Source organism: Lactuca sativa, chromosome 2, assembly GCF_002870075.4.
Source record: "Lactuca sativa cultivar Salinas chromosome 2, Lsat_Salinas_v11, whole genome shotgun sequence".
NCBI classification, from domain to species: Eukaryota; Viridiplantae; Streptophyta; class Magnoliopsida; order Asterales; family Asteraceae; genus Lactuca; species Lactuca sativa.
In genome coordinates, this window is record NC_056624.2 from 167,515,172 (window position 1) to 167,587,260 (window position 72,089).

Sequence of the window (72,089 nt, forward strand, 5' to 3'; positions counted from 1 at the left end):
ACAAAAGTCGTAGTATACGTTAAACCGAGAACATACATAAAAAGAACGTCCACATCTGACTTCGTTGGAAGAAGTTATGATTTTTCTAAGATTTAGCGTAGCAGTACACAACCCGAAAATTGAATTTTAGATTGGTCGATTTTTAGCCGACACAACCTAAGTGAGGATTGAAGATCTCATTAATAGGGGCTCAACGGTATAAAGACAGTCGAAAACGAACATCTGATGAAAAACTTATGAATTTTTAACGGACTTTAACTGTCTAAGCTTGTTAAAAAATAACTTTAAAAATAAAGTCAAAATTAGCTAACAAAGTCTAATCGAAAGTTGTAGATCTCGTCGATACCTACGTGTGGATATAAAGAACATAAAAAATGGAGCTCGTATGCAAAAGTTACAGATTTTAGAAGATAAATAGTTTTGGGGTAACCAGCGAGTGTCACATGCCGCGATCTGAGCCACTGCTTCCTCCCCATGCCTTGCCACCAGATGGTGACACAAGGCATGAGTACGCCCAATGTACCCATACAGTACGTCCAACGTACGACCTTCAGACAGGCTATAAATAGAGGCACAAATCACTTCATTTCTTTACACCTTCTAACCCATTCTCTCCCAAACACTCCCAAACCCTCTAAGCCTTTCCCTAGCACCTTTTAGGTGTTAGAAGAGAGTTGTAACATCCCGAAATATCAAGAGTAGAGTTGAAGGGCTAAAAGAGTAAATTGGGAAAGAGCGACTCGGCGAGTCCATGGGTGGACTCGGCGAGTAGAGTCGCGACTTGGTCGCGTGTTAAGTAGCCGACTCGGCGAGTCAGTAATATGGACTCGGCGAGTAGGCGCTGAGTGGAGAAAACCCTAATTCTCGGGGTTGAGCCCTATATAAAGAACATAACATCCATTCCCCAGCCTCTTTACTCATCCTCAAGTCCAGAAACCCTAACCTTCGTATGTGAGTGGATCAATTTGCATTTGAGAGCTTGGAGAAGCAACTGTTGAGGAAATCTTGAAGAAGAAGAGGCTTGGAGCAAGGGGCTTTGCTTGGATTCGAGTTCCATTGCAGTTGGGGCGTTCTTTTGAGGTAATATCTCGTCCTTGGGCTGTTACTCTTATGGATTCATCATTTTGGGGTTTGTGGGGAGCTTATCTTGGTATGTTTTGGAGTTTGGAAGTTAGATCTGAGGTTGCTACCTCAGATCTGGAGTGGTGATGGTCCTAATGTGCATAAAGTCCCTGTGTTGAGTGTTGGTTGAAGCTATCATGTCCCAAACCTTAGCCCTAATGTGAAAAATGCATAGATCTCTTTGGATTCACGTAAAGTTTGCCACTTTACGTGATGGATGGGTTGTAGGAGGCTAGATCTATGTTTTGGATCAACTGCATGGCCTTGAATGCTTTTGTATGGATTCAGACCGGTGGTACTGGGGAGTCACATGGGTGGACTCGACGAGTTGCTTGAAGATGAGTTGGAACTCGACGAGTTGGAAGAACAACTCGGCGAGTTGGATGAAGATGGCCTGGAACTCGGCGAGTTGTATGAACAACTTGGCGAGTAGGTTGAAGATAGCCTTAGACTCGGCGAGTCTTGTCGAAGAGTCCCAATATTTTCTGGTTGAGTTGAGAATCAGCGAAGTCAAGGGATGACTCGATGAGTTGTGGAAAAGTGGACTCAGAGTTGTTGGACTCGACGAGTCTCGGGGTGACTCAGCGAGTTAGGTCGCGGATTGAGGGAAGTTCTACGTATGGGGACTTGGCGAGTCATCGGGTTGACTCGGCGAGTAGAGTCAGTCAGGGGTTGACTTTGACCTTGTCCAAAGGTTGACCAGTTGTCTTTCAGGGGTATTTTGGTAATTAAGGGTATTTATTGAGTTGAGTGTGTTGGTGTTCAGTGGAGGAGTTCGTGTCGGAGCTTGGAGCAGCGGGATCTTATCCTTTTAGCCGGCAGTTTTGAGGTGAGTTATCCTCACTATATCAACAGGGTCTAAGGCACCAAGGCCAACTCTTATCGGATTGAGATCCGGGTAGTTGTTGTTATGTTGTTGCTGTGATATGTTTGCATCCTTAGAGCTAGGATGGTATATGTTAGAGACCTGATTGAGATCGGTATCCTGAGAGATAGGGAGATGCTATGCTAGTGACCTGTTAGGTCGGTATCCTAGTTAGGATGATGATATGTTATGTGATCTGTTTGATCTGCTTGTTGACTGTGAATTGCTATATGATTGTATGTATATGTGCACATGGTTGTTTGGACTGGAGTTGGGTTGAGGCGGGTCCTGCTTTGTGCGGTAGGCCAAGATACCCTGGGCGAACCGGTTGTTCCGAAGGCCCAGTGAGCGGTCCGGATAGGCTGTAGGCCCCAAGAGGGCGGACCAGACGTGCCGAGGCTCAGAGAGTGGACCAGGCAGACTGAAGGCCCGGTGTGGGCGGACCAGTCATACTGTAGACTCAGAGAGTGGACCAGGTGGATTGAAGGACCGGTGCGGGTGGACCAATCACACTGTAGACTCGAGGTTTATGGCTAGACTCAGAGGGTGGACCAGGTGGACTGTAGGCTGGTGCGGCGGACCAGTCACACAGTAGACCCGAAGTGCATGGCTGTTCTTTGATCTGATATGTTGTGGCATGTTATGCGTGTATGGTGTAGGTGGTTGGTATTTTGGGGATATCTCACTAAGCTTTCGGGCTTACAGTTGTGGTTTTATGTTTTTCAGGTTCTTCAAGAGACCGTGGCAAGGCGAAGGCGTGATCGTACCGCTCCTCATGATTTTGTAGTAATGTGATTCTGGGAATACGTTAAATGTTTTGTATTGAAAACCTTTTTGTAAAGATTTAATGGAATCTAGCTGTTTTTGAAAAATTTAAAATTGGTTGTATTTTTCGGTCGTTACAAGTTGGTATCAGAGCCTTGGTTTGAGTGAATTGGAGGAACATTCGTGTGACTCCAGTCTCAAATCGAGGAGAGTTTTCAAAAGAGTATTTAAAATGGTTTTCAAAATGAGTAAGGGAGGACGCGGAGGTACGATCAGCCGGAGCCAGTAAGTAACCCCAAAATACCATGCATGTTATTTGTTTTTGAGCTTTGATAGAACAGCATGCTAGTGATAGGCTAGGGATCTTCAAGATTTCATGATAATGTTGCCTGATTTGTGATGCCTGTAGCCTAGGGTCCCTTATGGGAGATTTTCAGTGTTCCTCTAGTGGTGAGGGTTGAGCGTTGTTATGCATGTTTCTCTAGGGTGTTGTGGTAGTACTTCATACAAATATGGGTAGGTGTGGAAGGTAGTATGGGCCCGTACTACTGAAAGCACAAGACCCATACGCGTATCAGGGAAACCATGATCTCTAGGGTTGGGTTGAGAGAGTTGGATCCCAGGTTAGTGGGAAGAGTCTGAGATTTTGTGTGGTGTTTTTCAGTATGGAGATTCCGAGGCATGATGAGAGTGGATCCGGATCAGGATCGGGAGCAGGAGAAAGAGTTCCGGGCGGATCGGTACCGCCCGAGGTTATCGGTCAGATGAGCACGTGTGAGTTGGATGTGAGGATTCGTGAGATCCTGCGTGATGAGATTGCTGAGTTGTTCCGGGCTGAGTTGCTGGAGCTTTTTGGGTCGATCAAGACCGCCATGGTTGAGTAATTTGATAAGCGCTATGCGGCTCTCGCAGAGACGGCTGCCGCGGCGGCTACAACGGTTGTAGCGGCGGCAGGGGGAGGAGCTGGTCGGGGCTTTCAGTATCGGGACTTCGATAATTCGAAGCTTCCCACCTTCGATGGAGTTCAGGACCCGATTGTTGCTATGAGGTGGTTATCAGACGTGGAGGGGTGTTTCTTCACGTGTTCATGCCCTGCTGATCAGAGGGTGAGGTGTGCTCTGAACCTGTTGAGGCTCGGGGCGAAGGATTGGTGGAGATTGACCACGGGGTCATATTCGGATGCGCAGAGGGATGCGGTTTCTTGGGATCAGTTCAGAGAAATGTTCAGCACTCGTTATGTTCCGCAAGTTGAGAGGGAGAGATTGGCTCAGGAGTTCCTTGAGCTGAAGCAGGGTTCGGAGTCGGTGACTGAGATCACCAGGATGTTCACTGAGAGGGCGATGTTTTGCCCAGAGTTCGCTTCGGAGCAGGCTCAGATGTCTCGATATCTGAGCATGCTCAAGAGGGACATCAGATAGTTTGTTTCTGCCCAGAGGTGCGAGACCTTGTTGGAGTTGCAGGAGGCCGCTAGGCGGCATGAGTTAGAGATTGAGTTGCAGTTGCATGAGCTGAGGCAGGCTCCGGTGCAGTCGCAGCCGGCGCCGAAACGGTCCAAGACCAGTGATGTTAGAGTGGGGGATCTGAGCAGCCACACTTGTGGGAAGTGTGGGAGGGGTCACACCGGAGTTTGTAGGTCCGGTGGTGCATGCCGCACGTGCGGAAAGGAGGGGCACTATGTGAGGGATTGTCGGCAGTCAACGTCGGTTCGGGATTTGAGGATCTGTTATCATTGTCATCAGATTGGACATTTGAGGGTCAACTGTCCACAGCTTGCTGCAGGACCGGTGCAGGCTCCAGCACCGGCCACTTTGAGGATTACAGGTGGAGGTCAGGGTGGAGCGGAGCCCCCAAGGGCTCAGGGTCGTGCTTATCAGCTTGCGGCAGAGGAGGTCAGAGCAGTGCCGGATGCAGCTGCGGGTATGTTTCTTTCTTGATATCTTGTTATCTTGTGATTATTGTGGTGTATTGTTTATGTGTCGGTATCTTTGTGTGGTTTTCGATGCGGTATTCGTCGTTTTGAGGGTTGCGGTTTGGTTATGGGTTATTGTTTTGGGAATTTCGTTGGTTATCATCCATGAGAGCTATTAGTGGGAACCTGGCATTGGGTTGAAGGCCGGGTAGCATCTGCTCTCCGAGGAGTGGTTAGATGCTGATTGAGTTTCTTTCGAGCGGGTTAATCAGTGTTGATGTGAGATCTCGTTAAGGATGTTTATGCTTGTGGGAAGCAGTCCGCGTGTAAGTGTTTTCTTTGTGCAGAGTTGTTCTGGAAGGTCGGTGATGGCGACCAATGGTTGTTAATCAGTGCTACAAGTGGGGGAGAATTGGAGAATTCTCCGGGAGATCGATGAGTATTTGAGGGTGCTTAGCTGTTGGGATTCAACAGTGTTCTGTCAGCCCAAAGTATAGGCTGATAGGAGCAAGTGTTGGGCATGCGGGGCGGGATACAGACCTAGGGCATTTGATTGTGGAGGGCCTGGGAGCAGGCCGAGATCGAGCATTTGTGATTGAGACAGAGTTCGGAACCCTTAAAGGGCTAGAACAGTACGCATAGGAGGATTTCCGGGAGTGATAGCTCGGAATGATGAGTGCTAGTTGAGCGGTCCGGATAGACTGAAGGCCGGTAGGCGTACCAGTCAGGCTGAAGGCTCGGAGAACGGTCCAGCCAAACTGAAGGCACTGAGAGCGGTCTAGATTGGCTGAAGGTTTTGAGAGTGGTCCAAATTGGCTGAAGGCCTGGTGAGGCGGTCCAGTCATGCTGAAGACTCTGCAGGTATTGTTGGATCGGTTCGAGGATATGGATTGTGTATGTTGCAGTGTGATTGCATTAGAAGGTCTGGCCCCGGGTAGTGATCTTGATTAGTTGAGATAGTGCATGGGCTTGAGAGTCCCTACGATGAGAGTCAGAGTATGTGTGTTGGATGGATAGCGGATACGCTACAAAAGGGTGGTGTAGCGTTGGGCGAGCACCGTGACACTTGTCGGAGTGACAATGTGGCCAAGTGGATTCCTTGGTAAGGAAAAGAGAGAGCTGTATAACTCCGAGAGGGAGTGCAAGTTCACGGAAGTGAAAGCGGCAGAGCAGAGTTATGATTAGAGTAATTCGAGTATGGTTATCGAGCAGCGTGTTTGCGGCAGTGGAATAGAAGCTCATCCGGTTTCGGATGTCTGCTGAGGTCGCGGAGGGAATTCCGCAGGTGTAGAGCCAAGAGGCTCGGAAGGGATGCAGGGAGAGAGTCTTGGGCTCTCAGTGTGATTCTGATCAGGGTATCGGGTGTGTATTAGTGGTTCATCCTGGGGGATGTTTGAGGATATCATCAGTGTATCGGGTTTTCTCAACCTGAGGGTGCTAGAGCTAGTTCAGCATGTGTATGTGATTGCAAGAGGAGAACTCGTGGGAGTTGCTCTGAGATTTAAGTATGGGTCTTTCCGTCGGCATGGAATGGATAGAGTGGGATTCGGATTGGGGATCCGACGGTTCATGGTTTTCTAGCCCATATGGTCGAGTGATTGTTGAGATTTGGAGCAATGATGCATCATGGGTAATTCTCGGTTGTTGAGTGTGATTATCAGAGGGTACAACCGGTGCCCGGATCGAGACGGTGGTCAGGACACCGTAAGGGAGGAGAAAACGAGTTTCTGGTTCTATGGTTGTGTTTTGAGAAACCTGGTTGGATTAATGCCAGGTGGTGCATGACAGGAGTATTTCTAAGAGTTGTGTTGTCGTAGGCTTCGAGGACGAAGCCTAATTTAAGTGGGGGAGAATTGTAACTTCCCGAAATATCAAGAGTAGAGTTGAAGGGCTAAAAGAGTAAATTGGGAAAGAGCGACTCGGCGAGTCCATGGGTGGACTCGGCGAGTAGAGTCGCGACTTGGTCGCGTGTTAAGTAGCCGACTCGGCGAGTCAGTAAGATGGACTCGGCGAGTAGGCGCTGAGTGGAGAAAACCCTAATTCTCAGGGTTGAGCCCTATATAAAGAACATAACATCCATTCCCCCAGCCTCTTTACTCATCCTCAAGTCCAGAAACCCTAACCTTCGTATGTGAGTGGATCAATTTGCATTTGAGAGCTTGGAGAAGCAATTGTTGAGGAAATCTTGAAGAAGAAGAGGCTTGGAGCAAGGGGCTTTGCTTGGATTCGAGTTCCATTGCAGTTGGGGCGTTCTTTTGAGGTAATATCTCGTCCTTGGGCTGTTACTCTTATGGATTCATCATTTTGGGGTTTGTGGGGAGCTTATCTTGGTATGTTTTGGAGTTTGGAAGTTAGATCTGAGGTTGCTACCTCAGATCTGGAGTGGTGATGGTCCTAATGTGCATAAAGTCCCTGTGTTGAGTGTTGGGTGAAGCTATCATGTCCCAAACCTTAGCCCTAATGTGCAAAATGCATAGATGTCTTTGGATTCACGTAAAGTTTGCCATTTTACGTGATGGATGGGTTGTAGGAGGCTAGATCTATGTTTTGGATCAACTGCATGGCCTTGAATGCTTCTGTATGGATTCAGACTGGTGGTACTCGGCAAGTCACATGGGTGGACTCGACGAGTTGCTTGAAGATGAGCTGGAACTCGACAAGTTGGAAGAACAACTCGGCGAGTTGGATGAAGATGGCCTGGAACTTGGCGAGTTGTATGAACAACTCGGTGAGTAGGTTGAAGATAGCCTTAGACTCGGCGAGCCTGTTCTTGGACTCGGCGAGTCTTGTCGAAGAGTCCCAATATTTTCTGGTTGAGTCGAGAATCGGCGAAGTCAAGGGATGACTCGGTGAGTTGTGGGCGAGTGGACTCAGAGTTGTTGGACTCGACGAGTCTCGGGGTGACTCGGCGAGTTAGGTCGCAGATTGAGGGAAGTTCTGAGTATGGGGACTCGGCGAGTCATCGGGTTGACTCGGCGAGTAGAGTCAGTCAGGGGTTGACTTTGACCTTGTCCAAAGGTTGACCAGTTGTCTTTCAGGGGTATTTTGGTAATTAAGGGTATTTATTGAGTTGAGTGTGTTGGTGTTCAGTGGAGGAGTTCGTGTCGGAGCTTGGAGCAGCGGGATCTTATCCTTTCAGCCGGCAGTTTCGAGGTGAGTTATCCTCACTATATCAACAGGGTCTAAGGCACCAAGGCCGGCCCTTATCGGATTGAGATCCGGGTAGTTTTTGTTATGTTGTTGTTGTGATATGTTTGCATCCTGAGAGCTAGGATGGTATATGTTAGAGACCTGATTGAGATCGGTATCCTGAGAGATAGGGAGATGCTATGCTAGTGACCTGTTAGGTCGGTATCCTAGTTAGGATGATGATATGTTATGTGATCTGTTTGATCTGCTTGTTGACTGTGAATTGCTATATGATTGTATGTATATGTGCACATGGTTGTTTGGACTGGAGTTGGGTTGAGGCGGGTCCTGCTTTGTGCGGTAGGCCAAGATACCCTGGGCGAACCGGTTGTTCCGAAGGCCCAGTGAGCGGTCCGGATAGGCTGTAGGCCCCAAGAGGGCGGACCAGACGTGCCGAGGCTCAGAGAGTGGACCAGGCAGACTGAAGGCCCGGTGTGGGCGGACCAGTCATACTGTAGACTCAGAGAGTGGACCAGGTGGATTGAAGGACCGGTGCGGGTGGACCAATCACACTGTAGACTCGAGGTTTATGGCTAGACTCAAAGGGTGGACCAGGTGGACTGTAGGCTGGTGCGGCGGACCAGTCACACAGTAGACCCGAAGTGCATGGCTGTTCTTTGATCTGATATGTTGTGGCATGTTATGCGTGTATGGTGTAGGTGGTTGGTATTTTGGGGATATCTCACTAAGCTTTCGGGCTTACAGTTGTGGTTTTATGTTTTTCAGGTTCTTCAAGAGACCGTGGCAAGGCGAAGGCGTGATCGTACCGCTCCTCATGATTTTGTAGTAATGTGATTCTGGGAATACGTTAAATGTTTTGTATTGAAAACCTTTTTGTAAAGATTTAATGGAATCGAGCTGTTTTTGAAAAATTTAAAATTGGTTGTATTTTTCGGTCGTTACACGAGTCCTGAAGCGCCATAAGGCTCTGAGAAGAAGAGCTTTCGGCTCAAAAGTCCTGCCCGCGCAGAGCCCGGTTTCTCGCTAAACTCCATTGTAAGTGAGTTATGCTTACCATACTTTAAGTATAACTTATGTTTAAGCTCATTATCGTTATTATGAACCTATAAATAAGATTTATCAGTGATTCCAAGTCGTTATACTAATTGATCTACTTATGGAGATGATGTCTAGGCTGTGATTTAGTGAGGTGTTTAAAGTGGGATTTCCAAATAGTATACTTCGTATACCAAAAGGACCCTACATTCGATATGATCTTACTTGGTTGTTCCTTACTTGATAGACCATGAAAGTAGACTTTCAGTTAATGATGAATCTAGACTAATAATTAGTCGCAATAAATATTAGACTAAAAACTTAGCGATAATAATGTTATGTTTCTTCGAAGGAATTGACTTTTGTTAGAAGCGAAGCGCTGCCCGAATTTTGAGTCATCACTTTAACAATTGAGTGCATAGTCCCTTTCATGAACATGATTTTAATACAAGTATTAATTAAAGTATTACATATATGCTTATGTGTGAAATATTTGATATTGTCTGAAATACGTGTTAAGAGCATATCTTATAATATATGATGATTTAGGATACATAATAAAACTAAATTAATTAAGAAGAATATCGGGTGGTATATTCTTATGAGTGCGGGTGAGATATACATGGAGAGTAGAACTTTAAAATTTGCCATTAATCCGAGAGCATGGATTAGACATAGTCATTCGTCCCTAGTCCGAGAGTATGGAGTGGACATAGTTATTTGTCATTGATCCGAGAGCATGGATTAGGTAATCTGTTAATTTTAGATCCGAGAGTATGAATTGTGCCGTTCTGAGGATCGACAGGGTGGGGTAAAAATTGATTACATGAGGTGAAATTGTATATATTGTGTCGTTCTGCGGAATTGTATATATATATATATATATATATATATATATATATCCTTATACTAACAAAAGAGTAGTTGTTTTGCCATGTGTCACCATATTAGACATCCTAATTAATATGATGCCACTTGTCAATCAATTAATTCTTCATTTCAAATTTATTAGACCTCCTAATTAATGTGATGTTATTTGTCAATCTATTTATTTTCCATTTTAGATTTTATATTATCGTTTACATTAATTCACAAATAAAAGTTATCCGATATAAATTAAAAATTAATTTCACATATTTATTTGAATCAACGAATATAATTTTACATAACTAATAAAAATATCTCTTAATTAATAATTTATTTAAAATAATTGATTAATAATTTTGAATTTTTACAATGAAATTTTAATTAATTTTGTAACCGTGGTTCTCACGGGTTATAAACTAGTGTATATATATATATATATATATATATATATATATATATATATATATATATATATATATATATATATATATATATATATAACATTGTGGGATTGAAATCCCTATGTATTCACCAGGTTTCCCAACCTAATCCATTCAATTTATTTGAATCACAAGTATAGATGCGAAGATACATTACACTGAGAGATTAAAGGAGATGTAAACCATTAGTGTAAGTGAATGTAAGGTCTGTTTATGCTTATGTTTCTTTATTGACGATGACATCCCGATGTTTTAAATAAAAATATATTTTTTCGGAAATGGTTTCATAACATCATTATCATGTTTTCTGGAAATAAATTCCGCAATACTGCTTTTCAAAAATGTTACTCTAATTTTAAATAAACATAAATAAAATTTTTAAAATGACTGTGAATTTGAGGATGTCACAATACCCCAACATGTTATGCGTATGATCAACAGGGCAATTGGATCTTAGCCATATAGAATTGAGTTTGAAAACAAACACATGGTCACCAAATTATTAAGGATATTAATATGGGCATTACTAAAATTATGAATTTTCTCAAATCTTTTGTAGATGGCAATTACACCGTTAACAATTTGTCCCTCCGATGTCTCCTCAAGAATGACCAACTCAATGGTGCAAACTTCAACGATTGGTCTCGTAACTTGAAAATTGTTTTCAAGAACCAGTGACGGAGCTTGAACTTTTGATTTGAGGGGCTAAAAGTATTAGATGTATAAAAATTAGAGAACATGAAGAGGGGCCACAAACCAAATTTTTGCAGATATGTGTTTGAAACAAACGGTTTTGCTTTTGGAACCTTTTCTCTTGGTACTCTGAATATTTTTGGGTTTGAATGCACTATTTGAGTTTTTGTTTATCATTACGCGTCCCTATCTTAGTACTTGAATGAAATGTGTGCACTCTAACTATGTTTCAAAACATAATTGTACATGTAACAACCACTTAACAAAGAGTTGTTGTGGTTCACATGTCCATCTATGTTTGTTCACTACTATATATATAAAAATGCTAAGAATTCCATCAAGACAAGTGCATGTGACACAAAATGAACTCAATGGAGTTATGCCTACATACTTGGAGTTGTCTATCCTAGACCTCATATATCTTTTATGATTCTAACTATGAAGGAAATCGAAACATAATTGTTATGAGTTTTAGGATGATTACCCAAAAGAAATATTGTCTCAATCGAAGATAAAAGAAACTGCGAGACAATCTTTTGAAGTACTTATCCCTATAATTATTAAGTTATTTTAATACAATGAAAAAAAAACCCACATCTTGTTGAGACTTTGCTGATCAACAATTGTTCTTGTGTTCTCCTCTTGCAAGATGCTTAGATGCAAGTAGGAACATAACAAAATCCTTGCTGAATCCAAACTCAAACATTGGGTTACACCTTCTATAATCCACTTACCCCTCTCACAAGTATCTGGACTTAACTACCTATCTCACAAGTATATGTGTATACCTCAATCACTTAAACAACAAATGATACATATATCTTCAACAAAATTTATCTATCTAATTATAAGTTATATATTTTTAAATTTATTATTTTTATGAAATTGAAAGAAAGAGACACGAAAACGCAACTTCATACGAGTTGTCTTCCGTCATTTCCCTTTCCCCACCGATTTATAACAACTATCAATGCTTCTTAGATTCAACCCATAACATAACACATGGAGATGGGGTTGCTCTTTCAAAAATAAATAAACATTAATAAATGGCATAGAATACGTTAAAAAAGAAACTAACAGCTGTGTTTGGTAGAACTATATTTACAACTACAAATACGAAAATTAAAAAAAAATGTTAGCTTTCCATTTATGTTTGATTTTTTTTATTAATATAGAGATGAAAGTAGATAATAACATTACAAAATAACTGGGTATACATTTACATAACATCTTTAATCTCGTAAACAACTTTTTTTTTTATATAAAAAATTGTACCGTACAATCATATAAAACCTAAATTGTTATTTATAAAGAAAAAATGTTGTCTAAGACTCACTTCCTGATATTAATATATATTAATATTAATATATATGACTTAATCCATAAAATAAAATTGGTGTATAATGACTGAGATGCAATTTAAAAATAATAATAATAATAATCATGCTAGACTATTTTTTGAATAATAATTATAAAATCAGGTTACATGATAATAATATGTGAGTTATATGATAAAAAGTAAAATGACAAGATAAAAAAACAATGATATATTTCTCATTTTTTACTTATATTTAACAGAAAGGTTAGCTACTAAAAAAACAACATATATATATATATATATATATATATATATATATATATATAGAGAGAGAGAGAGAGAGAGAGAGAGAGAAATGTTCAAATGTTTTCAGTATCTATTGTGGGCATGTATGATTGATTCTGGACCAATCATTTTAGTTATTTTAAGAAAATAATTAATGCATATTAACAATTTAGTTATATATACAGGTCCATCCCAGAGGGTGGGCGATAGGGGCGACCGTCCAGGGCCCATCTTTTCAGGGCCGGTCCAATGATATTTGATCCCCATGACGAAAATGCTTAATGATGCCCTATGATTGTACTGATTGCCCATACAATCACAATGAAATCATTTTTGTAATTAAAAATACTAACATACATATATATACACATACACACCATGTATTAACAATTAAAACAAAAAAAATAACAAATAGTAATAACTATAATGCCACTAAAGACATTAACCACTTCAGGTTATATTAAGATTTTAATACAATTATATTTTTTCTAAACAGTAGAGGCAAATATATAAACCAAAAAACCAACATGAAGCTGGAGGTCACAATACAAACTAACTAAAGCAACAAAAATAGAGGCAAAAAAAAAACAAATAACATTTGCCAAAAGAAAAACTAAGCAACCATATTCAAAGACTCTAAAACAAGATGGGCAAAAGGGTCAGGCGATCCTTTCCAACACAGAGGGTAAAATTGACTTTTTTTTGCTTTTGGTAAAAACACCTATACTTGTTCTAATGTAGTGACATAAGAACAAAGGAACATCATCTCTTAAATCTTGATAACAAATAAAATATTATGTGTCATTTATTGATTTTCCTTGCAGGAGTAATCTTCCATTTCGATCTTCAAAGTTTCATTCCATTCGTGAGAGCCTTCTTCTCGAAATTGAAGCAAACAACGAATTTCCCTTCAGCTATCACCATGAGAACCCACTCCAGATTATGACCCTTTGTTTCCTTGTTCCCTTGAAAAAACTCGTTCCAATTGATATCAATTGCTTGAACAAAAGGTGTGTACCAATTCACGATAAAAAAAATTGGGATTAAAAATAAATCCAAAATCAGGAATTCGATTAAACTAGGAATGAGACAGAAGTTAACCTATAGATTCGAAATCTAACAAGAAATTCATGTTCACTAACGATTCCAGAAAATAAATAAGTATGTGTTTACAAAACCATAAAAAGAAAACAGGACTTACCAGTTGAAGGGATCAGAGAAGGAAACAACTACAGCTGGCGCCGGAGCCGGAGATCAGAATCTTGGAGCGGAGAAGGATCGACGATGTGAGCGATGGTTATAATTATGACTGCTGGAATAATCGGATTTGAGTTGGGGGCAGTCGACAGAGTCTGCTTACGTGCAGCAGTCAGTCTCCTCGTTTCTTGAACCTACTTGAAGCAATGCCGTCTCTTCGTCTTCCAAATTTTGAAACTGGCGCTCTGTACCAGTTTTTCTTTTGCCGACTCCCCTTGGATCAAGACTTTGGCCTATAATAACTAGACCAGATTTGATGCCCCTGTCATTGTGATGCCCTGGGCAGTGGCCCAGCTCGCCCAGCCCTTGGGCCGGCCCTGCATCTTTTATAGGGACTCAAATTTTTTATGGAAATTTTTATATTTAGAAGATAGTACAAATAATTTTCTTCCAATTATTGAGTTATTATAAAAAAAACTTGATGGAATTTGTGTATTTTAAGGGCGTATTTTTTGCTCTCGCCCGGGACCCAAAATATGTTTGGAACGCCCTATATATATATATATATATATATATATATATATATATATATATATATATATATATATATATATATATATATATATATATATATATATATATATATATATATATATATATATATCATGTTGACCATTCATATCAATTGGTCAAAATTTGAACAGTGTTTACCCAATGCCAACTATAAAGAGCAATGTTTTAAAAACCGGTTTTTTAGTTGAACCGGTATGATGACCGGTTCCCGGTTTAACCGGTTCGACTGCCGGGTGAACCGGTTTCTATATTTTTCATGTTTTTAATTTTTTTTCTATTTTCCTAAACATATATACATATATAAATCATGAATTTGATGTTTATAAGTTCAAACATTAAAAATACACATAAAAATAAATTGTAGATGAATCCAAATACACTAAAATAACATATAACCATAAGTTTTAGTGTTTACATTAATCCATATACGTTAAAAAGAAAAATAAAATATAATACCGAAACAAAATATAGTTTTAGATGAATATAAACACATAAAAAAACTTTATAATATTTGTCATATGTTTTTATTTAGAGAAAAAATAAATAGATTTGAAAAAAATCACCAAAGTTTATTATGTAAATGATTTTTTTTCATTGTTTTTATTCGGTTTAACCGGTTTATTTTGACCGGTTCAACCGGGTTTTTCTAAAACCGGCCGGTTCAATCCGGTTCAGAAATCAATGTAAAACCGGTGATAGTTGAACCGCTCCCTCCTCCGATTTCCGGTCCAAACGATTCGACCGGCCGGTTCAAACACGGTTTTTAAAACACTGATAAAGAGTAAAACTATAACTTACTCTAATTAATACTTTAAGAAACAATTAATTTACAGAGTTAGAAACCGTTTGGGTCGTTGGGTCCATTAGAAGATATACAATATCTTTCTCCTATATTCGTGGACACAATTGTCGGCTGTGTACTCGAACAAAGATCGCCGTACGAGTTCCGAATTCGTAATTAAAATGAAAATGAATGGCTCAGATCCTCTCTTCTCACCTTTAGACTTCAGTAGGGTCACACCGCCACAGTTATTGGCGCATTTTTCGCAACGCGGCAAGGCCTTACATGTTGTGGCCCACCACAATAAAAGCCCATTAAGAAACTCAATCCTATACAGTTACACTATCCAGCCTCATTTAATTTCAATAAAGCGCTTTAACTTTTCTGTAATTGCATTTAAAAGCTTTAATTGTGTTAGTATAATATGATAACGAAAGTGTTGTGTGGAACTGTGGAAGGTGTAGTCGTATCGGGCCTCTCAACTGTAAATGGTTTTTATTGATATTTAAAAAAAATAGTATATCATTAAAATTTTAAAGGGAAAATGACATAAAAGCCTTAAGTTTTCACAAAAATGTCGGTTTTACTCTTAGACGTGTTTTATGTCCGGTAAAGCCCAAAATTTTGTTTAATTTGTTCATTTTTACCCTTGTAGCCGGTTTTCAGGTAACCTACCGGTTACCTAATGTGATTAAAGCCCTTGAATTTTAAAAAATGTTTGGATTTACCCTTAAGTTTTTCAAAAATGTTCGGATTACCTTACATTGATTGTTGCTATTGTTATTAGGGAAAATTTCACATACGTCCTTACAAACATTAAGAATTACGTTTATATCCTTTCAAAATTCATAATTACATATATATCCTTGTTAACCTAGTAAACTCACGTTTATATCCATTTTTATAATTTAAAGAGATATAAATTAATTTAATATCAACAAATATATTTAGAAGTAAAAAATACATATAGATTTACCAAAATACCCTTTACACATTATATCTAAAAATAAATCGTATTCCTTTTTATTGCTAGAAATTGTTAATTAGGTTTTGAGGGGAAAATAGAATCCTCAGTCGTCGTGATCGATCAGCCAACCAAGCACCTTTCTCCATCGCCAAAAATCGAGTTCCATCTCTCCCTCCCATCTTCCGGTCTCCATCACCTTCTTCCCTCTTAGTTGTTGTTCTTTTCTTCTATTCTTCTATTATTCCCTAATTTCTACCAAATTTGTTTCACAATCGAAGCTTTTTGATTTGTCGGGTGTAATCGAATCGGGTTTTTGATCATTGGGTACAACCTGTCAAAGATTTTTCAAATAATCAAAGTATTTGATCTTTGTGGATTTTGTTTCGAGTTTGATGGAGTCGAGGTGGTTACAATGGCAGCTTCGAAATCTGCTGCACGGACGTACTACTGGAGGGAGTATTTTAAGAGCTCAAATCGAGTTCATGGGTTTGTAATTTATGCTCATTGTCTGTCGTTTTTCTTTGCTAGTCTGAATCGGTGTTGTAAGGCCATAGTTATCGAGAGACTGCCATCTGGAGTATTTGCTGACCCATTTGAGCTACAACATCTTACTCAACTTGATTGTAAATTACAGTGATACCCTTCAAGTAATTTGTGTAGCATGTTTACCTCAAAAAGTTATATTACGTGTTTTTTTTTTTTTTTTTTGCAGTGTTTACTGATGCTTTGGGGACACTGATTTAGAGTTGTCAATGTTAATTCTTGTGCTTCATTGAACAAATTAATGGAAAATTGAGAGAAATTACCACTCCTTATTGATTTATTAGCTCTACTATTTCTGTGAATGAAATCCTATGCACTACAATATTTTTACTAGCTTTTATTTTCTGTCTTCCTCATTTTCTTACCAGGTTATTCTCATATATTTTTAGAGTGTGAAATACATGACAGAGGATGAAGGTGATGATGTTGAAAGCAGTGAAGATGAAGATGAAACCTGTTTGACTGGTCAAAGCAAAAACTCATCTCAAAAGATCAAAAGTTATGATAGAGTTAGCACTTGTCCTTATCCCTATGTAAATGAGGAGAAGACACGAATTGGAATCACAATTGAGAAGGAAGAGAAACCTAATGAAGACTTGTCCTTATGTTTAATGTATTTTAAACAATTTAGAAAAAAAAAATCAAGTTTTTTCTTATTATAGGATCATACTTTCAATTTATTTGGGTTATAGTAATGTACATCCATTTTAAGTTTGAGTTTATAATAAAAGTTCTTTTGTTCTTGGTCAATGAGTGAGCAATGTACTTTCAACTATTTGCTTATAATAGCATCCTACTTGTAGAAATGGTGCATATGCAGAAAAACATTATATAACTGGTCCATAGGCAGGAAAACATTCCAAAATTGGTCCTTGCGACTGAAAAGTATTACAGAAATGGTTCCTGTGCAGGGAAACATTGCAGAATATGTCCTTATAATACAAATACATTTCGTAAATGGTCCTTGTCCAAAAATACGTTATATAATTGGTCCCATATGTAGGAAAACATTACAGAATAGGTCCTTGTGACAGAATAACATTACAGAAATGGTACCTATTTAGAAATACATTACAAAATTAGTCCCCCGTGATAGACAATTATTGCAAAAATGGTCTCTATGTAGGAGAACATTATAGAATAAGTCCCTACGACAGAAAATTATTACAGAATAGGTACCTGTGACAAAAAACATTACCAAAATGGTCCACTCCAGAAATACATTACATAATTGGTCCTCTGTGAAAGAATATTATTATAGAAATGGACTGTGTGCATGTGAACATTACAGAATAGGCCCATGTGACAGAAAATTATTACAGAAATAGTCCATTTGAAAAAAAAAACAATCATAAAAATGGTTCCAAATTAAATACATACGTCTGATCAAATTTTTAACAGTCTTTCCCATGATAAATCCTACTGAACAAGATTAAAAAAAAATAACAATCTATGCAGAAAGAATTAAATACTAAAATGCAATCAAACTCATAACAAAAACTCATGATCTTTTGTGTTCTTTCTTCTTGCTAGTGGATGTTTCATCAAAACCTTGATGCGCGGGATTTTTGCAAGTCCTTTGATGGTGTCCATACATACCACAACGCGGACATCTGTGTCGTTTCTTGGGCTCGTCACGTGGTACAATTCTATTCTTTTTAGGTCGTCCAGGCGGCCGTTTTATAATAGGTGGGTATATCTTATCGACTGTCTCTATATGCACCCATTGATCTTTTCCGGGCATCGGACCAATTTCTAAAGCATATGCTTCTTTAAATTTGTCGACTGTGAAATATGTATCAACATATTTGTCCCAACTAGGCTCCCTTGTGAAAGCAATAAAAGCAGCTGCATGTACACACGGAAGGCCTGTAACTTGCCATTTTTTACAACTACATTTTTTCTCATCCAATATAACATCCCACCGACTTCCTTTGTAGTTCACTTCTGCTTTATTATCACTGCTTCTACAAACTTGAAATTCACCCAAGTTCTACATGAGAAAATAGACAAGAAGAAACTAATATTAGGAAAAATAAATATGTTTAATGCAAAAAAAAAAGTGTATATATACAGTTCCTTAACTTACCTTAGTGATTGTTTTGAGATAGTTCTTTGCTTTTGGAACTAGTGGTCCTTTCCATTTTTTCACCTTACTCCTTTTCTTGTCAAATCGTTCCATAAGCTTTTCTCTAATTGCATCAAGGAGATCAAGCACTGGTTTATAACGTATGTCACCTACCCAAGAGTTAAAAGTTTCTGAAATATTGTTGGTGATGTAATCACACTTGACAAGTGTGCCAAACTTACTTCTACTCCATATCTTTTTATGGTTCTCATTCAAATATAAAATTGCATCTTTACTTACAGTAGCAATTTCATTTAACAATCTGTCATGCTTACTAACAGAGTAGGTATTTGCAGCCTCCCATAGCTTGCTCATGAAAAAGTCACCTCGATAATGTTTCTTGAAGTTGCTACATAAATGTCTTAAGCATTCTCGATGCTCGATATCAGGATAAACCTGTGTAATAGCTACTTCTAACCCTTTTTGCATGTCAGAGGAGATAACAAGACCATTAGGTGTACCAATCGCTTTTTCTAGTGACTTGAGAAACCAAGTCCATGATTTTGTATTCTCCGACTCAAGCACACCATAGGCTACTGGAAACATACCATTGTTACCATCTATACTTGTGGCAGCGGCTAACACACCATTAAATTTCCCTTTCAAATGACAAGCATCAAGCCCAATGTAAGGACGACAACCAGCAAGAAAACCCTTGTAACATGCTGTTAAAGATATAAAAAAGCGTAGGAAATGTTTTTTGTCACCCACTGTCTGTAAATCAATCTCCACGATACTTCCTGGGTTTCTCTTTTCAATTTCCTGTTTGAAATCATATATATTTAGATAAGAGTCATCCCACTTGCCATACATATCGGTATAAGCTTGCTCCCTTCCTCTAAAGACTCTCATATATGGTACTTCAACATTGTAGCTATGCATAAGCCACTTTTTCAGGTCGGCAGGAGAGACATCGCCTTCAGATTTCAACTTGTCGGTTACAACATCAGCAATCCACCCTTGAGTGGCATGTTTGTTACCACACTTGTTGCTTCGAGTACAAGAATGAGTATCTACAAATTTCTTAACCTACAAAATTTCATAAAAAACATATAATTATGTTAACTTAATAACAATGTCGAAAAGTGTAGTATTTCTTAAATTTCATACTTACTTCAAACGTAACCCCATCTTGTGTAAGAGAAGCATGAATTCTCCATTTGCACTTTTTATCGTCACAACATGCTGTAAGTCTTGTCAAATCACTTTTCTCAATGACATACTCAAATTCATTTGTTAGTGCATAATGGTTTAATGCTCTTCTAAAAGAAACTGCACTTGGGAATTTAGAATTCACTTTCATAAATGGATTTATCTTACTATATGCATAAGTTTCACCATAATTTAGAAGCTCATATTCATTATCAGAACTATGAAGACTATGATAACTTTCTTGACTTAGGCAAATTGAGTCTGTCTCATTTTCATCATCAGATTCATCAATAACTTGATCTTGACAACTAAACAATTTACAGTTATACCTTAATTTTTCGGTTGTCACATAAATTGTTACTTCTTTCTCCTCATTATACATGCTAAGCATCACCATGAACCTCTCATCATTATCAAGTTCAATAAAGCATTGCTCTTTTGCATGTTTGTCAACAAATACTATTGACAAAACAATATCACTTTGTGATGGATAATGTTTTTTCACCTCTTCAAGTAGATGATTTAAGCCGTACGAACATGTGTCTATATAGAGAGATTTTGTAGATCCAAAACAATATACTTGCCTACATGAGTTCCTAGCTAACCGAAAGAAGCCTCCATATTTCAGTTTAAGCTTGTATTTCGATATGACTTGCCTGACAACCATAATGAAAAAAAAATTATGCAATTGAAGGGCCACATAAAATATCATTCATCTTATTTGTAAGAACTTACTCAATTATCGGGGAGTGAACACTTATTTCCCATGTCGGTGTATCAATCTCATCACCCATCAAAATTAATTGAATAAAAAGAGATTACCTGTTGCGATTATAAGACGATGAGATGAAAAATTAATCAAATGTAGAACCACAGTTAATAGAATGTATTCTTTGACAAGTCTATTGACCAAACCGGATGTTTTTGACCTATCAATGTTCATTATGTTTGGTATTTCGCAATATGTATTCTAATTTGTCGTTATTTCTAACCATACCAAATAATTAGTAGATAACTTGGAATTTACAGTTTAATACATGATCTTAAAAAAACACTATGATCGGAGAGACTAAAAATATATATGTGATTAAAATGCGCCTTCTGATTTCTATTCATAATCAAATATGCAATCAAAATTAATCAAATGAAGGAAAAAATATACCTGTGAAGAAAAAGACGGACTTTATTAGTCCACTGTGATGAAGAAGCACAGAATGCAAGTCGAATGATAAAGAACCACAAACTGCAAGTCGACCTATTGGAGGGTTTTTCTGTTTCACGTGGTGGACTTTTCCCACATTTAATTAGGTTTAATCCTAATTAATTAGGTTTAATCATAATTAAATGCATTTAGTTGTAATCTTTAATAATGTTTAAAGGGTATTTTGGTAAATCTATATGTATTTTTTATTTCTAAATATACTTGTTGATATTAAATTAATTTATATCTCTTTAAATTATAACATTGGATATAAACGTGAGTTTACTAGGTTAATAAGGATATATATGTAATTATGAATTTTGAAAGGATATAAACGTAATTCTTAATGTTTGTAAGGACGTATGTGAAATTTTCCCTTGTTATTATTATTATTATTATTATTATTATTATTATTATTATTATTATTATTATTATTATTATTACATTTTTAATTGTATAAAATTATTTTATACATACATTTTTAAATGTATAAAAATATTTTATACACACATTTTTAAATGTATAAAAATATTTTTACTAATATAAGTATATTTTTAAAAATATATGTACTTGTATTTAGTATTAATATACATTTGAAAACCCTAAATCTTCATCTATAATTGTTGAATCGAACAGAAAAAGCTTGATAAAGTAAAAAATGTCGTCAATGACTGATTTTGCAAAAACAAATGCTTCAGATCAATATAAAAACTGATGCATTTCGTGATCTTTTTTGTGAACTTACAACAATCATAAATGAAGTTTATACTCGTATTTGACATTTCGTTATCATTTTTTGAGATAAAAACAGTTAATGAATGATTTTAAGTTGATAATACTTAATTTTTACAGTGATCAAGTGTTTTTGTCGAGGTTTTTTTATACATTAAAAATGTATTAATAATAATAATAATAATAATAATAATAATGTATTAAAAACTATGAAATATTTTTATACATTTAAAAATGTGTGTATAAAATATTTTTATACAATTAATAATAATAATAATAATAATAATAATAATAATAATAATAATAATCAAAATAACAATCAAGGTAAGGATAAATTCGAACATTATTGAAAAACTTAAGGGTAAATCCGAACATTTTTGAAAATTCAAGGGCTTTACTACCGGTTACCTGGAAACCGGCTACAAGGGTAAAAATAAACAAATTAAACAAAACTTCAGGCTTTACTGGACATAAAACACGTCCAAGGATAAAACCGATATTTTTATGAAAACTTAAGGGCTTTTATGTCATTTTCCCAATTTTAAAAGATAAAAAGAATAATATATTAACTTAAGTATAGTTTTATGTTATTAATATTATAGTACATGTTTTATTAATAATAATAATTGCGTTTGGTAAAGATATTATTAATACCAACTACGATTTCGATGTCAATACAAAGACCATTGAGCATTTACATATCAACAATCCTATTAGGTCTAAAGTCCAATTAAAATTTTACAATTGGTTTGGGCTTTAGATCAAATTAAGTAATACGTCAGGGAAAAAGATATTAGCATATTGCATATCTTTATATTTCAGTTTTTCACGTTTATGGTTTCAATTTTATGAAATCGGCAAAAATCAAAAGACAATCACCTATTTGTATATAGTTTGCTGATTTAACAAAAAGGTGGAAAATTTTACTAAAAGGCCGCATTTTTTTAATTAAGATATTGTACTCTAAAACTTTTACTAAATTGTGAAATCATACATTCAATTTTTTCTTATGAGAACATTACACTTAGAAAACAATACTGCGAGTGATTTTACCATCCTAACAAATTTTGCAATAATGAGTTACACTTACAAGTTACAAGCACAGGAAGAAGGAAATCAAAAAGACATATTTGCCCATACTATCATTTTCCTACATCTTAATGATCAAAATTTTCTATCTTCATTACAACAATAGTTTCATGTCATGTTTACAATCACAAAGCTTGAATTTTTCCCCCATATCCATAATACCTCAAAAGCCCTTCATCTTGTCTCCAATTCTCTTTCACCTTCACTTCCACCTGTTTTCATCACAACCATTCATTTCAAAATCCAAAATCTTGTTTTTTTTTCCCAACAAACTAAATAAAAACCTTGAACAAAAAAATCATTTGTTGACATGATACAATAAACAAATCAAATTTAAATTTTTTATTGAAATAATACCTCCAAAAAAACTTTTTTTTGCAAGAAATCTTCAATGTCAAGTCTAGAAGCTGTTGCTAGAAGCTTTAGAGCCTTTCCATCCTGGTTAAATCATTAAAAAAAAAGATTAATACAAATAAATGTAATATTTTGCAAAAGAAATATTCATAAAAAAGGTCACATGCCTTCCCAATGAGGATGATTTTTTGGGTGTTTTTCTCAACAACTATTTCAACTTGAATGAAGTCTTTTGCATTAGGTCTAGTTTGGTAATTTATTACATTCACCTGCCAAACAAATAGACATAGTCTCAAATTATATCTAAAAAAAAAATCTTGTAATTATATAATTCTTAGTTTAAAGTGGTGCAAATTTACTTGACAGGCATAAGGAACTTCATTTCTGAATTGCATAAAGATCTTTTCTCTAACAATTTCACCTATGAAGAATCTTTCTGGATGCTCACTTGTTATATCCTGCATAAACACAAAGATTAATTCTTCAAATACAATTAATAATTAAAAGTGTGAAAGATAAATAGATAATAATTATTATTAGTAACATGCCTTGGGATAATATGCGGGTCCCAATGGAAGTTTGGATAGTATCCAATCCTTTACATCATCAATTCCATGACCATATTTGGCACTCACTGGTATCACTTCATCTACATCAGTAGATTTTTCATACCACTGAAAATATAATTATTATTATAAGTATTAAAAAACATATGATTTGAAAAAGTAAAAATACATTTCTTACCTCAAGTTTCTTTGCCATTTCACCAGGTTTAATGAGATCTCTCTTGTTTAAAACCAGTAACACAGGCACATTTTCTTTAAGCTCTCCTACTCCTTCTTGCAACATTTCATTGATCTAAATGCAAAAGCAACAAACACAAATGTTAATCAAAGGATATAAAAGTTTGACATGTGAAATCTTTCTTTTAGGAATCTGAATTTACATTTTGGGGTGTTTTGCATGCATCAACAACTACCAATACACAGTCTGCATTAATGGCAGCACTACGGACATTTTTCATCATCATTGTGTCTAATTTGTGCATCTTCTTCTCGATAACACCAGGTGTATCATATAATATCATCTGAAATGAAATCCGTTAAAGCATGAGATGATGAGAGAAACAACTTGATGAACAATTGAAGTGGAAATAGAATACAATCAAACCTGATACTCTGGGGCAGAACATATACCAAGGATTCGATGTCTTGTTGTTTGAGGCTTATCTGTAACAATGGAGAGTTTTTGCCCAATCATCTGATTTGAAAGTGTACTTTTTCCAACATTTGGCTTGCCTACAACAGCTATATATCCTGTGAATTATACATAAATGTGTGAATCGTTTGTTTTTATACAGTATTTGGGAAATTGTGAGCTTTATTGAGGAAAAAACTAAGCTCGGTTGGTAAACAATCACCGATGATTACCTACCATCATTATCATCAAATTGAAGCAATACAATTATGAAAAACATTTTAAGGAAACTGACCACTGCGATGGTTAGGATCAGCAAGATAACCAAGCTCCTCCATCTCATAATCGTCTAGCATCGCCATGTTCCTATCTGGCTTCGAGCTCAACGACAGAATCGCAGGCGTTCCGTAACCATCCTCCTCCTCTTCGTCTGTTTCCACTTGTTCCTGTTCGAACCTGTTTCCACCGTGAGAAAACAGCAATTGCTTCGACGGAGAAGCAACGCTGGAAGAGGAGAAAGCGTGGAATTGAAATTGACGGCGGAGATTGTAGGGGAAGGCGGATAGAGGAGATAGGTGGAGAGATAGGAGGAAGTGGGTGTTGGGAAGAGCTGGGGATATGGTTTGAAGGGCAAGCTCCATTAGTGGGGATTTTGTATGGGTTTATGAATTGTGGGAAGGAATCATTATCCCCATTGTTTCCTCGTTCCAGAGCGGTCTCTCCCACTGCTTATCTTCTTCTTTCCCTTCTGTTGATTCCTTCTAATTCTTTCAAAAAACGACGACGTTCGAACCTTTTTTTTGTATTATTTTGTTTCAGAAAATTAACTAAATTAACCCATGTAAATAAGAGAATTAATAATAACATTTTTTCCGGAATATATAAAATAAGTAAATAACCAAGATATATAGAATGTCCCGTTCCAGAGTTTGGAAGTAATAACACTAACCATTTTTTCCAAAATATACAAAACAACCAATGCAATCAACCCAGAAAAGTTGATATCGTTGGTTGTTCTGCCACATGATGAATTCAAAAACAATCAAAGCCCGAATGAGCCCTTTATACAATCATCATCAGTGGAGTAGGTTGCACTTTATACAATCATTGTCAACGAAATAGGTTGCAGAGAACTATCGGGATTTAAATGGTCTTTTTGTATAACATCTCAAAAATCAGGGTAAAATTTTTAATTTTTCAAAACCAATCCAGAGACCATAATTATTTACAAAACATTGTTTTCAAGAGTAATAATCAAAATCAGAGTATCCCCAAAATCCAAAATCATAAAACCAGAAGGATGTGCATGATCATGCTTTTGTTTTTCCCCAATCATCTGAAGTACCTGAAACTATAAATTGAAATCGTAAACCAAAGCTTAGTGAATTCCCCTAAAGTACCACCACACAAAACATATAACTAAACAGATATTGGGTCTACAACCTCCTGGTTGGATTACCCCTGACCCACAACCTTCCAGTTGGAATGCCCCGACCCACAACCTTTCAGTTGGAATGCCCCGACCCACAACCTTTCAGTTGGAATGCTCCGCCCTACAACCTTTCGGTTGGATTGCCTAATACATATCGGGTCCACAACCTCTTGGTTGGATTACTCGTGGCCCACAACCTTCCGGTTGGAATGCCCTAGTCAGTTGACTGACAACACAAAGTATACATAAGAAATAACATATACCCATCAAACATATAATCATATAACGAGTCATTTGCATATCTACAGATCATTACAACATAGAAACATCCTATATACCAGAACACATATCTAATATATCACTACAACATATCAACATCCTCTAAACCAGGATAGATAACTCAGTGTGCCGACATTCGTGCCTTCAACCCATAAGTACAGTGAGGAAAACTCATCTCTCAGTCCGAAAAGGTAGCTAATCAACATGTTGCTCTGAATATGAACTTTACCGATCACATTTGCAACAAACAGTGACTAAATATCAGTTCATAGCTCAGAATACCCAAAATACCCTTAGGTTAAACTTGGTCAAATCATGGTCAAGGTCAAAAGTAAAATGTAGCACCCGGTTCCTACTTGAGAAGAAGGAAGGAGCTTGGGAGTTCAAGTTGAAGCTAGTAGATCCAGAGGTTGTGTTCCATTTCCAGCTCATTTGAGGTAAAAAGCTTCAAACTTGACTTTCCATTTGTTAGATCCTCTTTAGGGCTTGAATCTTGTCATTTTTAGGGCAATTCTAAGTCACCTTCGGGTTTAGGGAGTTATATAGATGAATAACTTCAGATCTGGAACATAGGAGGGTTCTTATGGCATAAAGGTGCCTACTTTACCTCCATAAGAGCCCTAGGCATCTTGAAGACTCCATTTTAGGGCCTTTTGAGCTAAATGGCCCATGCATGAACGTAAAGTTTGTAACTTTACGTGTAATATGGACCCTAGGAGGTCAGATCTATGGTTTAGATGCCTTGAGACCCACTGAAATCGACTGTATAGTTTTGGTCAAAGAGAGACTCGGCGAGTCATTCATGAGACTCGGGGAGTCGGCTCGTATTTCCCCATCAAATCCTTCTGTTGATGGACTAGATGCTAAGATAGAAGAACACTCAATTTACTAGGCTCATTAGGGACCTAGAAATCATGGAACTCGGCAAGTGTAGGAGCGGACTCGGCGAGTTCAAGGCAATGTCCCAACCACTTGAAGGCGGACTCGATGAATTCAAGGGGAACTCGGCGAGTCATAAACTAAACACCTTCATGCGGATGAAGATGAACTCGATGAGTTCAAGGATGAAATCGGCAAGTCCGTTGAAGAAGGTTTCCATGATCTGTTGAAGGTAAACTCATCGAGCTCTTTCTAGACTCGACGAGTAGGGACGGGGTTGTAACATTTTGTGGATGTAAGGACTCGACGAGTTGGTGAACCATCTCAACGAGTCTAGTCAACCAAAGTTGAATTTGACCAGGGTTTTGACTTTGACTTGGAATGGAGTGACCCTTGTAAGGGTTATGAGTACGAAATGGTAATGTAGAAAGGATGTTGTGTAGGGATTGAGGAGTCGAGAAGAGTCGATTTTCGTACCGATGGCAGTGCAGACACTACACGACATCGAGGTGAGTTACTCTCCAGTAGAAGTGGGTCTAATGCACTAAGGCCGGCCCACTAGTAGTTGATTATAGTTGAGATGATTTTCTTTGTGATAATCGTCTACCTAGTATGATTATGTGTTAGCATGATATGTTATATGTGATAATGGTAGTAATAAGGGGAATAGTCCTCGATTACCAGACGATAGGACCAAAAGGTTAGTTTAGTACCAACTATGCTAGACAATATGATTATGTTGTGTTAGTATGCAATCGTAGTAGGGGTGAAATAGTCCCCGCAACCGGTTAAGATAAACCGGAGGGGTAGGTCGGACACCCCGGTATGTCTGACAAGAGTAGGTTAGGCACCCCGGTATGCCTAGTAGGGTAGATCGAGCACCCAGATATGTCTGACAGTATGTTTATAGTAGGGTATGCGGTATGATGGGGGAACTCACTAAGCTTCGTGCTTACAGTTTTTAGTTTTGTTTTAGGTACCTCTTCGTCGAAGGGGAAGGAGCCAGCGTGGTAGTAGTGCATCACATACACACACTGGGTTCCGCATTTTGAGATTCATGGGATTGTATTCTGATTTTATTCTATTCGATGTTATGATTTTGGAGACATGTTTGCTATGGTTTTATGGATTGATATGATATCGACAATCTTTTCAGTAAATGGTTTTATAAGTTATTTAATTAAAAACGAAATTTTTGGACTCGAAATTTTGGATGTTACATAAAGAAATCAACCTAGTAGGTCGCCACGTCATGGCCTTCCTTGGCTTCGTCGTGGCTACAAACCGATAAAACATGCGGGTCTCGACCCAGTCGCCATGCCGTGGCAGCCTGAACCACTTCGTGGTGATGGGTCTGGGCAACTTAAACCATTAAGTCATTTCCCTTTAACCACAAAAGCTCCAAAGCTTAGATTTGGTCCTCCCTATGATCTTGATGGATAAAGTTTCCAACTTTATCCCTCAAACCCTTCAATAAGTCAGAGTCCCAACTATAACCACTAATAGTAACTTAATACATCAAGACTCTCATTAAGCACCCAATCCTTAGAGTTGCACTTCCAAAGTTTCTAGTTTCCAGAAAGATTTCATATTCCTAATAGGCCTTAAAAGTGGTAGCTTTATGGTCTTGCATGTTCAATGCACCCCCTTTCCATTTTAAGTTAAAAATTTGAGTTTAAAGACCAAACTCCATGCAAGACATCCAAACTCAATAATAATTCAGATCTAAGACACAAAATGCTCTATTTGACCTGAAGATTCATAAAGTTGCAAACTTTATGAGATCTCACTACTTTAATCCATCAAAACATGGAAAAAGGGGACAAAATCAAGAGATCTAGCAACATGGCAAGAAAAAGGTTGAATCTTTGACACCCACCAAGGTCCAGGAGATATCCTAGCTGAAGAAATGATGATTGTTAAGTAACCACCACACCAAGAGCTTCTTTCTTCTTAAAAAAATCACCAAAAAGCACCAAGAATGAGCTCACAACTTCAATGGAGGATGGGGTTAGAGTTCCTAAGGTTGAGAGGAAGATAGATGTTAAAACCCTAGCCTTAATGTTCTTTATATATGGTTCAAAGCCCGAAATTAGGGTTTTCACTCAAACACCTGCCACTTCATGGCGCCCCAAGGCCACATCATGGCGGGTCATTTAAGTCCCGCGGTTCTAAAACGTTCTGCCACGTCGTGGTGACGCTCCACCATGTCGTGGCCACCCAATTTAAAGTTAATACATAAAACGTTGATTTATACCTTGAGTGGATGTTGCACTTTATCACTCTATGTGTGCACATTTATAATGCTCTGGGCCTCGATCTTTTGTTTCTTGGTTTTCTTTTTCACCTTTAATTTGAATTTTTACTTAAGTTGCATGTGTATGTGCAAACTGGATACTCCTTTTGTGTTTTCTTTATGCTGGAAAATTTGTGTTTCGAAATGTGATATCATTCTTTCGAAAAGATTTTGAAATATGTTAAGGGAGAAAGGTTTAAGGATTTTAAGGAATAAGGATCGAATATGAGATTCTTGTATTCTGTTGGTAAGTGGAAAAGTGTCATATGTAAAGTGCTTTAACGGGGACACATTTTACATTAAACCCTAGTGAAATGGTAAGGCATGATACTTTAAGTATAATTAAATAAATACCAATCGGACAGAAATGTACAACTAGTGCACTTAAAAACTAGGGTTTAATGTAAAAGTATCATATGTAAAGTGCTTTTTATTATCCAATACCATCTTAGTTTTTAATATTTTTTTTGTGTTGTTTATGCTTTCTTTAAACGTAAGGCATAAAACTTTAAGTATAATTAAATAAATACCAAGTTCGATAATATAAACATAAAACTCGATTACATAAAAAGTAAACACTATGATAGTCTTGAGACTGTAAAATCTAAATTACAATTTGATTACAAAAACATAAAATGCAACGAATTTTCTGACATTAGTACTTGAGATTTAATGACTATCATTTGATTGAGTGTTTCGTATTCAAAGTTGGAAGAGAATGTACCATTTCCATTGTGTATACAGAGAGATGCATCATCCACATGAAAAATTAACGAAATGGTGACAATGTGTAGATCTTAGTGATCACTGTCATTATATCACAACCATAAGGTATACTAGAACATTTCAATTTCCAAAGGGTGCAAGTCATATTTTGTAGATTGACAATATCCTTCATACAATCATGGACTTCAACTATGATGTTCTTGATCGGGGTATTACCTCCAAGGTCTACACTTGAGCATCCTCATTCAAAGCACCATCTATGTGTAACATGTGATTTTATCATAAAATTTCATTGTAAAATATATTAGGATTGCATTCGTTATTACGAGGTTTAGCATACCAACGTTGTATTATGTCAAGAGAAAACCTTAATGAGCATCATTATCGGTACATTTTGTTTGTTCTACAATAACGTGCAAAAGGCATTGACAACATTAGAGGTCAATCTATTATAACGCATGTTGGGGAAGCACCCCCTTGCACATTTATTTTTGCCAAATGTCAATATTGTCAATATATTCATGTTGACAAGGAATTAGAGCATATGGTATGGGCAACTTGAAGTGGTGTTATGACAAGAAGCAACAAGAAGAGGGGGTGGTGTTCATGGTGTTATAACACCATGTTAAGAGGAGAGAGATAGAGAGAGAGAAAGAGAGAATTTGAACAACCAATAAAAAATCACGTTGCATCTAGTCATGGCCACAACAAGAAGCAAAACAACTAGATACAACAAGAAGGGGGATGGTGTTGATACTTCTTAACGGCGTTGAGGATGCTCCACCTCAGCAACAACGAGATGCAACATGACCCATACCATATGCTCTTACACAATGTAGCATGGCCAAACTTTCATCTAAATTAGATGTTTTGTATGTTTTGCGTGACAATTGCTTAACATGGTTTCTAAGCATTTCCTTTTGAGAGGGCATCTTTATTATGATTAGTGGTTTCAAGCAAGTTTCGAAACATCCAAATCTATAAATTATTGAATCAAATAGAAAATGCAAACCAATATTTGTATTGAAAGGAATCTTACCACGCAACCCATAACAACAAATAAAAACTCAAACATATCATAATTATTTTTTGTTGAGTTTTATGCAGAAAAATCTCATTATTTTGGGAAAATTTTCGTTAAAATCTTAATTTTTTTTAACAGAAAAGTCTAATTATTATGGAAAAATCATATAATTTATCATTTCTTATTAAAATACAAAAAAATGACTTTTTCATTAATTTGGGCAAAAAGTTAAATAATCCATACTTTTCTGTTAAAAAAAAGATTTAGAACTTTATCAAAAGATTTCTCAAAATAATGGAACTTTTATGTATAAAACTCTTTTATCTTTTTTAGGTTGGAGAACTTTATTTATGGAATTGGTTAGATGATCGCATTTATAACAACATAATTATAGTGCTTGAAATGAGTTTGTCAAAACCTTTGATTAACATTTAACATAAGATGGGAAAAAAAGACCCAAATAGTCTGAATTGATTGAACGCATTTCTAACTTAAAGTCAATCCGAAATGCACTCTCAGGAAAATTAGTCCGAAACGTCATACTCCAAAACACTTTAAGTCTCATCCCATTAAGAACCCGAGACTCCGATATTCTTTAGACATCAAGGTCATTTCGTCATATGCAAGAAAGGTGGGCCAATATTCCACAAACATATTTACCCATTTTTTGTGATCGTCTCTATGTTCTATCGCCAAATAACCATCATATTAAACAATTATCATATAATAAATTAATAACCATCAATTTCAAACGAAATTGCTTTATACATGGCCCCCACTACAGGTTAAGTGTTTTCAGTAGAAACCATTCATTTAGTTTAACTCAAAAAATTTACACAAAATGTTTTTTCTAGGCTTCCATCGTCACAACATGATAATTTGATTGTCAAGCTGATTAAACTAAAAAACGCCACATAACTGAATCAAGTATTGCATGTTTATATAGAGCATGATATATGTAGAAGCCCAAGGGCACAAACTCATATGTAAACCATAAACCGTAAACCCTGTACTTATTCAAAAACAAAACTATATGTATTCACATCGATGATTTCTTCACATTTCAAAGCTTCTATAGCCTATACCATTCTCATCACTTATGAGAAGAATCAGAGTCTGTAGAAATCGAACCTTTTTCAATCGAAACATTTGACCACACCAAAGCAGCACTTCCAACTGTAACCACAGCAACAATCGAACCCCAAATCCACTTTTGTCTTCTCTTCCTTCTTTGCCTAACACTCCGCATTGTTTCTACACAACATAACACAAATCTTAAAATCATTTTCAAAAAAAGATAAAACAAAATTAAAATTACTTACCCATGGTTTCTTGATTCCTTTGAGACATTTCACGATTAACAGCTTCATAGTACTTTAATCTGTCTAACAACCTAGCAATCTCAAAGTTCTTGGAATCTAAAAGTAATTCCATTTCAGCTTCAACTTCGGCTTTACCAATTCCCCTACCGATGGAATCGGAAACAAATCGGATTACATGAACCTGATTGGATAAATCATCTGCTGATTGGTCTTCTTCCAAATTGGTGAGATTCAATCCAACAAGAGATAATTGTTCGCGTATTCTCCCCCATTGGTTTTTCATGTCATTTATTTTTTCTTCTGCTTGTTTCCTTTTCTCCATTTCCACTAGCAAACTCAGTTTCATTTCACGTAACTCAGTCTCAAAGTCGCTTCGAGATGACTGTGATCCAATCTCAGATGACAATTCTGAAAGAAAAAAAAAAAAATCAGACTCATGTTTCTTATCAACAAAATTTATGGTGTAAATGTAAGGAAAGTTACCTTCCCAAGCATCATAAAACTCAGAAGCTGAAGTGTTGACTCCATCTGTGCTGCTTCTAACACTCAATGAATCTTGAGGGTCGAAGAAATCATCTGTCTCGTTGTCTTGTTCCAAGTTAGGGTTTGAAATTGAATTATCCTGTTCAACTGCTGGATCATTACTGATATCAGTATCATCTGTGCCATTGATCTTCTCATCAATGGTCTCACTCGTCTTTTCATCAAGTAGAGCAGCATCTTTCTCAGAGAATGTTTTGAGAAGACGGGGCCCACGTCCCTTGTGGTTAACTATATATGGTGATGGAGTGAAAGATGATGGGGAATCTGGAATTAAAGGGAGTGGAGTTGGGTCAGGGGTAGCATACAGAGCAGGTGAAATCTGTGTCCAGTGATGCTTTCTTTCTTTGGTTTCTGTACTGTTGTTTGAATCTGTTTGTTTATCAGTGTCATTGACTTGGTTCCCCTGTTTTGAATCACTTCCATTTTTCCCGGCTGCCATGGATTTTGAAGCTTTTGGTTCTATTAAGCTATGTAAAGCTATTGTTGTGAACGTAGGCATCGCAACATCAAAAGATCCCTATAGCTTCAAGCTTATCTATTCAATCAACCATCAAACAAACGAATTTAAAATTAGTAGCAATTCAGATGAATCAAGAACAGTTACGAACACAAAAATAGACCTAAATCTGATAATTTCCTCAGTATCTGGCCACCAAACACAATTTATAATTAAAATTTCATCGCCTGTCAACAACTTTACTCTAATTTCATTCTCAGCGCTTTGAATTTCAACATTTTATTGATAATTTTGCACTCCGTTGAGTAACACGTGCAGAACTACCTGATTATTATGTAAAACGTGCATCGAATCTATACAGATAATATGTACGCCTAATCGAGCAATGAAAATACACAATCGAGAAATTCATTCGCAGATACTATAGTTGAACCCCTAGTAAATTCCCAAACTGTATAATTCAAACACAAAGCCATACGTTTTCAGCTTCTATAACAGTATTTATCAGAAATTCAAATCTTCAACATACTTACATATTGGAATCAAGAGTCAAACATAAAATATAAACATAAACACTTGATTCGTGCCAGAAGTGAGCATAAATGATTTGCTAATTGATATATGCAAACTTACAGGCATGTATCTGTATATAAATAATATGTATAAATCAGTAAGCATGAAAGAGTTGTACCTTAAGGAGGGAATTAAAGCGGAGGGAACGGAAGGTGCAACAAGAAACGAAGAAGACGAAATCGACGATCGGCTTACAAGATTCCATTCGCCTCCCTGGCTTGTGGAGGAAGTCGAGAAGAATCGTTCAGTTTCTTTATTGGTTGCTGGCTATCGTACGCGCCACGTATCACGCTAAAGTATACCGGTTTTTACTAGATATTTACAATTCGCTCCCTTATATTTTGGCTTAGAGACATTTCATGTCCCTTAACTTGCATATTTTGCACTTGATCGTCACCTAGGTTTGGAGATTTTTATGCCCCTTGCTCTCATCATCTATCTATTCAAATTTAAGATGAAAGTGTTCGCTTATAAATTAGATAGTTTTGATTTAAGTTTTTTTGTGTTCTTGACTTTGGAAAGAAAAGAATACAGGAAAAAGAGGGAAAATAATAATTTAATACTCCAAAATAAAAACATATTATATATAGAGGTGGTAAAAATTGACACGACACGAAATAAACGGGTTTAGGTAAAATATTTCAACCCGTTTATTTCACGGGTTTGGGTAAAATATTTCAACCCGTTTAAATAAACGGGTTGACACGACACAACACGAAAATTAAATGGGTAAGGTTAGGGTTGAGAATTTCAACTCGAATATGACTCGAAAATGACCCGTATTTATATGTAAGTTTTTTGAATTATTTAAATAAACTAGAAAGATACAAAACCAAAAGCATAAGTAAAAGAAAACCTTCGAATTGAATTGTTTTGTAATGTTGAAATGACTTAACCGTCTAGATCAAGTTTTCATTTCAGTTTTTCTATTCTCTCCCAAACTATCCAATCTCTTTCACCACTCTCACATCCTCATGACCTTGTCATCCGCCTCCCCAACTCCCACTCTTTTAATTTTGTTATCTAAACTTGTTATGGCTTAATCTATTCTGCCTTAAAACAAATACTTTTTCATTTCCGCCTACCAAACTCCTACTCTTTCAACATGCTCAATCTTTTAACCTCAAATGACACGACATATTTCAAGGTATAGCCCTAACCTGAAACCCGACACGAAAATAAACGGGTTGACACGACATGACACGTTAATTAAATGGGTCGAGTTAGGGTCAAACACTTTCAACCCGTTTAGTGTTTCGACACGACACGAATCCGACACGACATGATTGCCACCTCTAATTATACATGTCTCATAAACTGAGATCCAAAATAATCACATAATATATCTAAATAGGATCTTCTCACCAATGAAAAACATATGACATACCTAATGGCATAAAGTGTAAACCCCAATGATTGTACAAGATGGTCATCAAGATGTGCAAGATGGTAAAAAAGGGGTCAACTTAAAATTTAAAATGGTAAAAAAGATATAGAATAAACTAATAACTCGTTACCTCCTATAAATCTGACATCATATATAAGGTTATTAATGTCAAAATGTTTCTTGTTGAATACAATGATGCCAAATTTGCCATTAAAAGAGTTACAAAATGGTAACAATAAAACTAAGGAATTGATGGAGCCTAAAAAGTTGGTATATTACATTTATCTAATTCAATTTAATTTAGCATATCTTTAACGATTAAATCACCAATACTTTTGTAACAAAAGAAAAAAAATATTTACCAAAATATGTTATAAAAATAACATTGAAATATTATGATTTTTATTATAATAATCATACAAGTTGTATCATAATGGGGAGTCTTATTTATTTTTTGTTTTTTTTACCTATTTTCATTTCTTCTAGAAAAATGTTCATTTCTCCAAAACAAATGACTCAAGATTCAGGGGCACTCTATATGACAGATGATGTGTTGGTAGACAATCATATGCATCCCTTATTTGCAAAATGTGTGAAAGATTTTGTTCTTTGCATTTATAAGGACTTATAGTTCATCTTAAAAGTTGGAGGACCTACAATGGATTAGACCGAAGCAAAGATGTACAAAGTGTAACTTCATCGATAAATAAAATAAGTGATGCCCGCCTCCCGAGGCATGGTGGTGATAAGATTCAGATTCCGCTCGGTATCTCATGGACGTTGATAGCAACCGAGGGGCGGACCCAACCATAGTTTGGATTTTGGTTTGTCGTGAAATTGAAATAGTTTGGTTTTGATTTTGTGCATTTCGGATTTATTGGATTAGCAACCCAATCGAATAACCCAAATTAAAATTCAAAGTTAATATAATAGTTGTTTTTAATGTAATATGTAATATTTGTTCAATAGGGAATTTTATAGTCTTTTTAGTATCAAAATATTACATTTACTGAAGACTAATTTTTACATATCACATCATCACTCATAATTTTTGAAATACAGGATTTGCTTAAATTCTTATAGTTAACATTTTTAAACATATTTTATCAAGCAAATAGCAAACTGTTTATGGTATATCTAACCTAATAAATAATTTTTTTTATCATATGTCATATTCTTCTTCATTTTGACACATATCATTTTATGAGAAGTTTATAGTTTTTATTTTTTATTTTTCATTTTTTGAGGATTTTTATTTATTTAAAATAAAATTCCATAAAATTCTAACAGGTACTATAAAGAAAAAGAAACATTATATTAATTTGATAATAAAATTTTATAAATGTTTTAACCGATTTGATTTTTTTTATAAATGTTTCAGAAGATTACATTTTGTTATGCAAAAGTATTATTTTATAAAATGTTTAATGTTTATATATTAATATTAAATTTTTTTAATTTTAATAAACCTATTTAATATACAGGTCTTAGCTTAAATTATATAAACAAATATTGCTGGTTACAAATTATATTACATGCCAAGACATGAGTTGTTCCCTCTTGCCATTTTTCAATTATCTTTGATCAAAGAAATAAATTTTATATTTAAAAAAATTAGAATTTCGTTGTGAACAAACAACTAAACCTCTTATATTAGTAAGCATCTTTTAAAATAGAATACCGGCTATAATATATAGTTGTATTTTAATATTCAAAGATATTAATTATATACAATATTTCAAGAAAATCGAAAAAAAGTGATGGTGGACAAAAGATAAATTAGTCATTTAAATGCAAATAATTAAAAATAAAGACAAACCGCCGCTATATGATTATAAAATATCGATTTTAACATTGAGGTTTTTTTTTTTTTTTTTTTTTTTTTTTTTTTTTTTTTTTTTTTTTTTAGTTATGTCATTTTATTTACAATTTTGTTGCATTTTCAACCAATTCACCGATTCAGGAGATGTTATTGTGGTTTAAAAGCTCAATTTATACATCAAATAAATGAAGGTCGATCTAACGGTTCGAACTCACTTATAAATCTGCAAAAAACATATAGTCACCCTTTCAAGAGATGTTATTGTATTTTAGAAACTTGATTTGTACAGCTAATGAAGACCCTTACAAGGTCGATCTAAAACCCTACTTTTTGACTTATCAGCTAGTTGTGGCGCGTCAAACACAATATTAATTGTTACATGACCAAAAGCAATACAAAACCTCTCATATGGCCCAAAACCGAGAAAAGCTTTATGTACATGTAAATAATTACATATCATAATCATATAGGTAATTTCTAATTTACTCTATTTCAAAAGTTCATTGGCTTTGGATTTCTTAATTTTGATAGTTATACAAATTAGGGATGAGATTTAAAACCGAAATGGAACCGAAACCATTAGAACCGATTCTGGTTCCGGGTTTAAAGAATAGCTTTATCTGGGTTCTAGGTAACTTGGGTCCATTGGGTTAGGGTAAATCGGGTTTAAGAACTGGAACTGGTGTTAGGAACCGGAACCACTTTTAGGTGTTGAAACCGGTTTCTGTGAAAAGTTTAGAACATGCATATCTCAGTCGTTTCAAGTCGGATTGACATGCGATTTTTTCCAATATGTAGTTTAGAGTTTGTAAGTCATTTTAGACTATATTTGGCATTTTTAGTTTTATATTCATTGAGCTACAGTCCTCCAAACTCGAGATATCAAAGTTGAAAGCTTTTAGTTTTTCAACTTTTTTGTATTCAGTGAAAATTTTAAAACATGCATATCTAATTTGTTTAAAGTCGGATTGACATGTGATTTTTTCTAACTTGTAGTTTAGAGTTTGTAGATGAGTTTAGACTATAATTTTGTCAGTTTTGATTTTATATTCAATGACTTACAATCCCTTGAAGTCAGGATATCAAAGCTGAAAATTTTCAACTTTTCAATTATTTGTTTTTGTACTTTGTATTCTGTGAAAATGTTAAAACATGCATATCTCATTCATTTAAAGTCGGATTGACATACGGTTTTTTCCAGAGTGAATTTCAGAGTTTGTACATGATTTTAAACTATAACTTTGTCAATTTTGGTTTCATATTCAATGAGTTACAGTCCCCCAAAATCGGGATATCAATATGAAAATTTTCAAAGTTCAACCCACTAAGTAGTAAGCAATTACCTAAAAATTCCGGTTTTTCCAGTTCTAACATCACTTTATCCGGTTCTGTAACGCCCCGATTCTCAGGTATCGATTTTATAAGTATTTTCTTTATTTCAAGGTCTACTCGACGAGTTGGTTGCCCTACTCGTCGAGTAGCAGCGGGTTGGTCCGCGTGTTTTAGTGACCTACTTGTCGAGTCCAATAAGGGACTCGATGTGTAGGAGCTGGCAGATGAAACCCTAAATTTCGGGGTATTGCACCATATTTAAAGGATCATTGGCCTGCCCCAACCTCCCTTTACAACTCATTGGCACCCTTAAACCCTAAATCGTGTGTATGTGTGTGTGTGTTTCTTTGGCGTGTTATAGCTTAGAAGAGGAATCTTGGTGAAGAAACACTTGGGAAACAAGTAAATTGAAGCAAGGAAACTCATGGGAAGCAGATATCTACTCTAGTTGACACCCTTTTGAAGGTATTAGGCTATTACGTTGGCTCATTTCATTCTAGATCTCTTGTGGGTGGATTTTAGGGCTTTCCTAGTATGTTTGGAAGCTTTGCTTGTGTATAAGCTAAGATCTGAAGTTGTAACTTCAGATCTTAACTCTCTTGGGTCTTTAAGTCCATAAAGCTTCCAACTTTTGCAAAGATGACTCTCCTTAAGTGCAAAACCTCCATTGCGAGCTTAGTTTGTTATTTTAAGACTTTAGGGCCTTGCATGCACGTAAAGTTTGCAACTTTACGTGATAAACATGCCTTGGGGGACTGGATCTACAATACATAGCCTTAACATGGCTTGAAAAGCCTCTGTATGAATGAAAGACTGAATGGACTCGGCGAGTCAGTCGAATGACTCTGCGAGTCGACTAGGGTACTCCCAACCTTTGGACACATATGAACGCGACGAGTTGTAAGGGGAAAACTCGTCGAGTTGGCCAAGGAGTTGCGGCCACTGACACTAGGAACTCAACAAGTCACTCAAGTGACTCGGCGAGTTGGCGAGTCAATGATAGGAACTCGGCGAGTAGTTAAGGGTACTCAACGAGTCGAGGTCAACATGGACTGTTGACTTTGACTTTGACCAAGGTTTGGCTACTGGACTTCTGGGGTTTTTTGGGAAAATATGAGTAGGGTGGGGACATTTAGTCAAGAAGGCCATGATGGGTGTTAACTTATTATTTATGGTATGATAGTGTGGGGTTTCGGGGAGACAGCAGTCAGAGATTTGCAGTACTTCAGCACGGTGCGAGGTGAGTTATCCTCACTATATTAATAGGATCTAAGGCACCAAGCGTGACCCTTTATGGATTGTATTCGGTTATGTCATGATATGTTTATTGATTACATCCTGGTAGTTAGGATGGTAATATGCTTATGCGTAGTGACCTGGTTAGGTCGATGTCCTGGTTATAGGATGATGTTATGTTAGTGATCGGTTAGGTTTGTATCCCGATTATTGGGATGTTGCTATGATTAGTGATCTATTAGATCGGTTTGACTGTTATATGATATGAACTAGCGTATGATATTTATGTGCACATGTTTGTTTGATTTGGGGTTGGGTTGAGGCGGTCCTGCTTTGTGCTGAAGGCCAACATACCCAGTGAGCGGTTCGGATAGGCTGTAGGCCCTGCGAAGCGGTCCAGTCATGTCGAAGGCTGGGGAGCAGTCTAGATAGGTTGTAGGCCCTGCGTGACGGTCCGGTCAGGTTGAAGGCTTATTATGCATGTTGTTCTATATTTGTTATATGATGTGATTATATTTGTATGTCGTTGATATTTTGGGGGAACTCACTAAGCTTTCGGGCTTACAGTTTCAGTTTATTGTTTCAGGTATATCAGGGAATCACGGCAAGACGAAGACATGATCGTACAACTCCTCATGATTTGTTTATGTTTCTGGGAAAACTCTGATATTATATATTTTGAAAACAAACTTTGTAATGATAAATGGTTTTAAATGTTTTGAAAAAGTTTTAATTTGGCATGAATTTTTGGGTGTTACAGGTTCCACCTTATCTACTTTGATGTTTTCGGGTTTTTCGGTTGTAGACTCACTTACCCGATACCGTACCCAGAATCGAATCGGAACCAGGTCCTATATACCGGTCCGTTTCCGGTTCTAAAATATCTCGTTAACCGTTTGTGTGTCCATCCGAACCGAGTTTGGACTCACTTTCATCCCTAATACAAATACCAGTATATGATAACGAAAACATATGTTATGACAACTAGTTTATGTCACTTAAACAATACATAGTTGCATACCCTCGAAGTCTTGAAATTACATAAATACATGTTAATATCATGCCATATTTTATTTTATTTTTTTATTTTTATTTTATTATTATTTTTTTTTGAACCGGCAAATCTAATGTAAATGTCATATATTTATGCATGTAATAACATTATGATATATTTTTATCAATTTATACAAAAAGTCTTAAATCAAACGATTGATTAAGATGAATGATGATACTTCATTTGGTAGTGATCCCTTGGGATTGTTCACATGCCCAAGTTTGGATGCCAAGTCCGTTAATATCCGGTTAAGAGACAAGACCAATAAAAAACCATTATAATCTAATTGATCACATAAAATATTTAATGTTGACTAGAATGGAAGAACCAAACGATCGGATTTTTCGGAATTCTAATTTGACTTACGAAAGAAGAAATTATAGGGTAAATTCAATGTAATCTGATACACAAAAAATCAAATGTATATATAAGTATTTTTGATTATTTGATACTATATAAGAACATAAAATACTTGAAGAACACGCAATGGTATCTACAATCAATGCATACAAACACTCGATTAATGTAAGAACTCCTAAAAGTTTTATAGTTGATTGAAATAATCACTAAATCAGTAGATGACAGGCTTAGCTGAATTAGCGTCCCAAATACCTCCTTCCCTGAGATACTCCAAGTACCTTGAAAACTCTGGTTTAGCAGTCGCCTTCTTCTTCCTCCTCTTCTCTAATAAGCTGTAGAGCGGATGCACTTTCCTCACCTTTCTCATTTGCTTGTCTGTGAGATCTACTTTCACCGGAAAATCGCCGGAGGAATTTGCAGGCAACGATGTGGATCTGATCATCTTAGGCTCCGGCGGTAGATTATCGAGGATGGTGGATTCGCTGATCAACTGTTCGTATCCCCGGCGACCTTTTCTCTTGTTCATTGCTCTAAACATGCCTCGAAATTGCAGAGAGAAAAGAGACATTGTGGTGGATTGTGAGGTTGAAGATGGTGGAATGCGTGGAAGATTGAAGGTTTCATAGGCGGGGGATTTGCTTGGTTGAGAATAAATAATTACCGGCAAGCTTTGAACAGGTACAAACTAATTGCAACACCATGAGAACAAGTCTTGAGATAATATGAATTAAGAAAGTTTAAAGATAAAGTCAACAACTCATTTGATCATTGGAATTGATTTGAATATATTAAAAAAAGTTAATGAACAAGGTTGATTAAAATATTTAATTGGCGTAACCATTGCTAGTAAAGTTAATGAACAAGATTGATTAAAATATTTAAGTGGTGTAACCATTGCTAATGTGGTTTTGGATTTGAATCGTTCATAAGAGCACCCTTTTCCTTTTGTTAAGGAATATGGATCTAATTTATCTTGCAAGTCTTATTCTGATTGATATACTAATCTTAAAATAATATGATATTTACTTTGTCAAAAGTGAGAAAATTTGATTATTTATTATAAGTTTGTTTACTACACATGTTTATTAAAAAAATCAAGATTAAAGAACTAAGTTTCAGGCTGTGTTCTATACGTGTTTATTAAAAAAGTCAAGATTAAATAATTAGGTTTCAGGCCGTATACTACACGTGTTTATTAAAAAAGTTAACATGTAAACATTGAACATTTTTAAAATAAAATTTCGAAATAAATACAAATAAAATGATAAATAAGTAAATAATTAAATCTATACTAATAAAACAACCAATTGAATATTTTAAATAAGTGTTCTGAAATCACAAATTTCCAAAGGTTTTTAAAAGGATGTATACACTAAACTATCAATATTTTCATCAATTTGACAAAAAAGTCCTAAACTTTTTTTTTCACAGTAAAGTGCTAACTACCGGCAGTTTTTGACACGTTTACTCTTTTTTCACTTAGCCGGTAATTAAGACTTTACTGTAAAAAAATTAAGTTTAGGACCTTCTTGTCAAATCATGAATTATAACTTTACTGTAAAAAAAAATTTAGGACTTTCTTGTAGATCATTGAAAATATTAGGACTTTAGTGTATGTATCCCTTTTTTGGTTAGAAATTTAATGGTATGATAATTTTTAAGCACAAAAGTTATTGAAACATTCTCTAATCAGCTAGATCCTATTGAAATATTAACGTTTGATTCTTGTTAAATAGTTTCTTAATCTCAACAAACAGACATTGAAAAAATTTGAGGTAATCAAGAAAGAAAGAAAAAATCAGGGTTGTGTTGAGTTTTTGTAGTCCTAAAAATGGAGAACTTTGAAACGGGAAAAAAATGAATCTGCCTTCTTACCCCTTCTCCACATTCACATCATTTAGACTAGGTGTGTGTTTTTTGTGTTTGTACAATCTGTCCCCTCTTTTAAGTTCAAGATATAGCGGCGAACCAAGAAGAAAGTTTTACAAGTCTTATCACCCTCTTTCGCTCTATCTTTTACACATGTTTCCCCTAATCGTTATTGTATCAGTGTAAATATGAAGATGGTAAGAAAAACAATGGTGTTGTGACGAAAATCACAATTAAAAGTTCTTAGGCTACGAAAATACACTAAAGTCCCAATATTTTCAACGATTTGATAAGAAAGTCCTAAATTTCATTTATTTTACAGTAAAGTCCTAATTCACAATTTGACAAGAAAGTCTTAAACTTTTTTTTTTACAATAAAGTCCTAATTACTGGCTAACCCGAAAAAAGGTAAATGTGTCAAACATTGTCGGTAGTTAGGACTTTATTGTCAAAAAAATAAAGTTTGTGAATTTCTTGTCAAAGCGATAAAAATATTGGGGCTTTAGTGTATATACTCCGTTCTAAAATCTAACATTAGATGTCTTATTGTTAAGTTTGTCGTCGTTCTCCAAAAAATATCTTTTTACAAAATTAGATGTTTTATCCTTAACTTTATAATGGTTAATACAAATTAATATGTAAAGCGATTTGAAGATATGAATAAGATTATTTATATCTAGATTAATGATAAAATGATGATGTTATGCAATAAAATATAAAATTGAATAGACTAGAAAAAAAAGTAAAGACAATCAATCTTGGAAATAGCTAACAAATTATAAAGTAAGGTAATATAAGTTTAGTTTGTACACTTATTATTAATAACATGTGGTTAGTATAAGATATTAAGAAATTTATAAAAAGTAAAATTAATAAAGCCTGTTAAAGTTATTAGAAAAAAAAAATAAGACGTTAAGATTAGCAAAAATACAATATATAAACTGAATTATCACAATAGTAATGAAATGATGCACCATTATTTGGAAATTATAATACATGTTATTGCTACTTAATAAATATAAACAACCTAAAAATCTTTTTGTTATTTAACTGATATATGTCATTATTTGGAAATTACAATACATGTAGGGCCGTCCATGGGTTTGGGCAAGCTGGGCGACCGCCTCGGGCCCCCAAATCTCAAAAGGCCCCCATTTTATACTTGTTATATTGGGGTACATAGTGTCAGCCCATTACTTCTTAGCCTATTAGACTAGTTTTGGCCCAACACTTTGATAAGCGCCTAATCCAAAAGACGGAGCGGGAGCAAAAAGATAATACGGTAATGCCTAGCGACTAGTGTGCGTTCCGACTTCCAAAGAAACTTCATGACCGATTTATATTGAATATCCAAACGACGTCTAGTCGTCCACTTCTCCAGAATCCATCGCCCAACCGTTTAGTTCTCCTTGAATCCTTCTTCTTCGATTTATTCTCCTTCTTTTATGATTCTCTAAGAGTATACGGAGCGGGAAATGCCACCGGGCGTTATGCTTATGTGGCAAGCCCTTAACAGCGCCATGGCGGTAGGAACACCGCCCCCAACTAGCCGTTATCGTGTGTTATGCCACAGGGCATGGTGGCGGTAACGGGACGAAACACGTGTTATTCCTTTGCTTTTTTCCTGATTTGCTTCTTCTCAACGCCGTTTCAAATAAAAAAGACCATTTCCTTTTGATGTTTATAGATTTGTTATGGAGAGAATAAGATGATGTGGCACCCATAACGTGGGTATGGGCGTTATCCATACCCACCAGCCTAAAACTGTTTACAACTCAACAAGGTACCACAAGTCTACAACGATTTCAGAAAATTGAAAATCTATTATTTCCCTTAATTCCTTCTTATTTCTGATTTCCTTTTCTGAAATAACATTAAACAATACTATACCAAAGTGACATTGAATTGGATTATTGGAAGTTAGTTGATTTATTTCTAATTTTTTGAATGAGACCTTTTAGAGACTATAATCCATTTCTTCTCCACAATCATTGTCTCTGTATTATGCCTCGCTCACTAGAAATCTAGAATCAAGAATTGTAAGTTCTAGCCTTCTTGATTCTTGAAATATCTTATTATTTCATTTGTGAAACTCGGATATTCTGAATCTTTGTATATAAGAGCAGTGTTCTAAAAGGCGCGTCATGGCGTGAGGCGTGGCTCCGCCGTTATGAAAAGCCTCATAACGTTGTTGTTAGGCGTGACGCGTGGCAAGACGTGATATGGCGCGTTATGACACGTGTTTTTTCGTTTGAGACACGGTTTTTTTCTCTTTGTTATGTCTTTTCTAATCGGAAATACAAGTATTGTGTATTTGGTTAAATTTTTGTTACTAGTTATTGATCTAACACTCCTAAAAACTAGTTATATTTAATATAAATTTATATTTATGTGGTAATATAATTTTAAATTAATACAAAATCGCCGCCTTACATCACGCCTTGAAAAACGTCATGGCTCGCCATGGCTCGTTAAGCTTGAGGCTTGACCTTGCCGCCATGCCACGCCTCACGCCATTTAGAACCTTGTATAAGAGAATAATTGAATCTCTGAGGCTACTAGGCGTGGGCAACGCCCACTCCCGTTATTAAGGGTCATAACGCCTATGAACACCGCCCCTCTCCAATGTTATTGCGCGTTATAAGGTATTCCCTGAAACGACCCAAAAATACAACCCAAAAATTTCGTTTTTCATCATAACCAAAAACCATAATCTGAGTGTCATATCATAAAATCACACATGAGGTATCTCAAAATAATAATAAAACAATGTGCGGAAAAACTGTATCGTATCCATGTCATATAAAAATCATGAGCTAAACCAACTCCCAGGATAAAAACTGAAACTGTGGTGTGTGCGATGCCATCATCCCGAGCCCTTCCCTCTGCTAGCGGAAGTACCTGAAACCAAAACTAAAACTGTAAGCACGAAGCTTAGTGAGCTCCCCCAAACTACCACATACCATACAATACATATAAAGCACATACTAGGCCTTGCCCACTGCATCAGACCGAAGTCTGGAACTAGCTGCATCGGACCGAAGTCCAGAACTGACTGGGACCTTGTCCCCTGCATCGGACCAGAGTCCGAAACTAACTGCATCGGACCGAAGTCCGGAACTAACTGCATCGGACCGAAGTCCGGAACTGACTGATCATGACATAGCATATCACATAACAACTATTATATTCCCACATAAAGCATACTGCATCGGACCGAAGTCCGGAACACATAACACAAATATGCTTGAATCACAAAGACGTCAAGCAAGCTAGCTACTACATCAAACTAAAGATCGGAACTACTGATAATTACACGGGCCGGCATTGTGGCCGTAGACCCGTTTCTACTGAAAGGAAACTCACCTCGTGAACTGGCTGCTGAGTGAATAGCTCTGAGGGCTAACTGCTGCTGCTCCGGTATCTCCTCGGCTACAAGTCCATAAACACACTCAATCAAATACTAAACACTGCACTGGGTAAAATGACTCTTTTACCCTTGGTCAAAGTCAACCCTCGGACAAAGTCAACTCTCGGTCAAAGTCAACCCATAGTTGACCTGACTCGCCGAGTTGGGCCGCCAACTCGCCGAGTCCTTGCTCTCACTCCTCGACACTACACGCTGCTACTCGTCGAGTAAGGCATCGACTCGACGAGTACTCATTCGATCCAAGAACTCAAACAATCTTCATCCGACTCGCCGAGTCATATGAACAACTCGACGAGTTGTTCTTGAGCTTAAGAAGATTGCCTTGGACTCGCCGAGTTGTATGAACAACTCGCCGAGTCCCTCCATTACTGAGTCTACCCTCGAACTCGCTGAGTCCACTCCACAGCTCACTGGGCCCACTCGACATCGCTCAAAAGGAAGAAATCGGGGACTCGCGACTCGACTCGCCGAGTCGTTCTTCCGACTCGCCGAGTCACCGCCATGCAACTAAGCTACACTCGATTCTGCTCGAATCCAAAACATACAAATGATAGATCTGGGCCCAATAAGCTGATTTACCACGTAAAGTTTCCAACTTTACGTGTACAAACATATGAACAAGGGAATAAAGGCTAAAAAGGCACTTAAAAGGGTAGATCTAGGGTTAATATGCAAAATAACTCCATAAAGGCAATAGATCTGGGCTCTACAACTCCTAAATGAACAGATCTAAGATTATCTCAGCATAAGAGAGCTTCCATACCAACATAAAGCTTTGAGAAAGGCATTAACAAGATCTAGAAAGGGTTTTAAGGCATAAAAGAGAGGGAAAACGGAAGAATACCTCAAATAGCTCTTGCTTTCCCTTGAATCTCTGATCTGGAGTCCTTCTCCTTGCTCCTTTCTTCTTCTCCTTCTTTAAGCCTTCACAAATGCACACAAGATCACTAACACAAACACTCAAGATCGAATTAGGGTTTTTCTCACAGCTTTAGAGGGTGAAGGAGGCGAGATTGGGGGCTATAAGGTGGCTTAAATAGTGGGAAACCCGGGGATTTAGGGTTTCTCCTAGACGGACAGACTCGCCGAGTCCAGAATATGGACTCGCCGAGTCGCCAGCTAACACGTGCTCGAAATCCCGTCCCTACTCGGCGAGTCAAGCTATGAACTCGCCGAGTCCCTTTACAAAACTTCAAAATAAATACCGAGGAATCATCATACCGGGAACGGGTCGTTACAATTCTCCCCCACTTATTTCAGACTTCGTCCTCGAAGTCCGCTATGGCTAAATCTGCGAATATCTCTGGGTAGTGCTCCCTCATCTCCTCCTCAGCCTCCGACGTCCATTCTGATCACTTCCGGTGCTGCCACTGCACCTTCACTAACTGAATTACCTTGTTCCTCAAGGTCTTGGTCTTCCGGTCCAGAATCGCGACCGGCCTCTCAATATAATTCAGGCTACTATCAACCTGAATATCCTCTAGGGGAACGACTGCTGATTCATCCACCAAACACTTCCTCAACTGAGACACATGGAAAGTGTTGTGGATCTGACTAAGCTCCTCAGGAAGATCCAACCGATAAGCAACCCGACCCACCCTGGCCAAAACCCTGAAAGGACCAATAAATATGGGGCCCAACTTGCCCCTCTTCCGGAATTTGATGACACCCTTCCAAGGTGAGACCTTCAGAAGGACCATATCTCCCACCTGGAACTCCAAGTCCGAACGCCTCCTATCGGCGTAGCTCTTCTGCCGACTCTGAGCAGTCTGCAGTCTACTACGGACCTGCTGGATCAACTCAGTCGTCTTGAGCACCACCTCCGTGCTCCCGATGACCCGCTGACCGACCTCGCCCCAACAAATCGGGGTCCTACACTTCCTCCTATACAGCATCTCAAAGGGAGGCCGGTCGATGCTCGCATGATAACTGTTGTTATACGAGAATTCCGCTAACGGAAGATACGTATCCCAACTGCCACCGAAATCTAGGACACATGCCCTAAGCATATCCTCGAGAGTCTGAATCGTCCTCTCGCTCTGCCCGTCTGTCTGAGGGTGGAAAGCGGTGCTGAAAAGGAGACGAGTACCCATCTCGTCGTGGAACCGCTTCCAGAATCTGGATGTGAAACGGACATCTCGGTCTGACACCACCGATACCGGCACTCCATGACGTGCCACAATCTCTTGCACATAGATATCGGCTAACTTCTCTGCCGATATACTCTCCTGGATCGGGATAAAATGGGCACTCTTCGTCAACCGATCCACTACTACCCATATTGAATCCACTCCTCGTGCGGTCCTGGGGAGCTTGGTGACAAAATCCATGGTGATGTCCTCCCATTTCCACACGGGAATGTCTAACGGCTGCATCCTGCCGTGAGGTCTCTGGTGCTCCGCCTTGACCTTTCGGCAGGTCAGGCATCTCTCGACGTACCAGGCGATGTCCCGTTTCATGCAAGGCCACCAATAATCAGATCGAAGATCTCGATACATCTTCGTCGCCCCTAGGTGGATAGAAAATCGAGACTTATGAGCCTCATCCATCAACACTTGCCGTACTCCACCCCAGTACGGTACCCACACCCTCCCGTGATGCGTCAATAACCCACGACTATCATAATCAAACGAGGCTACTTGGCCCACGATCCTCTCACACTTCTGTCTCTCCTCCTTGAGGCCCTCCACCTGAGCCTCCTTGATCCGCTCCAACAACGGAGTGATCACTGTTATCCTCAAACATAGACCTCTGATAGGGGCCGCCGACACTTTGCGGCTCAGGGCATCAGCCACCACGTTGGCCTTCCCTGGATGGTAAAGGATCTCACAGTCGTAATCCTTTAGCACGTCCAACCACCTCCTCTGCCTCATGTTCAGACTCGGCTGATCCATAAGGTACCTCAAACTCTTGTGATCCGTGTAAATAGTACAACGGACCCCATAAAGGTAATGCCTCCAAATCTTGAGGGCAAACACAACTGCCCCCAGCTCCAAATCATGGGTAGGATAATTAGCCTCGTGAGGCTTCAACTGCCTCGAGGCATAAGCTATCACATGGCCTTGCTGCATCAAAACTGCTCCCAAACCTGTGATCGAGGCATCACAATAGACTACGAAATCCTCTACTCCCTCTGGCAAGGTAAGGATCGGAGCCTCGCACAATCTCTGCCTGAGGGTCTCGAATGCTGACTGCTGTTTCGGACCCCAACGAAATACCACTGACTTCTTAGTCAGTCGGGTGAGCGGCACTGCTATCTTGGAGAAATCCTGAATAAATCTCCGATAATACCCTGTCAACCCTAGGAAGCTCCGAATCTCAGATGGAGACTTCGGGACCTCCCACTGCATCACGGCCTCTATCTTGGCCGGATCTACCAAAATACCCTTCTGGTTGACGAGGTGACCAAGGAACTGCACCTCGCGCAACTAGAACTCACATTTGGAGAACTTTGCAAAAAGTCTCTCCCTCCTCAAAACTTCCAGCACCTCCTGCAGGTGCTCCTCGTGCTGCTCCTGCGTCTTGGAATATACCAAGATGTCATCTATGAACACTATCATTGACCGATCCAACATCGGCCTACACACGCGGTTCATGAGATCCATGAACGCGGCTGGAGCATTGGTGAGCCCAAATGGCATCACCACAAACTCGTAATGACCATACCTGGTCCTGAAAGCAGTCTTCTGTACATCCTCATCTCTAACCCGCATCTGATGATAACCGGAGCGTAGATCGATTTTGGAGAACCAAGACGCTCCCTGAAGCTGATCAAACAAATCATCTATCCTCGGAAGTGGGTAAGGGTTCTTCACCGTTACCTTATTCAACTCCCGGTAATCTATACACATACGATGCGACCCATCCTTCTTCCTCACAAACAGGATCGGCGCTCCCCAAGGCGAACTGCTCGGCCGAATGAAACCCTTGTCTAACAGCTCCTGCAGCTGTGTAGACAACTCCTACATCTCAGGGGGAGCTAGTCGATACGGTGCCTTGGCTATCGGAGCCGCACCAGGAATGAGGTCGATCCTGAACTCAACCTGCCTCTCAGGAGGTATCCCCGGCAAATCCTCGGGAAACACGTCCGGGTAGTCTAGAACAATAGGAACATCATCAACTGTCGACTTGCCCTTCTCCCGGGCATCCAAAACGTAAGCTACAAAACCGGCGCAACCCTGCTGAACATAGCGCCTCGCCCTTGCGGCGGAACAAAAGGTCGGTCCTCGCTGTGGCCTCTCGCCCTGAATCACCAACTCTCCCCCACTGGGAGTGCGAACCCTCACTAGCTGAAGCTCACAATCAATCACCGCCCCATTGGGGCTTAGCCAATCCATACCCACAATAACCTTATTCCCTCGCAGGGGAATAGGTACCAGATCCACTGAAAACTGCTCATCAAATAACTGAAGAGAACACCCTCTATGCACTCTGCCGACCCTCACGGTCCTATCATCCGCTATCTCAACCTCTAATGGACAATCCAGCTCCCCTGGAGCTCTACTAAACCTCTTGCTAAGCGCAAGTGATACAAATGATCGGGTAGCCCCCGAATCGAATAATACCATAGCAGAAATGCCGTTCACAGAGAACGACCCTGAATAAAACATACAATCATAAGCAATATACAGTTAATAATAATAAAGAGATAAATGGAAGATACATACCCGTCACCACATCAGGAGTCGCTCGCGCCTCCTCTGCTGTAATCTGAAACGCCCTACTCTTCGCCACTGGCGCATCAGCTCGGCCCTGCCGGCCATCTGTAATCCTCAAAGTAGCAGGGGCAGGTGCAACCACCTTCCCTGCTGCGGCTAAGCTCGGACATTGGGACTTTTTATGTCCCCTCTGATTGCACTGAAAGCAAATCAGATCTGATGCTGCGACGACAGTAGCAGGGGCCGTGCAATCCTTACTCAAATGCCCAATCCGTCCGCACTTGTAGCAGCCGGAACTCCCTGCCTTGCACGCTCCCTCGTGCAATCTCCCACACTTGCCACATCGACCGTGGCTCTGCTGACTCCTAGATCTGTGGTCTGAAACCTTGGGCTTTTTGCCCGAACCGCCTGAACCCGAAACCGCCTCCAGTTTCCTCTTCTTCTCCATCTCGAGATCAATCTCCCTCTCCCGAGCCCTAGCAATCATATCTTCCAGCGTTTTACAGCTGGACCGGCTCACAAACTGGCGGATATCGCTCTGCAACATCTCATGATAACGGGCCTTCTTCATCTCCTCATCAGCTACGTACTGAGGAACGAGAAGAGCCCTCTCCCTGAACTTGGCGGTGATCTCCGCCACTGTCTCTGTAGTCTGGGTGAGGTCCTGAAACTCCCTAGCTAGCTGTTGCACCTCGATGACCGGTGCAAACTCCGCCCTGAACCTGGTAGAGAAATCAGCCCAGGTCATGGCGTCCAATGCTACATCATCCCCAATGGCATGTCCGACCTCCTCCCACGAATCCCGTGCCCTGTCCTTCAGAAGACAGGACGCCAATCTGACCTTGTCCCCCTCAGGACATCTGCTAGTACGGAAAGCGTTGGCCACATCCGCCAACCATCTAGTGCTCGCTATGGGGTCTCGCGCCCTATGATAGTCCGGAGCTCCACATGCCCTGAACTCCCTGAAAGTAAGGGTGCGCGACCCCATCATGGCCGCCACTTCGGCACGGAAGGTGCCCAATCTCTCATCCATCAGCTCTAGAATCCCCTCCTTGATCGAACCGAAGATCACAAGAGTCTGCTCTATAATGATGCGCGTAATCTCCGAAGAAAGAAACTCTCGGGTCTGCTCATCCATGCGCTCATCCCCCGAGCCTGAACCTGATCCCTCCTCGGCACCTCCGCTGCCGGCTGCTGGCCTCGAACGCAAAACCACCATTCTGAAACACATCACAACTACATCAGAAAACGGAAATATCTCAAGGGATCATTGATACTACGACTAGCTTCCTGGTCTTGTCTCAGCCTTTCTTGATTCAAGTACGGATCCTCTGCTTCCAGTAGTACGGGCCCATACTACCTTCCACATCTATCCGTACTTTCTTCAAGAACTGCCTTGACTCCACCAAGTCACTTCTACTACTACTGACCTCTGCTACTCTCATCCTAGGCTTGCCCTAGAGAAACCTCAGACTCAACTCAACTAGTCCTCAGCTGCTGCAGGTCTCCTTATAATGCTAATTAACCACCACCTGAACACCATCACATGTGACGAAGATCAGATAATCCTTCAAGTAAAAGACCCGTCCCTATAATGGTTGGACTCAAACAAGAGCTGCGCAATAGGGCCAGTTCCAGCACTCTGGGATTATTCAACCCTGATCACATGTGGTGTAACGTGTTCACCTAATGGCTAACTTCCATCACTCAGAACTCCCACAAAGCACGAAGCAAGCAGCATTCAGATAAAGGAAACATACTCAGGCAAAACTATTCTCAAAACGAGAAACTGATCTAGCATACAGTGCTAAGCTCATACTATCAGGCATAACCTAAACAGGCTATCCTACTGCTGTCTACTCAATACTAGCATGCAATACTCATAAAGCTGTAACACATAAAGCAGGCACATAAGGCATCCTCCTAGATCCTTAGTCCTATACTAGCATGTTGTTCTACTGAAACTGAAACTGAACAAATAACTTGTATGGGTAATTTGGGAGTACTTACTTGAGCTCGGCTGATCGCATGCACCACACCTTTATCTTGTTTAAAGATTTCTTTCTTTCTAAGTGCTTTCAAAATTCTTTTAGAAAACATTTTCCTTTAAAAATCTTTTTATTTCCCCTTAGTTTGAGTTCAGATACACCCGGAAGTGTATCCGAATCCCTCAAACCAGGGCTCTGATACCAACTTGAAACGACCCAAAAATACAACCCAAAAATTTCGTTTTTCATCATAACCAAAAACCATAATCTGAGTGTCATATCATAAAATCACACATGAGGTATCTCAAAATAATAATAAAACACTGTGCAGAAAAACTGTATCGTATCCATGTCATATAAAAATCATGAGCTAAACCAACTCCCAGGATAAAAACTGAAACTGTGGTGTGTGCGATGCCATCATCCCGAGCCCTTCCCTCTGCTAGCGGAAGTACCTGAAACCAAAACTAAAACTGTAAGCACGAAGCTTAGTGAGCTCCCCCAAACTACCACATACCATACAATACATATAAAGCACATACTGGGCCTTGCCCACTGCATCAGACCGAAGTCTGGAACTAGCTGCATCGGACCGAAGTCCGGAACTGACTGGGACCTTGTCCCCTGCATCGGACCAGAGTCCGGAACTAACTGCATCGGACCGAAGTCCGGAACTAACTGCATCGGACCGAAGTCCGGAACTAACTGCATCGGACCGAAGTCCGGAACTGACTGATCATGACATAGCATATCACATAACAACTATTATATTCCCACATAAAGCATACTGCATCGGACCGAAGTCCGGAACACATAACACAAATATGCTTGAATCACAAAGACGTCAAGCAAGCTAGCTACTACATCAAACTAAAGATCGGAACTACTGATAATTACACGGGCCGGCATTGCGGCCGTAGACCCGTTTCTACTGAAAGGAAACTCACCTCGTGAACTGGCTGCTGAGTGAATAGCTCTGAGGGCTAACTGCTGCTGCTCCGGTATCTCCCCGGCTACAAGTCCATAAACACACTCAATCAAATACTAAACACTGCACTGGGTAAAATGACTCTTTTACCCTTGGTCAAAGTCAACCCTCGGACAAAGTCAACTCTCGGTCAAAGTCAACCCATAGTTGACCTGACTCGCCGAGTTGGGCCGCCAACTCGCCGAGTCCTTGCTCTCACTCCTCGACACTACACGCTGCTACTCGTCGAGTAAGGCATCGACTCGACGAGTACTCATTCGATCCAAGAACTCAAACAATCTTCATCCGACTCGCCGAGTCATATGAACAACTCGACGAGTTGTTCTTGAGCTTAAGAAGATTGCCTTGGACTCGCCGAGTTGTATGAACAACTCGCCGAGTCCCTCCATTACTGAGTCTACCCTCGAACTCGCTGAGTCCACTCCACAGCTCACTGGGCCCACTCGACATCGCTCAAAAGGAAGAAATCGGGGACTCGCGACTCGACTCGCCGAGTCGTTCTTCCGACTCGCCGAGTCACCGCCATGCAACTAAGCTACACTCGATTCTGCTCGAATCCAAAACATACAAATGATAGATCTGGGCCCAATAAGCTGATTTACCACGTAAAGTTTCCAACTTTACGTGTACAAACATATGAACAAGGGAATAAAGGCTAAAAAGGCACTTAAAAGGGTAGATCTAGGGTTAATATGCAAAATAACTCCATAAAGGCAATAGATCTGGGCTCTACAACTCCTAAATGAATAGATCTAAGATTATCTCAGCATAAGAGAGCTTCCATACCAACATAAAGCTTTGAGAAAGGCATTAACAAGATCTAGAAAGGGTTTTAAGGCATAAAAGAGAGGGAAAACGGAAGAATACCTCAAATAGCTCTTGCTTTCCCTTGAATCTCTGATCTGGAGTCCTTCTCCTTGCTCCTTTCTTCTTCTCCTTCTTTAAGCCTTCACAAATGCACACAAGATCACTAACACAAACACTCAAGATCGAATTAGGGTTTTTCTCACAGCTTTAGAGGGTGAAGGAGGCGAGATTGGGGGCTATAAGGTGGCTTAAATAGTGGGCAACCCGGGGATTTAGGGTTTCTCCCAGACGGACAGACTCGCCGAGTCCAGAATATGGACTCGCCGAGTCGCCAGCTAACACGTGCTCGAAATCCCGTCCCTACTCGGCGAGTCAGGCTATGAACTCGCCGAGTCCCTTTACAAAACTTCAAAATAAATACCGAGGAATCATCATACCGGGAACGGGTCGTTACATTCCCGTTGCTTCTCGTTACCACCACAACATCTGGTAACGGTGTTTCCTTTTTTTTTGGCTTTTTGTGCTAAGAACGCATGTGGTAGTTTCTGTTTAACTTAGGCCCCATTTGATAGTTTTCCCGTTGCTACTCCTATCACTCTGAAAGTTAATCTGTTTAACTTAGGCCCCATTTGATAGTTTCTGAATGAGAAAGTGCTGACTGAGAAATGTCTGTCTGAGTAAGAAATCATGCTGTTTGATTGAAAATCTGACAGAATATGTTGACTGGTGCAAAATGACCATTTTACCCCGATGCTCTATGCGTTTCTATGCAATATGATGATAATAACAACAACAACAATTACAATTACAATAATAATAATAATAATAATAATAATAATAATAATAATAATAATGTATACAAAAGCTTCTAGCATAATAAACATTAAATATATTATTTTAGAGATAAAACACAAACAACCCTTTAGTTTGCTGGTAAACACCATTGTTTCTACAAAGGAGACCCAAGTTCTATTCCTGTAACATTCATTAGCTGCTAATTTTCATCAAAGCTAAGGGTACCATTGGAAAACCTTACTTTCTTTCTGAGTCAGCCATCTCCCAACTTCTTTCTCGGTCAGACCTTGCTTTCCGAGTTAGACGTCAATATTTTGTCTATCAAAAGCCTTTCGTCTGACCGAGTTACCCAAAAATGTATGACCTGACCCGGTCAGATGCATATCAAACAGGGCCTTAGAGACGAAGTCAAATTTATGAATGCCAATTTCTTTACAGATGTTTTGCATAATTTTGACTTCTTTGTCATTCCGACCTTTTTTTTTGTTAATTTGATGTATTGGGGTTTTGATGATTACACTGAAATTCAATTTTGTTTTCTTAAATATAATCTATTTAATTTCGTTTTCATTGTCATTTTGAACTTCAGTTTTCAGTTTTTTCATAATGTTGTATTGGTTTTTTTACTGGTCAGAGGGTATTCACACCAAACATCAGGTACTTTCTTAGTCTTTACATGAGTGTTAATATCATATTATTTGATCATTTATATCTATTTTGTTATGCATTGACAAATATTTGTTGTTATTTTTTTAACTTATACTATAATTATTAACCTTGCATTCAAAAAAGCATGCACCTTTAATTTTTTTTGTTTGCTATGTTTCTATATTAGCTTACAATTGTATTAATTATTATAATTATAAAAGGGCCCCATTTATTACTTTGCCCCGGGGTTCAAATCATCTTGGATCGGCCGGAATACATGTTATTGTTAATAAATATAAATAACCTATAATAAACTTTTTATGATTGTTTTATAGCCTTTGTTCTGAGATTAGACCAACCCATTGATTTTTTTGGCAAACAATGCCTAAAAAACTTCAACAATTAATGATATGTTTAACGATTAATAATATGTTTGGATTAAAGTAATATCTTGGATTTATAAGGATTGAAACTTAAACTCATATATAATCTTTCCTTGTTCAGTTTAAACAATTTTTTTTTTTAAATTCATGAATTTTATCAAAATGATATGCATGATCATGTTAGAAATCTTTACGTACCACAAGAATTTTAAAATCAACTCAAAATAGATTCTAGGTTTTATAATTTGTGACACCATTGCCCTTATACCTCACATCTATCGTCTCTTTGTATCTTTTTAGTTCTTTATTGAAGCTTTACCAACACCACCATCTTCCTCTTGCCCTCCACTCCTCTAACTTGAACCCTTCATTGCCTAACAATATTTGCTTCAGTATCATCCCTTTTAAGTTGACAGCAACAGACCAATCACCACTATTTTATTGACAATCATTCTAACTACTGTAACATCTTGATTTCCAGATATTCCATTTGACCCTTGGTTTGTGGTTTGTTTGCAAAGTTAGCCCCTAATGATATTTTTGTAATATTAGGCCATGCATGCGTACGTTGGGTGTATGTTGAGTACGTTGGGCATACACGAACAAGGTGTAAACCTTAACTTTTAGGGTTTAGACCCTATTTAAACAACATTATAGCCCCATGCTCTCTCTTAACTCCAACCTCCATCCCTATTTGTCCTCATTTCGTGAAACGTCCCAAAAATAAGATCCAAAAACTTAATTTTTAATTTATAAAAACAGTAATCCAAACATTTTCATACAACCCTAAAAAGATCAAAGTATGTCAATACATCAAAACATATCAGAGTAATTTTCAAAATGTAGAAAAAGGTGGTGTGTGCTTAGCAATCATCCCGGACTCTTCCTTTTCGATTCGGAAAATACCTGAAACATAAACTGAAAATCGTAAGTCCAAGCTTAGTGAGTTCCCCAAAATACTACATTCCATACATAAACACATATTGGCCCCCGCCCCACATAGGGCCTCACTTGACATCGAGTCTCACTAGGCCTTGGGTCTCACTCAGATTATAGATCTGTCATTCATTAGGCCCCACTCGACATCGGGCCCCGTCCGATACACATAATAAACATATAAACATATAATCAAGTTAACACATGCAATAACCACAAACCAATAGCATACAATACAATCATCGGGCCTCGTCTGACATCGAGCCTCGCTCGGTATACATACCAGCATATAACACACGCAAGAGTCATGCATACATCCAACATCCTATCATAATAATCATGGGCCAACATTGGTGCCTTCGATTCGCTAAGTACAGTGAGGAAATTCACCTCAGACTGCTGAATCTCATAGATAAAACTCTAGTTGTTGGTCCACTGAAATCCTTGCGCTATGAATAAAAATATCATCCAATTAATAATTAGATCCTGCATCACACTAAGAGTCCAAACTAGGGTAAAAGACCCATTTTACCCTTTACCTAACTTGGCTCAAGGCCAAAGCCCAAACCAACTATCCAAAAGGTCTAAATTCTAAAATGATCACCCAAAGCCCAAATATGGCCCAATTTTCCAAATTGGGCCCAAAACCCATCATGGGCCTAAATCCAAAGAAACCCAATATGCCAGAAAATAGGCCCAAATCAAAATCCCAAGGCCCAACATGGTCCAAAATCTACAGTCCAAACTCCCACAATGGGTTCTCACATCGTGACTAGACCATGGTCAAGTCGTGAAGACCAACTCGACTCAGTGAGTCAACTCAACCTATCAAAAAGATTCCAGTCCCCATCATGTTGCGACCCAACCTTGAGTCACGTCGTGACCTAATCCGGAAAAAATAGACGGGTGGCCAACATCCTCACGACGTGAAGGTCCAAAACCTCACGTCGTGAGATCTGAACATACCAACTTAAAACATTAAGCTCTTATTCCTTACAACCATAACTTGTGACTTTCCAGGGGGTCTTCCTTTACCCAAAAGATGAACACATGTCCAATGCATGACTCAAACTCTTACTAGATCAAAAGTGGGGAAAATGAGATCTATACTCAAACTTGGAGTCCCAAACTTCACCAAAACTCAGATCCAAAGACTATAATGAAGAGAATGAGTTAATGATCCATAAAGTTGCCAACTTTTTGGACCCCATGCAAGCAATCCCATCCAAACATGCAAAAAGGAGCTTATAACTTAGATCTTGAATGAAATAGGTAGAAGGTCCAAGTTTTAAGACTTACAATGGTATAAAAGCTCTAAGAGATTGCAAGGTGAAAGCTAAAACGCCAAGAGGTTGCTCAACTAAGGTGTTATTCCATTTTAACTAACCAAAAACCACTAAAGAATGCTTCAAGGATCTAAAAAATGCTTAAAAGCTTCAAGAGGGTCGAGATTAGGGTTTTCTATAGGTTTAAAGGGTGAGAGAGGTTGGGGATGGATAACCTTAGCCTCTCATTCACTTAAATACCTGAAAATTAGAGTTTTGGGTCATTAAGTCATACTCACGTCGTGAGACCTTATGCCTCACGTTGTGAGTTTCCAGAAACGCGGGTCAACAAGTCAACGGTCAATCACGACGTGATCCCTATGACCTCAAGTCGTGAAGACCCTCATAATGCAAATGAAAGAATGAATTAGTACCTTAGGGTTTTGGATGTTACAATTCTTCCCCACTTGAATCAGACTTCATTCTCGAAGTCGACTACACCGAATAACTCTGGATAATGCTCCCTCATCTCATCTTCCAGCTCCCATGTCCACTCTGAACCCTTGCAGTGCTGCCATTGCACGTTCACCAACTCCACAACCTTGTTCCTCAAGGTTTTCGTCTTCCGATCAAGAATCGACATCGGTCTCTCAATATCATTCAGACGATCATCCACCTAGATATCCTCCAACGGTACCAATGCGGAATCATCCACTAAGCACTTCCACAACTGAGAGACATGGAACGTGCTATGAATCTGACTGAGCTCATCTGGAAGATCCAAGCGATATGCAACCCGACCTACTCGAGCCAAAACCCTGGAGGGATCAATATACTTGGGGCCCAGCTTGCCCCTCTTCCAGAATCGGATGGCACTTTTCCAAGGTGACACCTTCAGGAGAACCATATCCCCTCCCCTGGAACTCTAAGTCTGATCGGCGCCTGTCGGCATAACTTTTCTGCCGACTCTGAGTTGTTTCAAATCATTGGTATTGAGTATCACCTTAGTACTCTCCATAGCCCGCTGACTGACCTCGCCCCAACAAATCGGGGTCCTGCACTTCCTTCTGTAGAGCATCTCGAATGGAGGTCGATCAATGTTGGCGTGATAACTGTTGTTATACAAAAATTCCGCTAACAGAAGATACGTATCCCAACTCCCACTAAAGTCCAAAACATACGCCCGCATCATATCCTCTAGGGTCTGAATAGTCCGCTCGTTTTGACCATCGGTCTGTGGATGGAATGTTGTGCTGAAATGGAGACGAGTACCTAATTCGTCATGGAACATCTTCCACAACCTGGAAGTAAACCGGACATCTTATCAGAAGCCATCGAAACCGGAACCCCATAACGTGCCACAACCTCCTTGATATAAATCTCAACCAATTTCTCTACAAAAATACTCTCCTGGATCGGGATAAAATGTGTGCTCTTGGTCAATCGATCCACGATGACCCATATTGAATCCACTCCGCGTGCAGTTCGGGATAAATTTGTGATGAAATCCATGGTAATATCCTCGTATTTCCAAACGGGGATCTCCAATGGTTGCATCTTGTCGTGAGGCCGCTGATGCTCAGCCTTGAATTTCCTACAAGTCAAGCATCACTCCACATACCAAGCCACATCCCGCTTCATGCAGGGCCACCAATAATCAGGACGAAGATCTTTATACATCTTCGTCTCCCCTGGATAAATAGAGAACTTAGACTTGTGCGCCTCCTCTATCAGAACATGACGCACACCGCCCCTATACGGAACCCAAACCCGCCGATGAAGGGTCAGCAATCCACGACTATCATAATCGAAGGAAGCCACCTGACCCACAATTCGTTCACTCTTTCAGTGCTCTTCCTTCGTAGCCTCAACCTGAGCCTCACGAATCCACTCCAAAAGTAGAGTAATCACGATCATCCTCAAACATATGTATCCATGATCGAAGCCGCAACCGTCTTGTGGCTGAGAGCATCGGTCACCACATTGGCCTTCCCCGGGTGATAAAGGATCTCACAATCATAATTCTTCACCACATCTAACCACCGACGTTGTCTCATATTCAGATTCGGCTGATCCATCAGATACCTTAGGCTATTGTGATCCGTGTAAATAGTACAACGGACCCCATAGAGGTAATATCGCCAAATCTTAAGGGCAAAAACCATAGCCCCCCAACTCCAAATAATGAGTTGAGTAATTCGCCTCATGAGACTTCAGCTTCCTCGAAGCGTAAGCTATCACGTGACCCCTCTGCATCAACACTGCCCCTAAACCCATGATCGACACATCACAATAAATCACAAAATCCTCAACACCCTCCGGCAGGTTCAAAACCAGTGCCTCGCACAACCGCTGTCTCAAGGTCTCAAAAGTTGTCTGCTGCTCAGGCTGTGACATCCCCATTTTTACGGCTAGAAAAGACCGATTTGTTTATGCTTTATTTTGAAAATCAGAGTATCTTTTAAAGAAATATGTTGCAAAGTTTGTTCCCAGAAAAACATGATAAATATGTTATCAAAGCATTTCTGAAGAAATGCATTTTATTCCTTTTAAAACGTTGGAATGTCATCGTTAATACAGAACATAAACATAAACAGACCTTACATTAATTTACACTAGTGATCTACATCTCATTAATCTCTCAGTGTAATGAAGCTTAAACCTAGTGCGTACATAGGGATTTCAATCCCACAATGTTATATCATATATATATATATATATATATATATATATATATATATATATATATATATATATATATATATATATATATATATATATATATATATATATATTAGAACTCACAAGTATACAATTTCACCATGTATAAACAACTCTTACCCCAACACGTCAATCCTCTCAACGACACTGTCCATACTCTCGGATCTAAAATTTACCTTTTTACTTAATCCATACTCCCATATCTAATCCATGCTCTCAGATCAATAACTGTGCCCATTCCATACTCTCGGACTAGGGAAAATTGTCTATGTCTAAATCCATACTCCCTGATTAATGACAAATAACTATGTCCTATCCATACTCTCGGACTAAGAACAACTGACTATTTCTTAATCCATGCTCCCGAATTAATGACAAATGGTTGTGCCCAAACTATACTCTCGGACTAGGGACGAATGATTATGTCTAATCCATGCTCCCGGATCAATGACATAATTTAAAGTTCTAATCTCCGTGTATATCTCACTCATACTCATAAGAAGATACTACACAATATTCCTCATAATTAATTTAGGTTTACTCTTTATCATAAATCATCATATATTATCAGGTATGCTCTTTAACACATATTGTAAGCAACATCAAATATTTTACACATAAACATATATTTAATACTTCAATCAATATTTGTATTAAAATCATGTTCATGAAAGGGACTATGCATTCACTTCCTTCGACGAAACCTAGTATTATTACCAGTAGATTTTAGTCTAATATTTATTGCGACTAATTATTAGTCTAGATTCATCATTAACTCATAGTTACTTCTTGATCTATCAAGTAAGGAACAATCAGTTAGGATCATATCGGAGGTAGGGTCCGTTTGGTATACGAAGTATGCTGTTTGGAAATCCTACTTTAAACACTTCACTAAATCACAGCCTAGACATCATCCCCGTAAGTAGATCAATCAGTATAACGAATTTGAATCACTAAGAAATCTTATTTATAGGTTTATAATAACGATATTATATTTAAATATAAGCTATATTTAAAGTAGAGTATGCATATCTCACTTACAGCGGGTTTTGCTAAAAACCGGGTTCCGCTGGAGCAGAGCTTCTGAGCCGAAAATCTTTTTTTCTTGGAGACTTCGGGCACTCTGGGGCTTTCCTCTAGCACCTTGAGGTTACTACTTACTAGGGATTTATAGGGGTTTTAAAAGAATTAGTTTTACTATAAACTCATAAAACTTTTCTTAGATATTATACTATATTGACACCAAACCAAACGAAAAAGACAATTTATGTCGATACGATGCCAATACTAATAGTATGGACAAGAAGTCTAGAAAGGTTAGATATTTTTCTAAATTTTCTATGCAAATGCTGAGAAAAAACCTTGTGATTTTCTCAACACCCTTTCTTGAACAGCATTTATGAGTCAAGTGATGATATTTGACGAATTTCGTTAACGACCATAAAGGTAATCAGGAAAACGAAAACATAAAGAAGAACCATTAATGCAATTTATATCTTAAAGAGATCTAGTAACAGGCTACAAATTGACATTTGTTTTAGCGCTTTTTAAAATCAATGATGGGCCATATAGGACATAGGAGTATACATCCGGTTATGTTTTGTTTAGTTTTTACCAACAATGGTGATAGACAGATAGAAAAAAAAAAGGTTTCATCCATCACATATACTCCATTTATGATTGGAGATTTTCAGTTTTTTCTTCCGAAATTACATAAAGCAATTAAAAGGTTTTTTCAACACAGAGATTTTTCAAATAACCCGCACATTTATACAATGCTTTGAAAATCAGACTTAACACCATATCGATCACCTTACCTATTTGATGGTTAAACTAATCATAACAGTCCCAAAAAACGGATAATCATCTCAATTAGATCTTGATTATTATTAAAATTATCAAAAAAAAAAAAAATACATAAAATTGTAAATATTGATTGTTGAATATAAGCCCAAATAAATGATATTTAATTATTGTGCTATTGACTTTTGTCACTATACAAACTAATCAAAACATTTTTTTTAAAAACTTATTTTTACCATTACCATTAATAAAAGTGTTAACAAAAATGTTAATTATAATGGTTTCCCCCCTGTTGAATCTGAATCCCTCTCCAAAGTCCAAACCTCCTCGATCTAGTGTAAAGACTATAGATGTTTAAGGTGGTATGAGTGTAGGACACTCTTGGCTAAAATTAAAATCTAGGGGTGGGTCATCATCGTTTTCTCGTACTTTTGTGAACAAAAGAACATATGACAACACAAGCTTTAAGTTTTATATGGATGGAAACTAGTGGTGGTTTATTGCTTGATGGAGTAGAACATTATGGCAAAGGCGTTGGATCATGAAATATTGGGTAGGAAAAAAGAGATGCAAAACTTATTGCAAAGTGTGGGTGCGAAAGAGGTTTATCCATGAATATTTTGTCCTTCAATATTTATGGATTAGGAACAGTGATGAAAGGCAAAATAGGGCCTTATAATAGGGCCTTATAATACAAATCGAAATGGCGATTTCACAATTATAACCTTTGGACCGATGTGATGAATATATTTCATGGACGTGATGATGGTTTTAACTTTAATACCCACAATTTCGTTAATTGAGGGATATGGTGTAAAGTTATCAGAACAATAAATTAGATACATGATCTAGATATCATTCTAAAAAATACGATTCAAAAAAATATTGGAAATTGTGAAACAATTGACTTTTGAAGAGATACATTGCTTTGAGAAATTCCTTTTATGAATCGGTTTCCAAGGTTGTTTTTATTGGAAAGAATGTAGGATTGTAACATTAAACAAATATGGAATGGTGTGACATGTAAATGGTAGAATTGTATTGTTTTTCGAAAAAACTGATTATAAACAGTTAATTATTGGTTGATTTTTTAAAAAGTGATCAATGGGGTGTCTTATTAGCAACACCCAATTCTGTTAGGTCTAGCTATTTGGACCATTTTTATTTTCTTAAAGGACCTCTTAATAATTACTTTAACTTTTTTCTTAAAATAAGCTAATCATTACCAAATAATTATCTTTTTATTAATTATCATTACATAATATTAGACCATCGTGATTATTTTATATTTTACTTTAAATAAAACTAATCATTACATAATAAAATGGCTCAATATAAAGATTTGTTTATAGAAAAAAAAGCATAATTTTTATAAAAAAGTATTAAAATAAAAATATATATATTTTTTCAAATATATAAAATAAAATATTTAAACAAAAATATTTTATTTTATTTTTTTGGTTTTTTAGTACAATTTATTAGAATCATTTTTATATGAAAGCATAATAATAAATGACTTCAAATACGATATAATAATAATACTTAGTTTTCATTTAAATATTTAATATCATTTTATTTTTATTTTTTGGTGTATATATATATATTAAAATATATAAAATATTAAAATATATAAAAAACGTTGACATGTTGTATTATTATTTGATTATAAAAGAATAAAATATATAATAAATAAAAAGTTTATAGAAATTAAATGATAGGTACGAGTTTCAAAAAAAATTAACTTTTAATAATCATACAAACTATTGATATTATAAATGCACGTAAATTTATGCCTAAAAATCATTAATGAGAGGTCCTTTAAGAAAATTTGGGGTCCAATTAATAGCACCCTTCTTTTAACACATATTCACCAGATGAAAATCCATCAATTTCAAAAATCGTGAGCTATTAAGTCCCTCTTTCCCCAAAAGGACCATTTGGCTCTTTAATTTTTTATCATATTTTTTTATTTATCTTTTTTTTTTTTGTTAGCAGTTCAAAATTTCTTTAATATTAATAGGAATTCTTAGCTTTTTAATCTATTTTGTCTATTATATTGTAACTATTTGTTAGTTCTTTATTAATTTTTCTGTAATAAAATTCAATCGTTAGAATATATATATATATATATATATATATATATATATATATATATATATATATATATATATATATATATATATATATATATATATATATATATATATATATATTCTAACGATTAAATTCTATCGAAGAAAATATAATTTATTGATATTCAGAAAATCAATTTCTACTTTTCATTACCAAAAAAAGAAACAAGGATTTAAACAATATTATACTAAATTCTCTAATAAATACCATGTTAATTATAAACATCCTCCTTAAGTAAATGTTTTTTTTATCACATGTCAATCTTTCATGAGTTTTGACACTTGTCATTTTGTAGTATTTTTTAAATAAATATTATCCACATGTCAATTTTTTATTTGTTTCAATTTTTAAAATTAAAGTCATATGCTTATATATATAAAATATTAAATATTATATATATGATATTAAATTGCAGTAAGTAGGTTTCTTCCTTTCTTATTTTAAAATTATAAATTAAAAATTATTTTTTGTTTACATTTTAATTTAATGTTTAATTTATTTTTAAATCAATAATATACGGATATCACAGCTATTTCATTTAATAAAGTTTTTGCAATTAAATGACTAATTATTGAATATTGCTCTATTAGGTAAAGGTGAGCATGGGAAGGATTGGATTGGTTTTGGAGTAAAGCCGAACCCTAAACTAATGTATCGCCTTTATGAAAATTAGAAACTAAACCAACCCAAACCAATGGAATCAGTTTCTCAGTTTTCTGTTTTACCCATTAAGTTTAAACTAAACTAAACCAACCCAAACCAATGGAATCAGTTTCTCAATTTTCTATTTTACCCATTAAGTTTCAGGTTTGGTCGGTTTTGAAACCGGATAATTTGAACCTTATTCCTCAAATACTAACAAATGAATTTTTGGATTATGACTATGATAAATCCTAGGACTTTTGATTATATAATGGGAGATATTTGCTTGAGGTTGATCCCATGTCGATGTGGGATGCATCTCAATTGCCATTTAAAAGAGATAGGGTTACCTCGCTTTTATAATAAAGAATTTTGGCTGGGTTTACTCCCAGCATCAATAACCCACGGTCTCAAGTATAGTGGTAGACCAACTTTACCTGCGGACAAAACTTCAATATATGTTACAACAGCACATGTACTTTATAAATATATACACAAACATTTCGCAAAATAAATATATTTCATTTAAATTGGTTCAGTTCGATTTTGATCAGTTTTTAGATTTTCTAAAACAAAAACTGAACCCATATTTCGGTTTTTCAAAAGAAATCAAACCTAAACCGTCGGTTTCTCATTCGGTTTCAGTTTTATCGGATTTTCGGTTTTTGACCCCTATCTATTATTACATCATATGTAAAATATCAAATACTTTACTTAAAAGATTAAATAATCGCTTGTTCAGATATAGTAAAAGTTTAAATATGATCATTAATTTTTTAAAAGATCATTATAATTACTTTTTCAAATGGAGTATTGTTTTAATGTTTATCTTCTATCGAAAATAATAAATAAAAATATATAAATTCATCATTTTTCAATTTCTTTTCATATTGATTTTCAAGAAAAAAATTATACGAAAAATATGCACCATATACACATATTACTTGAGAAAGCGTTTTTTCTTTTTGAATTTTTTTTCAACAAATCACCTTTTATACCAACATCTTAGCCAATTAAGACTTTTTTTTTTAAAAAAAAAATATCTGCAGAATAGTTTAAAAAAATGTTTATGGTTTTTCAACATTTGTTTTAGATCTTATATATCTTATATAAAAAAATAATTAAATATATAAATTCATCATTTATTAGTCTATTTTCATATTGATATTAGAACAAAAAAATTATGTAAAATGTACACCATATGCGCATATACACAAATGAAAATAGGCATATATGCACATCTCCATATATGCACATTAGTGTGAAGACCAAAACATCTTAACAAATTAAGCCACTACTATAAAAGCTTATTTGTTGAAAAAAAAAATCAAAATAAATGTTTTTCCACTGATATGCATATGGTGCACATTTTACATTATATGAAAAAAAAACAAATATCAATGTGGGCATTCACACGTTTTGTACTTATATGTATATATGTTGATAGGTCGGTGCTAGAGCGGATGACTTTAAGTGGATGCATTGTATGTATGGTGGAATACGTGGCATATTGGGGAACTCATTAAGTTTATGTTTACAATTATGGATAAAATGTTTTGTAGGTTGTTCATAAGAAAAATTCGGCGGGACTGTACACATGCATCGGAGATATTTGTTTATGCGGTTTTGTAAACTTAACTCTGAAAAATAATAGTTTCAATCAAACAAATGTTATTCAATGGTTTCTGAAACGAATGTTTTAATTGGTTAACCTATTTAAAAAATAATCTCTTTGAAATTTTTGGGATGTTACAAAAATGGGCTATAATCAAGCATATAATCACACAATAAAATTGGACAATGATCTAGACGGTCTAAAACATCAGATAAATTAGGATACAACTCCAAAATACCATCTAAAACAAGAAATTTATATAGTTTCTTCACCTTACTACCGAACAATTAGTTCAAATAAAAGAATAACCTCCAAGAGAGACATCAATAAGACATCCAAAATGAATTGATTAATGCGGTCAACAACATCACTATGAAAAATCGAACCAAATCTCTCACTTTCAAATCAAACCTCATTAAAATCACTCGTATCAATGACAACCTGACCGGACCATCTAGAAATAACAACCATTTAGAAATAACAAATACGTAATGGCTCCGTAGTAAGTATTCCGAAAGGCCTTAACAACCAGACTAGCAAAAACAAAATAGGACTTAAAATCACTTCAATTTAATTTTCTTCATCTTGATTAAGACCACTCAACAAGCACTAGTTATTATACATATTAAAATACATACCCTAGCTCGTAGACTTTTTAATTGAAAAGTCATAAAGAAAACAATTTGTTAGACACTCATTCAACATTTCAACTAAAGGTTGCTAATATAATTCTTTCAAAGAGGTGGATCAAGTTGCATTGTTACAATAATACATTTTAGGCCCCTTAAGAACCCGCATCCTTTCTTTCTCTCTAGCTATCTTTTTCTATTCTTCCATGCATTAATTAGCTTTCTTTTTCTATTCTTCCATGCATTAATTGGTTGCACCTCATCTTTTAAAACTTATATCAAATTATGTTTGCATGTTTTTAATTAGTTTTATATGTTTTTATTAATTAATTTTGAATGATTTAAATTAATATGTATTTATTTTAAAATTAAAAATTGAAAACGTTGAGTCATTTGAGAAAAAGTTTGGAGTTGGAAAAGATAAAAGAAAAAAAAAATAATGCGACCACACCGAACTGAGTGGGTAAAATATAAACTCAACACACGGACAACAATTATACTAACGTAGATATAAAAAACAACCATCTGCATAATGCTATTAAATTAAATATTACATCTTGCCAAAAGTTGTCATTTGGAAAACAATTAAATAAAACTAAAGGACAACTCTGAAATTAAGTCGACAAACATTTACCAAAGGACAAGAGAACACTGAAATCTCACTATAAACAACCACTAAACACTAAAAGCATCAACGTCTCAGTTTATTTTGCAGAAGAAATTCCTCATATACAATTATAAAACAAATACTAAAAAACAAAAGGAATCAAAATAAAATACTCATGAAAGGACAATACTTCACGCTATATTCGTTATAACAATGGACTTTTGATTGATTTATTGTTTATTTACACTACAAGATACGTAGAGAATAGCAATGATACAGATATAATGGATACAAAAGGAACAAAATTCTGTGGAGTCTACGTCTCTACAATGCATAACAAAATACTACTCCATTTATGAGAGATTTGCAAAATCATCAAGCTCCAGATTTTGACGAATTTTATTGGTTGAATGAAATAAATGATATCAGTAGATTACAGGCATAGTTGAATTAGGATTCCAACTACCTCCTTCCTTAAGGTATTGCATGTATCTTGCGAACTCTGGTTTAGCTGTCGCCTTCTTCTTCCGGTTCTTCTTCTCGAATAAGCTGAAGAGGGGATCAAGTTTGCTCAGTTTCTTCGCTTCTTTTTTTATGAAATTTGGGACTTTCGGTTCTGGAACAAACTTCGCCGGTAAATCGCCGAAGAAATTCGGAGGCAACGTTGTGGATCTGATCATCTGAGGCTCTGATAATAGATCGTCGTCGGCGGTGGGTTCGCTGATTAATTGATCGTATCCCCGGCGACCTTTCCTCGTGCTCATCGCTCTGAACATGGCTCCGTAGGTGTAGTGAGAAAAAAGGAATTTGGGGTTGAGTTTTGAGGGTTGCAACTTGAAATGGTGAAAGTCGTAGAAGATGGAAGGTTTTGTAGGCGTGAGAATTTTTCTCAGATGGTCTTCGATGGTAGGCGATACATAGAAAAACAAAATCTCGGAAAGTCGGTTTGATGTGAGATTCTTTGAATAAATATAAAGTATTAAAATATAGAAAAAGTTGCAAAAATTGTCCCTGTGGTTTTGTTATTTGATGCGGCTAATGTCAAAACTTTGAAAGAAATGTGAATTTGGTCCTTTTTCACTTGTTATTGGTTTCTTTAAAAATTTAAAAGAATCCTTTATAATTTAATTTTTAACCTTTCTTAATATTTGTTAACATTTTAATAAACTTGAAATAAAAACAAATCTCACCTTCCCCACCCATTCTAAGCATGATAAGTGGTTATCTCTCGATTTCCATTTAAAAAAAAAACCATAAACAACGCTAATCCATCATTGCTAGACCATCATTGAGAGTATACCCAGGAAACATGTAGAAACCACTGGACCAACGTCAATGTGTACTCTGAAGCTTATCAACATCAAGAAAAATAAGGACCAATGATATCGAAAAAATGTTCATTGTATAGCCTACCATAAAACAGTAAAAGACCACTCGAACAAATAATGTTTTAGAGAGAGAGAGAGAGTTGACCCTAGATATATGTCAAGTAAAAAATACCTTAAATCTTAGTTAGGTAAAAAAAACCTAGATTTGTTTTTTTTAAAACTACAAAAGAATAGTCGAACAACACGTTTTATTTCGATGAACAAAAGCCTTTGATAGTTTCAGTGGCTCTTGATACCTAAGTTTATATATATATATATATATATATATATATATATATATATATATATATATATATATATATATATATATATATATATATATATATATATATATATATATGCTTAGGTTATTCTATTCAAATTAATTATTGTATATCTATCATATGCTATGAGAATTACTAAAAGAATAAGTTGTTTAGCAATGCGAATACGTTCAACCTTACAAGGATATCGTCATTTTCATGCATTCTCGTTAATTATTATTTTTTTGTTCTCACACATTGTTTTTCAGTTATTTTCTTTATGACAGAATACGACCCAATAAAAATTCTGACAATAGTTATGTACGATTGAACGTATTTATATTATCAAAAAACATATTTTCTTTATCATTCTCATAGCATACGATAGATGTACAATAATTAGTTAGAATACTTGAACATAGCTCTCTCTCTCTCTCTCTCTCTCTCTCTATATATATATATATATATATATATATATATATATATATATATATATATATATATATATATATATATATATATATATATATATAGACACATGCACATATACATCGTATTGTATCGAATTGAGATATATTCCTACACGACAAGTTCATTAGATTTATAAAGTTTTCTTTAAAGGGATGATATATATATATATATATATATATATATATATATATATATATATATATATATATATATATATATATATATATATATATATATATATATATACCAATTAGTAATAGTTTCAAATTTAGTTATTAAATTATAGTAATCTCATCTAAAATGGCCTTTTAGTCCTTTTTTAAGATAATAACATGTACGGCCCACCTAGGGCTGGTCTTTAGGATTAAAAAATCCAGGACTACCCAGAAAAAAAAAAGGTCCTTAGGATCTTTTTTGGAGCCAAAACACTAGGAAAACTAACAAAAAAGATTACAAGAACCAAAAATAAGGACCAAGCTTGCAAGAGAAAACTCTTTGGGGCGAAAACGGAAAACTAGCTAAACTCAAGAACCAAAGATGTAAGTTACTCTAGTTTCAATAATGCAAGAAAAATGTTTACAGGGTGAGGTTACATGACTTACATGCATCACCAAAGTATTATGAATGTTGATCCAAAATGCAAGCTTTTACTCCCGCTTCATTTCGCCAACATCAATGCTCTCTAGTTTCTTTACCAATGTTTAAAATAATTTCAAAAAAAAAAAATCTTTCAGAAAATCAATCTAAAGATACAAAAGTAAAATAATTTACTTTAACATCTTTGCAACATTATTGACAGTATCATCATCTTGACCTATTTAATGACTTGTATCATATCTCCATATGGCCCTCTCTTCTCATTACAAGTTTGTAGGAGATGAATGATATACATTACACCATGTCCTCAAAAAATCTATGAAGAAGTGTAACGTCTCAATACTAAGTAAAAGTTTTTGATTTCAAACCACCAAAACCATACAATCATT

At 36.9% G+C, this 72,089-nt stretch overlaps 5 protein-coding genes across 7 annotated transcripts; all 5 read right to left on the reverse strand.

Moving 5' to 3' along the window:
* Positions 1-18,011: 18,011 nt before the first annotated feature.
* On the reverse strand, positions 18,012-20,584 carry LOC111897356 (uncharacterized). Its single transcript, XM_023893311.2, has 4 exons — positions 20,526-20,584; positions 19,753-20,446; positions 18,600-19,667; positions 18,012-18,503 (listed from the first exon to the last, which is right to left on the reverse strand). Exons 1-4 carry the CDS (start codon positions 20,582-20,584, stop codon positions 18,012-18,014), a joined length of 2,313 nt encoding a protein of 770 aa, XP_023749079.1.
* A 2,163-nt stretch (positions 20,585-22,747) lies between these two features.
* Positions 22,748-25,121, reverse strand: LOC111897363 (GTPase ERA-like, chloroplastic). The gene is made up of 9 exons (XM_023893318.3): positions 24,659-25,121; positions 24,337-24,482; positions 24,113-24,253; positions 23,911-24,024; positions 23,715-23,840; positions 23,526-23,624; positions 23,334-23,435; positions 23,170-23,250; positions 22,748-23,024 (listed from the first exon to the last, which is right to left on the reverse strand). The coding sequence occupies exons 1-9, from the start codon at positions 25,002-25,004 to the stop codon at positions 22,938-22,940; spliced, it is 1,242 nt and encodes a 413-aa protein (XP_023749086.1). The 5' UTR covers positions 25,005-25,121; the 3' UTR covers positions 22,748-22,937.
* Positions 25,122-31,918: 6,797 nt separating this feature from the next.
* On the reverse strand, positions 31,919-34,171 carry LOC111897352 (uncharacterized). Of its 3 annotated transcripts, none has more exons than XM_023893305.3 (4): positions 34,013-34,171; positions 32,805-33,399; positions 32,322-32,729; positions 31,919-32,253 (listed from the first exon to the last, which is right to left on the reverse strand). In XM_023893305.3, exons 2-4 carry the CDS (start codon positions 33,361-33,363, stop codon positions 32,093-32,095), a joined length of 1,128 nt encoding a protein of 375 aa, XP_023749073.1. In that variant the 5' UTR covers positions 33,364-33,399; positions 34,013-34,171; the 3' UTR covers positions 31,919-32,092. The 3 variants fall into 3 exon arrangements, with proteins under 3 accessions (XP_023749073.1, XP_052624453.1, XP_042755196.1); XM_052768493.1 differs by lacking the exon at positions 34,013-34,171 and adding an exon at positions 33,855-33,964; XM_042899262.2 differs by lacking the exon at positions 34,013-34,171 and adding an exon at positions 33,485-33,639.
* A 6,955-nt stretch (positions 34,172-41,126) lies between these two features.
* LOC111897372 (uncharacterized) lies at positions 41,127-41,773 on the reverse strand. The gene has a single exon (XM_023893329.3). The coding sequence runs from the start codon at positions 41,651-41,653 to the stop codon at positions 41,297-41,299; it is 357 nt and encodes a 118-aa protein (XP_023749097.1). The 5' UTR covers positions 41,654-41,773; the 3' UTR covers positions 41,127-41,296.
* A 27,654-nt stretch (positions 41,774-69,427) lies between these two features.
* LOC111897368 (uncharacterized) lies at positions 69,428-69,935 on the reverse strand. The gene has a single exon (XM_023893322.3). The coding sequence runs from the start codon at positions 69,776-69,778 to the stop codon at positions 69,428-69,430; it is 351 nt and encodes a 116-aa protein (XP_023749090.1). The 5' UTR covers positions 69,779-69,935.
* Between the last annotated feature and the right edge of the window lie 2,154 nt (positions 69,936-72,089).

Coding starts and splice junctions, on each gene's coding strand:
- LOC111897356 (XM_023893311.2), bottom strand. CDS start 20,584: ATGGGTGATGAGATTGATACACCGACATGGGAAATAAGTGTTCACTCC. Junction 20,447..20,525: donor GTTCACTCCCCGATAATTGA/GTAAGTTCTTAC, acceptor TATGGTTGTCAG/GCAAGTCATATCGAAATACA. Junction 19,668..19,752: donor AAGATGGGGTTACGTTTGAA/GTAAGTATGAAA, acceptor GAAATTTTGTAG/GTTAAGAAATTTGTAGATAC.
- LOC111897368 (XM_023893322.3), bottom strand. CDS start 69,778: ATGTTCAGAGCGATGAGCACGAGGAAAGGTCGCCGGGGATACGATCAA.
- LOC111897352 (XM_023893305.3), bottom strand. CDS start 33,363: ATGCCTACGTTCACAACAATAGCTTTACATAGCTTAATAGAACCAAAA. Junction 32,730..32,804: donor GTTTTATGATGCTTGGGAAG/GTAACTTTCCTT, acceptor TTTTTCTTTCAG/AATTGTCATCTGAGATTGGA. Junction 32,254..32,321: donor AAGGAATCAAGAAACCATGG/GTAAGTAATTTT, acceptor TATGTTGTGTAG/AAACAATGCGGAGTGTTAGG.
- LOC111897372 (XM_023893329.3), bottom strand. CDS start 41,653: ATGTCTCTTTTCTCTCTGCAATTTCGAGGCATGTTTAGAGCAATGAAC.
- LOC111897363 (XM_023893318.3), bottom strand. CDS start 25,004: ATGGAGCTTGCCCTTCAAACCATATCCCCAGCTCTTCCCAACACCCAC. Junction 24,025..24,112: donor CATGCAAAACACCCCAAAAT/GTAAATTCAGAT, acceptor TTTTGCATTTAG/ATCAATGAAATGTTGCAAGA. Junction 23,251..23,333: donor AAATCATCCTCATTGGGAAG/GCATGTGACCTT, acceptor TGATTTAACCAG/GATGGAAAGGCTCTAAAGCT.